The sequence below is a fragment of the Mus caroli genome, unplaced genomic scaffold (assembly GCF_978045245.1).
Source record: "Mus caroli unplaced genomic scaffold, Mus_caroli_1 scaffold_2, whole genome shotgun sequence".
Classification (NCBI taxonomy): domain Eukaryota; kingdom Metazoa; phylum Chordata; class Mammalia; order Rodentia; family Muridae; genus Mus; species Mus caroli.
This window is the reverse complement of record NW_028227257.1, coordinates 154,723,475-154,793,474: the sequence shown is the minus strand read 5'-3', so window position 1 is coordinate 154,793,474 and position 70,000 is coordinate 154,723,475. Positions and strand designations below refer to the sequence as shown.

Here is a 70,000-nt window from a genome sequence, read left to right as displayed (position 1 = left end):
CCCCAAGTCCGTGTAAGGGACCTCCCACTCAGCTCTTCACCCAACCTGTCACCCAGTGAAGAGGGGGCAAAAGGACACGTGTCTTGTACAGCCAGTGTCAAGTGTCACGTCATCCGATCAGGCCATTCCAGCTGTCATTGCTTCACTGGGGCTTGTCTAAGGTATCTGAATTATACACGAGGCCCAGCCACCCAGGCGACAGATGGCAGTGCACACAGTAACCAGAACCCTGTCAGCAGGCACCTCCCCTTCTCTTGCTCCTCTCCCAGGGGGCCAAGGGTGCACATAGGGAGCCCCTCCCATCCAGGGATTCCACCGCAAGGGACAAAGAGTCTGCATAATTGGGGTCCCAGGAACGGCCCCCTGACTTGCATGTGTCCCTCTGTATGTCCCAGATGGCCGGGTGTCACAGCTCCTTGACTCCTCCCAGTCACTAGCTCTGTGCTTTGCAGAAGCAATTGCTGAGAAGACAGGAAGATGGTGTTCCAAAGGGCAGGGATCTTCCCAGATGGGCAGGGCTAGAGAGGGAAAGGCAAGCACTGAACACAGGGTGGGGTTGGGGCCTTAGGTAGGTCATAGCAGAGGGGACACAGGTCTGATGGGCGCTGTACACTTGGCTGGCCCCAGTTGGCTGGGTCACTGGCAACATCTTCCTTTGTAATGCCAAGACTTGCCCATTTCTCTGCCAGCCCACGTGGTACATGAGATTACACCTAGAGTACTAAAGTCAGCTTTTCACTAGGGAAGGGTGGCCTTCACTGGACAGCCCAAAATGACAGGGGCTGGAGATGAAGCAGCAGAATAGCTTTCAGGGACCAAGCACCCTAGGCCAGGGGTTCCAGGGCTCCCCAGTACTGACCCTCATGAGATTGCCTCTCAGGTGCCTAGGGCTCTACATACCTCCAAGCCACAGGACACACGTCAGGTGTCCACTGTCCCACAAGTTCCAGGTGTTGCTGTGGTTTCGTCAGGCCCTCTTAGCCCAGCACTCGAGCTGCCTCTGTCAGAACAAAAGAGCCCATCAGTCCTGCCCAGGCTGAGGGTGCCAGGCCCCACCCTATATGCTTCTGGTCCTTAGAGCATAGAAGGCCCAGATGTGCATCAATCTAAAGAGTGATTTATTTCATAATTAAGCATATTACATCTAGAACTTTCCAGGGCTGTCCTGCCAACGTGTGCCAGAGAGGTGGGTAATTAAATACATTATGCAGCGTAACCTCACTGGTTGGGAATGAGTCAGTTTAATTATGAGAGAGTTGCACATCACAATTAACATTCTCATTTTAAGTCAGAGATGAGGGTGGCGCTGGCGCTTCCTGCTCCCCACCCTGGCACCAGAGAAACAGAACCACATAAGAAAAAGTCACCCCAGACCACCTTCAGGACAACAAGGAGGCCCTGAGGTGCTTCGCCTGTCCAAGGGGACTTGGCATATTACATCCAAGCACACCCAGTGGTGGGGACAGCCAGAGGCTGTGGGACAGACCGTCCCCAGGAAGCACAAAGCTCATCCCAGGGTGCCACGCCTCTTGGCCTCCAGGTGCTTTTTGCTGTGGTAAGTTCTGCAGTGAAGGTGACTGTTCCGCAGTGGAGATGCCTGTCCCTCTGTGGAGCTGACTGTCCCCTGTGAAGATGACTGTCCCTCTGTAGTGCTGACTGTGGAAGTTAATAACTTCTGTTTTCTGAGAAGACAAGCCCACACAATGGATGAAAATGACTTTAGTTTGGCAACCCTCCCGCTCTTCCTACCACTCCAGGCTACTCTCAAAGTCCATGAGGATTCCTTTCATCTTCTGCAGGCTCTTTCCAGGAAGCCCAATCTCATGGCACCAGCACTCAGGGTACCCTCGGAGCCTCTGCCCCAGCTGGGAGCCAGAGCCAGGCAAAGCAGGGTTCCAGAGTCTAGGGCATGTGGGGTTTAGGGCTTGCACAAAAGGATGAGGGAAAGTCAGGCCTTCATCAGCCCTGGCTGATCCACCTCTGCCAGGGGACCCCAGACTTCTGACACCCTCAGCCAGCCTAATTTATGGGGACCACAAATGGCAGATCTGGGGAGCCCTGACTCTCTTGCTGAATGGCAGTTCAGAGAAGGGGGACATGGATGACAGATGTGAAACTAGACACTCACTCCTAAGACCACAGAGAACCAGCTGAGACCTGAAGCAGGTGCCTCCAGGTCCCATCCTCCCTCTGCAGCAGCAGCAGCCTCACCTGTGTCTTCCAGAGGTTCTCAAGGTCAGAACACGTCCCAGCGGGAGGGGGAGGTCAGGAGCCAGAGCTGCAGCTGTCCTAAGAATGCCCAAGCGGCTGAAGGGCGCAGGCCCTTAGGGAGTGCTCCGGGCAGCCCAATAACTACCCAATTCCGTTTTAATTTTATTTCCTGGATGAAAACACCAGGATCAATCCCACTGACCGTTTAGCAAGGTGTCACCATTTGCATGCTTAAAAGATGCTGCAGTGGGGGATGGGAGGCCAGGCTCAAGTGATTGAAGCTGAGGCTCTTTTCCTCTGAGGGAGTTTAATTTCCAGGTGCAAAGGCAGTGCAGATTGCTGTGCTGGCATCCCCAAGATGGTCACGGGCAGGGGTGGGGGTGGGGAGTCCCTGGGCCAGGAGAGTCTTGGGAGAGGCGGTGCCATATGCTGTCACTTCCTCGTAGTGTCTACCCTTTGCTTTGCTGGAGTTCTCACTGATTTTTGTGTGCAGAAAGGGAAAGTGATTCCCATGAAGGTGGAGAGTAGGTCATCCCCATGTGTCCCGAATGTCTGGGATGAAAGGCTCTCTCAAACATGCCTGGAACCCCAAGGCACTCCCTCCCTTGGGTGTTGGGGAATAAAACTGGTGGTCTCTTGTGCATCCTGCCCCTGCCCTGCATCGCTGTCTTCCATATATATGATAAAGTTTTGGGTAAGGGGCTTTAAAGGCTGTGTATGGTGCCTCCCCAAACATGTCTTAGAATGGGGATTATTGTCACAGGAGTGCAGTCATCAGGGCTCCGAGGGAAGGAGTAAGTGAACCCATGCTCAGACTGTAGGTAACCCTGAACCTAGACATCCGCCCTTCATTGTTAGGGTGAACTGCCAGCGCTCTGCTCATTCTCTTCCAGTCCATTCTTCCTCTAGCACCAAGGCTCCACTTAGGAATGAGAGTTAGCCTTAGGGTTCAGGCCCTCGTAGGGGTCAGGGCTCACTGTGATCAGGAAGGGATGGAGGAGTGGAGGCAGGGGTGGGCCAGGGCGCTGAGGAAGTTAGGAAGACTGGAATTGGAAAGAGGCCATGGGTGCTGTTCAATCCATTGACCACACTGCGGTGAGCCGAGGAAAGACTCAACCCAGGTCCTCTGCAAGAGTAGCCAGTGATCTTAACCACCGAGTGCTTCTGGATGGTCTTTGGCACCCACTCAGAGATGGGCCACTCAGCAGGTGGCCAAGTCACTGCCCAAATATACTACCAAATATACTGAGAAGAGGACAGCCCAGTCCCCACATGCCTGCCACTTGGCAGCCTTAGGACCCTGAACACTTCACTTAATCCTCCTGGGTCAAAGTCTGCTTATGTGTGAAATGGGGTGGGATGGGGAGTGTGGTGCAAAAAGCTTAGTCACGGGATGTCTCCACAAAACAAAGATCCTACCTGCCATGTTCCCTCCTGCTCTTTGTGTAGGACCAGGAAGTCTCAGCTGCCCTTTGGGCCCTGGCAGGCAATACCTTGTTTGGGGGCAGCTGGAGGTCCCGAGGGAGGATGGGGCCTCTATGGGGCTCACAGAGAGGGAGGGATGGTCAGTCTGGTTGTGCTTGGGTTGAGAAAACTTGGTATTCGTCATTGGTCCTTGAGCAGGAAGATGTCATGCCTGATGGCTGGGAACACATGCATGGCACCTCCGGGAGGTTTTGTTACAGTTCTCTGGGCACTGGCACCATTCTGCATGGCTCTGGGAATTCCTAGAAAGGTCTTCAAGGCAGACAACAGGCCTGTCACTGCACAGGGCAGGTAATGGTGTGTGGACGAGCTTGTGAGCACAAGGCCAGCAAGGAGACAGAACCCACATTGGAGGTAGTGTAGTGGCATGGACCCTGGGGAGCCTCAGCCTCCACGGCATGGAAGGGCAGGCTGTGGCCTTCTGCATCTTAGAGGTGAGGGCAAGGACTGTTCTGGTAGTGAAGTTAGATATGGAAATTGGGAAGAGGCCAACAAGCCTGCAGCTACTCAGACTGTTTCATCAAACACAGAACTGTGACCCAGAAATGCTCCTGCCAGTAAGCATCCCATGATGATGTCACAAGAAAGGTCTACCTGGAGAGGGAGGCAAACACACAGCCCATTACTGCTGACTTGTTACTATGGTGAGATCCTTGCCAGAAACAAATTAGAGTAGGAAGGAGGGTCTGCTCCTCCATGCCCCCACATGGGGACAGGCGAGCTAAGTCAGCTGACCTGTGGTGGTGGCAGGAACCTGAAGGGCAGTTGGCTCATATCTTGTCTTAGAGTTTCTGTCACTGTAATAAAACACTCTGACCAATTGCAATTTGAAGAGAAAAAGGCTTATTATATCTTATGCTTAAAAAAAAAAAAGTCCATCACTGAGGGATGTCAGGGCAAGACCTCAAGCAAGGCAGGAACCTGGAGGCAGAAACTGAAGAAGCAGCCATTGGGGAACACTTGCCTATTGAGCTTTCTCCCTCCCCTCCCCCTCCCCCCTCCTCCCCTCCCTCTCTCTTGAGACAGGTTGTCTCTTTTTAGTCCAGGCTGTCCCGGAACTCAATCTGTAGGCTAGGGTGGTCTCAAACTCAGAGATCTGCCTTACTCTACCTCCTGAGTGCTGGGATTAAAGGTGTGTGCTATCACCACCCAGTTCAACTTCCTTTCTTAAACACCCTTAAGACCACCAGCCCAAGGATGGCACTGGCCACATAAACTACGCCCTGTCCAACAATCATCAACCAAGAAATGCCCCCACAGGCTTGCCCACAAGCCAATTTGGTGGGGGGGGCATTTTCTCAACTGCCATTCCCTCTTCTCAAAGACTCTAGCCTGTGTCAAGTTGAACTACTCAGTACACAAGTCAATGGATCGGGAAGAGGCTAAGGTCAGAAATTGGCTGTGCCTCCAGCCTCATAGATTCAACCCTATGCCCTGCATGTCCCATGCTCCATCCTCCAAAGGTTCTACAATCTCTCAAAACATTACCACTGCTTGGGGACCAAGTGTTAAACATAGGAGGCTATGGGGATATCCCACAATCCATCTATAACCGGTCCCCGGCAGCATTAAGTCCAATCAAAAGTTGGATAGAGCCCAGGTGCCCACTGACAGGTGAATGGATCTAGAAAGTACCATCGGGGCCAGGTTTGGCAGCCCACGCCTGTGACATGAACTGGAAGGCGGAGACAGGAAGATCAGCAGCTCAAGGTCTTTCTGTCTCAAACGGGGAAAAAAAGTTGTATCCATGCCGTGGTCTATGACACAGCCACAAAACTATGATCCACGGCATGTGAGGGTGGACCTCGGAACATGTGCAATGCAAGAGCCAGGCAAGCACACAGGTGCATGGCATGTGCTTCTGTTTATATGAAAGACCCATAGGCACTCTGGTGTGGCCTGGGTGTGGCCACAGGTAGGACAAAGCTGTGGTGACAGCTAAAGGGCAGAGGGTTTCAAAGGCAATGGAAATTTTTTTTTTTTAATTTGTTTTTGAAATTGGGTTTCCCTATGTAGCCCAGGATAGCTTGGAACCTGTGATCCTCCTGCTTCAACCTCCTTAGTCCTGGGATAGAGACAGAGGCCAGGGTAAGGTCAGGCCAATATTCTACTCCTGAGCTGTGTGCTCCCCCCCTCCCGTGTGTGTGTGTGTGTGTGTGTGTGTGTGTGTGTGCGCGCGCGCGTGCACGCGCGAGAGCACACTTCTGTGTCTATCTCTCTTTGCCTCTCTGTTTCTTTGTCTCTCTTTCTTCTCCCCCTCCCTGGCGTGTGTATGTATGTGTCCAGATTTCCCTGTGTACAGGGGAACACGCATGTGTGGAAAGTGCCCTGAAGTTCACACTGGGTGTCTTCTTTAATCACCTTCTACTTTGTTTATTGAGACAGGGCCTCTTGTCGAACCTCCAGCTCACCAATTCTAGCTAGTCTATAGTCTGTATAGCCAGATTTCTCCAGGGGACCCACACCTCTGCCTCTCAAGATATGCTAGCATTATAAGCAACCACCATACCTTCTCAGCTTTTTCTTAAGCCACAGGGATTTGAACTCGGGTCCTCGTGCTTGCCCAGCAAGCACTTTATCCACTGAGCCACCTCCCCAGGCCTAAAGCTGTTTTTAAAAAGCAACAACCCAGGCCCACAGAGGATAGGCCCTCTGTCCTCTTCTGAGACCAGAGCCCCAGGGACAGATGGTGCAGCCCTCAGGATGTCCCTGTTCCTCCAAGCCTCAAGGCCCCTGGTGGGGGTGTTACCACAGCCAGTGACAACAGAAAAGGCAGATTAAAAGCACTGAAGGGACATTGTGGATCAAGGTCAATAAATCTCAGGGTGGCCACTCTGTTGAGCAATCTGTCCGGCTGCCTCTCACCAGCCCCCCTGCTCCCCATTACCTCAGGGGGAGCCACAAATCACCCTGACAGACCAATCAACAGGCCGGAGCTTTTACACACACAGCCTTGTGAGGGATGATCCACCCTCAGCAATGCAGCAGAATAAATCTCTTCTGGAACTTTCCCCTGCGTCCAGCATCCGAGCCCCAGGAGCCAGTGACCCAGCCCAGCCCAGCCCACTGGGCTGAGAGCCCTTCCCATTGCCCCCCTCCCCAGGGGCTGGGCTGAGAGCTCCCACCTTTGTCTCTGCTGGACACCTTTGCTCTGGATCTCTGATGGACTCTGATGGACTCTGATCATGACTGAGGGATGTGGAATCCCATCTGATAAAAAAAAAAAAAGTCCGTCCTGTCCCTTGCCTGCAGTGCATCCCCTCCCCCACCAGGCACCCCAGCCCCCACAGCCATGGCCTGATAATGTTGGGCCCTTCTGGCAGGGCTTGGTCGCCTCATCTCAGTAGGAGGAAAGAAAGCTTTATAAAATAATTCATAGGAAACTTAAAACACTCAGACACCCAGAAATTGCAAATGTGGAAATATGATGGATTGTGGGTTGAGAGAAGGCGACTTCTCCAGGCAAAATTGATCCCTTAGAAAATGTTTTTGTCTGCTATGAAAAATGGGTAATACCTCGCTGGGGCTTTGGAGCTATAATCCCGAAAATAATTTGCTTTTGATTTCCTCTTAGCCTCCACAGCTCCTTTTGCTCCTTTCCCTCCCCATGTGCATGCCAGGGGCACTCACAACGTGTGGAGGGGAGGGGCCCCGGGGTGGTCTCACTGGGGCATCTTTCCTCACGCCCCCTGCCCAGCTTCTAACAGAGCTGATCTGGGTGAATCTGGCTCTCTGCCTTCCAAAGCCCCTCCAGCCGACTTTAGTATTTCCCAATTCACCTGTTCCTGGACAGTCCAGGACATCTGCCTGGGTGGTTGAGGACAGAGGTATCTATGTGAAATGCCTTGATCCCTGGTTGAGCTTTAGAGAAGCCTTTTCACTCTTGGCTTCCACAGGAGACTGTGGTTCCCAATGATGACATCCATACAGTGGAAACAGATGGGGTCCTGCAAGGGGTAAACTGAGGTCAGAGGGGAGGGTGTTTAGAAACAGAAGTGTGAATATAGCCTGGGACTCAAACCAGCAGAGACAGGCAAAGCCATAAGCCTCTGGGGCCATAGTCACTCAGCTATGGGCTCCAAGTACCAGATGGGATCTTGAAAGGACCTCAGTCTCCCTTCCTACGCCCACTGAGCCTTGCCATTGATGTACAATGGCTTCTCTCGAACCAGCAAACTACTTTTTCATGAAGATCAACATCCAGATCTCATCAGGGACACCTCTCCTCTGGTCCTGCTATCTCATCAGGGACACCTCTCCTCCGGTCCTGCTATCTGCCCCTCTCTGGGCAGCTGCACTCTGAACAAAAGCCAGTCTGACTTCAACAACACACACGGTCCCCAAGTAATCCTCAGGCAACGGGGTCAGAGCTGTGAACCCAGAGCCTTAAGGTCCCCGTGGTGGCTTTGTCTCTGTAGCAGACTTTCTGTGGCTGTGAAGGTGAGATCCTGGGGGCAGGCTGAGAGAGCCCAAGCTCCTTGGAGGGGGAAATGGAGGGAATTAAACTCCTGCTCAGATCTGTCTCCTGAGAGTCACTGTCTCTGTTCACAGGCATTGGAATTAAGGGGACAGTTTGCTTCATTTGTCATAGACAGGATGGTTCCAAGGGAAGAAAAGGCCTGAGGAGCTGGCCTGGCTTTACGGCCTGACTACTGCTGGTTCCTGTCCACAAGGTCCTCACACCCCAGCAGATATGATATAAGAAGTCCTGCTATTGGTCAGTCCCAGGTGGAGGCTGATCTCACTAGCAAGGGTGTGTGTGTGTGTGTGTGTGTGTGTGAGAGAGAGAGAGAGAGAGAGAGAGAGAGAGAGAGAGAGAGAGAGAGAAACAGAAGCCATAGGGCTCAGCCTGTTTCTCCTTTTGTTTTTATTATCAGGAAACAGAACCATACCCTGCGCTGCCTGTTCTGAGGTGCTCTTCAGGTCATCTGTGTGAGTGACCACACCTCACCAGCAGCTGGGTGAGCTGAATAACAAAGCACACCCTGGAAAAGCCTCCAGAAACAAAATGACTGTGCCTTCCAAATTTCACAAGTGTGTTTAGACTGGGATGCCGGCAAAGCTTGGCATGGATTGATTGCCTGACTTAAAGTTACTGGGACTCTTTCTCAGAACAGCTTCATGGTTGGAGACTGCATCCCAGCCATGGACCTGGGCAGAGGGTCCCGACCTTCCTCCTACTCTACCCCAAGGGTTGAAGACTTGCTGGCCTTCCACTGGGAAGAAAACAAAACAAAACAAAACAATCACACACACACACACACACACACACACAGACACACACACACACACAAGCTGTGAATGACTCAGGTTGACTTCTAGTGAAATTTGCCTTGACGTCCTCATCTAAGCCACTTTCACGCATGGGTGGTAAAGATGCAGCCACTTCTCAGACCTCTATATATCCCTTAGGCCTTCTTGATGGTGGACAAGGATAGCTTGAGCAAAGACTACATAGCACATGTCCACTGCACATGCCTCTTTCCCAAACGACTGATGAATTCAATAACCATGCCAGGCCATAGCTCACCTTGTCACGGAGCTCAGTGACTGTCCTGCAGCAGTGTGGGAAACTTAGAGAAATGCTCTCAAAAAGACTGATTCAGGGCCTCCAGGAGACCATTGCCTGGAGTTACTCAACAGAAGGCAGTGGAGGCAGCTGAGAAGTGCAGCCACCACTGTGAAAGGGAGGGGTGTTAAAGAGCTCAAATCTCCAGATGTGGAGGGAAGCAGCTGTTGAAGGCCTTCTGTGTCCTTCTCTGGCAGGCGAGTGCAGACCAGGGCAACAGTGAGCAGGATACCTCAAACTCAAGTCTTTGTCCTGGACGAGCTGCACTTACTCATTGCTGCTGCCTCGCCCCAAGGCAGAGAGGCCTTGCCCCACCACCCCTGGGGAGGCCTTTGGGTTTGGTGCTGCAGGGTTTGGCTGACCAGCAAGTCAGAACCACAAGGTCCGAGGCTTGGGACAATCTGCCTACTTATTTCTATATGGACAGGTCAACAGCCTCACCCTGGAAGACCACTTCATATAAATTACAGAAAAGGCTTGAACACGGTATCTCAAGCTTACAATCTCATGCCTAGAGAGGCATGGGCAGAGAGATGGTGAGTTTAAAGGGTAGCCTGGGCTACATAGAAAGTTCAAAGCCACACAGAGCAGAATGATGAAGCTGGGGCTGCAAGAAGCGTGTCTGAGTCAGGAGTGACTGGTTACTTTTGGGTCCAGGGTTTTTTTGGGGGCGGGGAACACGCCAGGAAAAGTGGTGTGCAGCCCAGCCAAGTGGAACCGAACAAGGAGCATGGGGCACTGTGGAGACTGGCCAGGAGCTTCAGGGTGGGGTGGGGGCCAGAGTGGGCAGGAGTCATGCAGCTTCCCACCAGCTGGACCCTGGGCCTGGACAGACAAGGAGAAGGCAGCCTTGCATGCCCAGAGGACAGCTGCCTGCACCTCTAGGGTTGCAGAGGGAAGGGGAGGCTCAGATCCCAGGTTGGCCTCTCCCAGCCTCTGCCACCAGTGTCGCTGGGAAGGCCCCGTTCTGATTATATTAGACAGGCTGCTATTGATCTGGTCCTTGTTTACCCCTGGAGCCTCATTTCAATAAACAGCAGTTTGGAAGAATTAACAAGGGACCCAGCTCACTCCCCGCCCCTTCTTCCTCCACCTCAGTTTTCCTTTGGAAGATTTATGAGGATTCTAGTGAGGTTCTAATTTGCTCCTTGGGCAGCAGGATCTGAAGCAGAGGTTTGTTTGTTCCTGTGTCCTTACACGGGGACATGGCTCTTTCCACCCACCGGGTCTTTGGTGCTCAGCAAAGAATCTCAGTCTAGGAGGGAGCAAGCAAGCTGCCATGCTGCTCTGGGGTTGGGTCAACCCCTAGAGAAGTTATCAGGAGGGAGAATCATCCTACTGGCCATGCATCAGCTCTGAGCAGATCATCACATGCCCTGGGTCTCAGCCCGTTATCTGCAAAGGTGGATGGAGGATGACAGATGTGCAGAGACTGTGTGTGTGCTGTGTACGTCATGGGTTATATGTATGGTCTGTGGAATGATCACACCATACCTGACCATGTGTGTGTGTGCGTGTGTGTGTGTGTGTCTGTGTGTGTGTGTGTCTGTGTGTGTGTATGTCTGTGTATGTGTGTCTGTGTGTGTGTATGTCTGTCTGTGTGTGTGTATGTATGTGTCTGTGTGCCTGTATGTGTGTATGTCTGTGTATGTGTGCCTGTGTGTGTGTATGTCTGTGTATGTGTGTCTGTGTGTGTGTGTGTGTCTGTGTGTGTGTATGTGTGTGTCTGTGTGTCTCTGTGTGTGTATGTGTGTGTGTATGTGTGTGTCTGTGTGTCTCTGTGTGTGTGTGTGTGTATGATGTGCACATGGGTCACATACTTCATGCTTAGTTTTCCACCTTTTTTTGTTTTTGTTTTGTGAGCTGCCATATGGGTGCTGGGATTTGAACCTGGGTCCTTTGGAAAAGCAGCAAGTGCTCTTAACGGCTGAGCCATCTCTCTATTCTGTTTGCCCTATTTTGAACCCAATACAACAGAAATGTCCCTGAGTTATTCAGTTGTCTTTTAAAAACAGTCTTTAGATGTCTGCCCAGGAAGGACACCACCCACAGTGGTGTGTGGGCTCTACATCAACCATTTATAAAGAATATGCCCCTGCAGGCTTGCTCAAAGGCCAATGGAGGTATTTTCTCAACTGAAGTTTCTTCTTCCTAGATGACACTAGCTTATGTCAAGTTGACAAACCAGCATAGGCGACCTCAGAACCCTCAGACCATGCAGGCCACATACTGTGGCCACGGCCTTTGAGGTAGATGTCTAGGCTGTTACATGCATCAGGGTTGTCAACACCATTATGTTTTGTTTTGTTTCTTTGTGTAGCCATGCTGTCCTGAAACTTGCTCTGGTCTTGAACTCAGAGATCTGCCTGCCCCTGCTCCCTCCACCCCTGCCCCCAGTGCTGGGACTAAGGGCCTGTACCACCACCCAGCTAGGCAGCCGTTTTCTATTTCTCCCTTTCTTCTTTGCCTCTGCTCCTTGCTCCCTTTTCTGGAAGAAATCAAGTCTTTCATTGAGTGGATGAATGCACATATGTGTGCAGGTGCACAAGAACATGTGTGATGTGTCTGTGGAAACCTTAGACACTGTTGTCAGGTAAACCTGTAAGACAGGGTCTCACTGAACCAGGAGCTCACCAATTACACCAGACTGGCAGACCAGCAGGCCCACAGATCTACCTGTCTCTACCTCCCTGGATGATGGCCACATCTGACCTTTTTACAGCACTTTTGGGAATGAACTCATGTCATCATACTTACAAAGCAAGCACTCTATCCACTGAGTCATCTCTCCGGCCCTAGTCAAGCATCTGTGTGAGTTCATTTCTCCTCTGCTGGTTTATGCGGCAACTGTCTGCTGCGTTTTCAGTGGATGCATTGGGGGTCAGCGTCTGAGACATAACACAGCCTGTCTTAGAGAGATACAGGCTACATCCATTCCTATTTCTGTAACATGTCTCCACCCAGTGTGTGTTATAAGCCTCAAAACACATCATGATAATTAAAGTTTTGTTTTGTTTTTTAAGTTTTTGTTTTAAATAAGCTCTCACCAGGTAGCCGTGGCTGGCCTGAAACTCACAATGTAGACCAAGATGTCCAGGAACTCATAAAGATCTGCCTGCCTTTGCCCAGAGTGCTGGGATTAGGGGGGTGCAGTGCTGAGGACAGCCCAGTCCCCATCCTGGGAGCAAGGCACTGGACACTGAGCCTTCCACTGCCCTGACTCTGAGCTGAGCTGGCGTGTGCTCTACCTCTGCTTTGGAGAGAGACTTGATTCTAACGTGATTCAGAGATGCATTGTTTTTATATCTTCTGCTCTAGGTTTCTGGAGACTCTCGGACTTGGTTTAAAATTTTTATAAGACTAGATCCTTGGCTCTTGTGTCTCCTTTTGTTTCTTTGCCTCCAGGTTCTTCTGAAAGTGATACAACAAAGTCCCATTTCACGCCGGGCGTGGTGGCGCACGCCTTTAATCCCAGCACTCAGGAGGCAGGGGCAGGAGGATTTCTGAGTTCGAGGCCAGCCTGGTCTACAAAGTGAGTTCCAGGACAGCCAGGGCTACACAGAGAAACCCTGTCTCGAAAAACAAAAACCAAAACAAAACAAAGTCCCATTTCAACAACTTGCGTAGCCTTTTGTTTCTTCTTATATACATAAATACATACATACATATATACATACATACATATATACATACATATATGTGTATGTACATATACATATATACCCATATTATGTATATACATACGCATATGTATATATTTATGTATATATAAAGTGTGTGTATAAATATATATTTATATGATTTATTATATATTATATACTGAATATTTATATATACATAGTATATATACACACATATGTATATGAAGTAGTAAGAAATATACAGGGAACACAAGAGCCACATATATGCATACATATATAGTGCATATATGTGTGTGTGTGTGTGTATGTGACTGTGTATACACATACACACACATATATATATGTATATACTATATATCATACTAGGGTATCTTTTGAAGATTTATTTATTTATGTGTATGGTGCTTTCCTTGCATGTATGTATGAATACTGCATGCATGCCTTGTACCTGCTGAGTCCAGGAAGGGTGTCAGGTCCTCTGGGACTGGATCGACAATGCTAAGCTCTCATGTGCATGCTGGGAACTGAACTTGGGTCCATCCCTCCAGTTGTGTTGCATGGTCACTGTCACTCTCCAGCTTCACTGAGGGCAGCTTCTGCTGGAGCCTCGGGAGTGGGGGGAGGAGGGAGGGGGGAGCACCGCTGTGGGCTGAAGGAGACGCAGGTGTTTTATTTCCTTCAGTAGGTAGTGGCAGCAATGCATTGGAATATGGAGGAGTTATGGAAACCCAGACATTTCCGGGCAAAGTAGATTTCCTAGAGTGTGTACAGAGTCCTGGAGAAGTCTTTGAGGAGAATTTCAAGTGGAGCCTCCCTACTCTGCTGACATACCTACCCCTAGCTAGGATTTCACCAACATTGTCCCTGCAGCAGGCCTATTGGGTGGAGAGGGGAAATAAGTAAGGGAACATGAGCCCAGGGGTCAAGCCAGTGGTGTTGGGGAATAGGGAGTATGCCCTAGAGGTGAAACTGAATAGGGCAGGGACAGCCTTTGCTGCAGCTTGCCACAGCTGCAGCCTTGACAGCATCGGCATGGTGCCTGATGAGGGAGACTCCAAAGTGTCCCATGCAGGGGCTAAGACCTTGCATAGCAGAAAAAGGCCAATGGATTTAGTTTAGCATCATGGCCAGAGTATTGAGAGGCTCACAGGCCTGTGTGTACCCTGCCCTCCCTGCTGGGCAGCCTGGGTCCTGGGGCAGCACAGTAACCTCTGCGGGTGATGGATCGCAGTGTCTGCCCTGGTGCAGCAGACGTGGGGCTGCACTTGGCCTCAATCGCTCCCTAGGGACCACCCCCAATCGATGGCATTCTGTGCTCAGCCCCAGCAGCCTGTGATAAATGGTCTAGAATTGATTTCTACTTAATTGACAATTTGGTGAACCTGTTTGCAGAATCCCAGGTTGCACAGGAAGGGGAATGTCCCTGGCCAGGGTGACAGCCAGGGGGCAGCAGAGGCTATCCAGTGATGATGGCAAGGGACTCACATTGTGTCAAGCTTGAGACCCCTCTGGAAGCCTGGCAGTGTCACCACCCAGATCTGGGACACCCCTAGGGAAGTGGATTCTGGATACGACTGCAGTTAAGAAGGTGAGGCGGGCAAACTCCCAGCTCTGTCACCAGGACACTGTTTGACCCTTGGTTTCCTTCTGAGCAGGTCTCATTACAAAGCCCGCCTGTCCTTTGCTCAGCTGAGGCAGCCCCTGGTGCTAACTCCATCTGCCACCCAGCAGTGGGCCTCACACTCCGTTTTCCCCATGGTGGCTGAAGGATGTGGCTAACCAGACTAGGTTACTCTCTTTTAGGAAAAAGCTTCCTTCTCCCTCACCTCCTCTCAGTATTACCAGTCTGAGTCACCATCCCCTTCTTCCCCACCATAGTCTCTTGCCAGCCTTAGCACTTGTACTTCCTGGCTGAAACACACTCTCTGAGCAGACCTGCACATGGTGTAGCCCTATCCTTCTGGTTTCTAGGGAGGGTAAGGCAGGAGGATTGCTTGAGCTCAAGAGTTTGAAGGTCGCTTGGTCGGCACATCAAGTGACTTTTAAAAGGTTTATTTACTTTTATGTGCACTGATGGCTTGCCTACATGTGTGCCTTTCTGTCTGTGTGAGGGTCCCAGATCCTATGGAACTGGATTTCTAGACAGTGTGAGCTACCATGTAGGTGATGAGAACCAACCTCTGAGCCAGTTCTCCAGCTCCAAGTGCCTGACTCATAAGAAATCAAGTGTGGCAGTGCAAGCCTACAATCCCAACATTTGGTAGGTAGAGACAGGAGCTCAAGGCCAGCCTGGACTACGTGAGACCCTTTCCAAAAGGAAAGATGAGAGAAAGAGGGAAGCCTTCATCAAGGACCACATCTGGTTTATGTACGTACTTATCTTCAGGTCTTGTGGCCCTTCTCTGCTGGGCGGCCAGGTTGCAAGTTTAGGAATCCACTTGTGAGCTTGCATCTCTCCGGTCTTCACATGTGTAGGGAGAGCGGGAAGCCCCAAGAAGCCTCTAGACTTGGGGTGGGGCTCGTGTGAGAGTTCCCAGGGTTGTACAGAAACTGCCTCCAACGTAGCATCGCCACCTGTTCCTGAGCACATTAGTAGGGCTGAGGCTCAGGAACTGTAACCAAAGCCCAGGTAATTCCTGCTGCGGGGTGCTTCCCAGACAAAAGCCCAGATTAAGTCAGCAGGAAGGCAGAGTGAGGCCAGTGGCTGCCGGTTCACCCGTAGAGCAGACAAAGCCTCTGCCCTTCTCAGATGCTGCTCTTTCGGGTCTGGTTTCTGTGCTGTGCAACCCAATGCCATCAGGAGCCCTTTGGCAGCCTCCTCTCCCCTGACAGTCCTGGTTCCGCATGGCCCACTTCTTTGGAGCTCCACCTAACCCTCACAAAGGAGGTAGCACCAAGAGGGTGAGCTGCTGGTCCAGTTGATTAGAGGAAGATTCCCTGCCTCTGCCCACATGCAGGGACCTATGGAATCCACTTCCTGCTGCACCAAGAACTTGTTTCCCCAGCTTTGGACCTAGCAGGGTCTCGGAGGAGGTGTGAGGTTGCTGCTTCCAGGGGTTCGGGTCTGTGGCTGAACCCCAGTCCATTTGTGGGTATGGGAGGTAGGGCAGGAGGCCAAACAAGTCTGTGACATTAACCCCATGTGGCCTTGAGCAAGCTTCCTTGCTTCTGGGGCTCAGTTGACTCACTGTGCAGGTCACGGTCCCCAGAGCACAGATGTTGGTAGGAACCTGCCAAGCTGCAAAAGACCCCAATTTGTCAGCAATGGGGCCAGAGCTATGGGGCCTCTTGTGAGTGTGGGTGGGGCCTCACTCCAGCACCGCTGGAGAAGGATATTGAGGGTTTATCCCAGTCTTTCTTGGTTGAGCAGGCGGGCTCTGACCTTGCACAATGTGCAGAGCAAAGTGGGGAATCAGAAGGCCTGGCATGCAAGAGCCCTCCCAAGGCCCACATGGGCTGAGTTTGTCCTTGACGCCTCTGGCTGGACAGGTCTCAGCTCACATACCGAAGAGATGCAGTTAGTACCTGGTACCCTATTAATGACCCCAAGACGTTGTTGGCAGTAGCCATTTCATGATCTGCACCCCACTTTTCTGTAGCCCAGACTGGCCTTGAACTCGTTATGTGGCCAAAGATGATCTTGAACTCCAATCTTTCTTCTTCTTTCTCCTGAGTGCTTGGGCGTCATCAGCATGTGCCACCACATCCAGATTTTACAGTGCTGGGAATCGGACCAAGGGCTTCGTGCTGACTAGACATGCTCTACCAGCTGAGCTCCAGCCCCAGTACCAGTCTGCTGTTTTTGGATGTGCCAATGGTGGAGCCTGGGGTTCCAAATTGGATAAGAAAGAACCCCCACCTGAAGAGGGGCTCAGAGCCACAAAGGCATCTGGAGCATGCTCTGTGAGACCAACACTCCTGCTTGGGAAAGCAAATGCATGTAGCAGCTCACAGCCCACGGCTTCCTTCTCCTTGGTTTGCCTGCCTGGAAGTGGGAAGAGATCTAAGTGCTAAATCCTTAGGCCAAGAAGTGGGCAGGGTCTTCCTAGGTCGGCTTTACTGGTTCTGTAGGCCCTGCCATTGTTTTAAATGATGATGGGGCATGTCCCTGCTTGTTCCACAGCAGAACTGAGTCTCTATAGCAGTTTGCTAAATTATTCCCCAGGAAGTGTCTAAACACCACCTTAGCCCCATCTAGGAAAGGGTCTGTCTCTGCAGATGAGATTTAGGTGGGTCCTTGCTATGTGACTGGTGATCAGGGTGAGTTTCATCTAGTGACAGCTGTCCTTAAAGGGACAGGCAGAGGAAGAGTAGTCATGGGGTGACAGGGGTGACAGTTAGGGTAATGTGGCCACAAGCCAAGGAATAGTAGAGCCATAGAGAAAGGCAGAGCCTCTGAGAGAACATGGTCTCACCATACCCAGACATCTGACTTATGGCTTCCAAGGCTAATATTTCCTTCCCTTTGTATCAAGCCACACGGAGGGTAGCTGTGGTGTTAATCTCAGAGTACTTCTACATAGACCTGATATGTGACCCTGAAACCCAGTGACTGCTTCCTGGTCCTCTCCCGATGCCTAGCTCTGCCGTCTGACCCATGCCAACTCCATTCTGTCTCTTAACCCCCTTTCCTGTCCTGACTTACAAGGCCTGGGTAACACACAGACTTGTATCATACTTGTGTGATTCTAGCGGGGTGAGCCACTGAGGTCAGAGCAGGAATGGAGAGGGAGGGTCTCAGGAAGAGAGGTTTGTGGAGGGGCTTGGGCAGGAGTATATAAGGAAGAAGGACTGACTCCTAGGAAGCTGGGCGTGTGCAGCAGGGATGGTGTGCTGGAGATGACAGCTGCTCCCAGCTGTGAGCCCAGCTGGCTGTGTGGATATGCCCTGGTTCTACCTCAGATGGGGAGACAGCAGGTAAAGCCTGTGCTTATAAAAACTGGGGAGAGGTCTTCTCAGGTCTCCTCCTCTGAGGTGTCCTGGTGGGCCAGAAACGCAACTCCGAGTTTGAACACAAACCCTCTGACCCAGGCCTGGCTTCCTCCTGCTTTGCCCGCTCCCTGAGCTGAGCCTAGTCTGGGATACAAGGTGTGTCTTTGTTTTGTCCACTTGATGATCAATGACAATATCTTGTATGGCAATTAAGTGTCCATCGGCCTCTTCCTCCTTCCCACACCAAACCCTTCCCAATGCAGGGTGACCTGGCCCGCCCCTCACTCTCCACCCAAAAGAAAATAAATAGTCAGGTCTTCTGGGGGGGGGAGATGCTGCAGGAGGGGCTGCCCAATGCAATCAGCCAAAGAGGCCCAGAGCTTTGCAAGTGATTTGATTAATCAACGTAATGGTTTTGCAACCTGAGTCCAGGAAGCTGGGGTTAAGGCTTTTGTGTCCGGTGCCAGTGCCTAAGCCCTTGCCCATCAAGAATGTGGGCTCTCAGACCCCAGTCAATCCCACCACCTGAAACTGGAGCACCAGGGCCCAGCAGTGTTGACTTTGGCTCCTGGACAGGGTCCCAGGTTCTTCAGACGCTGCAAGGCTACTCTGTACTGAGTAATTTGGGCACTTTCCCTGGAGGTCAGGTGTTAACTAGGTCCATAAACCTTTTTGTTCCAAATTGCAGACCTTTTAGTTGCTGACACTGATTTGAAGTTTAAACACAACCAGGAGCTGTATTTAAAGTCTTAAATGATTTTGTGAATTTTCTATCACCCCAAACCCTCATGGTACCTCTCAGGAAAGGCTGGGAGCTCAGCTCTGATGGGTGTGGGCTTCTCTTGGTCTGGGATGAAGCTGATGGAGCAGTCTTTCAGTACCAACCTGTCCTGGGCACTGACACCCATCAGTGAGCTGGGGGCAAGCTGGCAGCGAAACCTGGAGGCTGGAGTCCACCTCTCCCTTATTCTCTGTCAGCTCCATCCTCCTAGGTCCTAGCCTTAGAGCTGACTGTACTTGAAGCTTAGTGACAGCTCCCTGGGTGGCCACCTTTTCCTTTCACAGATGGAGAACAGAGATGGCTAGAGTATTGCAGGAAGCTTTGGAGAGTGGAGCTGCCTGACCCATACCATCCGCGCTGGGCAAACGGCAGCTTACCTCATCTCTGGGATGGAGTTTGGAATTTTTAGATCAAGAGATAAAATGTCCCCTGGTGGTGAAGGTTTAAAGGGAATCACAGACCTGCCTAGGGGTCCATTGGTATAGAGGACCCAGTTCTGTATAGGAACTGAATAATTCTGCACCCACCCTTACCCCCCAGCCTACTTCCTCAGAGTAAGCTGTTCACGTCCAGGAGAGCACTAGCAGGGTGGACAGCACAGACTGGACCCTGTGCCTGCTTCCCAGCCACTTGCTTTGGACAAATACAGTGACCTGTGTTGAGCCTGGAGCGCCAACCTTTTCATCGAGAAAGATTTAATTTATTGGGAGCGCAAAGCCACAAATCACAGACTTGGAGATTTATCGCCTCCAGGGGCAGAATGGACCATGGAGAGGATGCAGTCTCCCCAGCTCGACCCACTCCTTTAATAAAGTTGAAAATGTAAAATACGCCTGCTCCACCCCATGCAGTGCTGTGGGCAGTGAGCAGGGTTTATGGAAGGAAGTACAGGATAGAGCCCTCATCTCATTACAGGAGAGCCACAGCCAGTGGCTCAAAGGCCACTGCCCAAGCGTGTGTGATTAAAGTGCTCGGGCAGCTTAGAAAGCCAGTACTGCATGGGGGTGGGGAGGCACTGTTCCCACACCTCAGGGTGGGGGAGCCTGGGACTGCAGCAAAGCTAAGACAGCCGCTGATCACCTATAAATGGTGCCAGGAAAGAAGTGACATTCCCAGGCCAGGAACCTGCAGCAGGTGGCATTTGGAGGGCCGGGAATAAAACCGCACTGTGGGTTTCTATGTTGTTGGAAGGTGTGGGTTATAAGGTGTATTTTGTCCCTTAGAGTCCTGGGATCCATTTATTGTTCAGGACACTCTTCCCACACTTTTGTTCTGTCCTTGCCCTGCAGTCCTGGGTGCCTGCAGGTCACATAGTGGAGCCATTCCTAATCACCAGGGCAGGACTGGGCCAAGGAAGCTATTGGTGCTGATGGAGAAAGAGAAAGCCGGGAGAGGGGAGCTGAGGTCTCTGTGTGCGGCTGAGGGGTCCACTTCCAAAGGGTGCATGCAGGCTTCCCCTGCCGGGCATTCCAATTGGCATGGGTCCTGGGGAGTGTCCAGTACCTGCAGGACCAGGGCCAAGCTAGGCAGGCACTGAGTGGCCTTTTCTCTAGTTGGAGCTGAGCCAAGGGTGGGGCTACTGCCTCCAACCCAGGCTTGATCTTCCACAGGGTTTGTAGTTTTGCTATGAGGTGTGACCATTTCCACTTCCCCTTTAGTTCTCGGTGCTTTGGACGGAAGACCGGATGTAAACAGGCTGGGCCTAGAAGTTTGGAAAAGTTGGTAAGTAATGAAGACAGAGAGAATAGACTGTCCTGGTGAGCCTCCTGGTCCAAGCCTGGCCGGTGTGTGTAGGTAGACCTGGCTGGGTGGAAATGTTGAATATGAAGGCGTGTGCGTGCTGAAGCCTAGAGATTGCTTGCTTACAGGGCAGACAGCTGCTAAGTCTCTCCTATACTATGGAGTCAGAGCTTGAGGACCCCCCTCCCAGTTTTCCTGAGGCGTCCCAGACCTGGAGGGACACTTCTGCCCATTTCTACCACTGTCTGTGACTCCCCTCATCCTTAGGTCTTGCCAGGCCCCTGACAACTGTTCTTTGGAGAATTGCTGTTCTAGAGCTTCATGCAGGCTCTCTAACAGGTGACTTCAAAGGAGCAGGTTAGAGTCTGAGTTAGCCCCTCAGGAAATGTCAGAGTCAGATGCTGGGCCTATAGTCCTCAATGCTCAGAGCACCAGGCACAGAAGGATGGGCAGTCAAACCTCTTCAACTACATGCAGGAAAATGGACCCTCAATGGTAAGGACTGTATTCAAAGACACAAAGAAGTTGAGGGTCCAAAGAGGGCCTTTACTAACCTCTAACAGAGAGACAACTCTTGAAGGGACCTTTCCCACTCCCCCTCTGCAGGCTGTCAGTCAGGCTGCTGCCTCTCTCTGGGTGGATGCTGCTCCCTTCGGTGGCACCATCCCTGACAGTACACTCTTTCAGTGGCCTTTAAAACAGTGCCTGGTTCCAGAGTCCAGAACCCTTTCCTAGAAGTTTGTCTGATAGATAGCATTGAGGTATCCCTCTGACCAGGCGGCACGAGGCCCCTAAGGAGCAGCATGGTGGATGGTCAGAGCTGGAGGAGTTCCGGCAGAAAAGGGGAGCATGCCTGTGTGCACATGACTGTGTATATAATGTCTCTTTGGGTGCTCCTGCGTGTGTGAGCATGCACTTGGGTGCACACCAGCATGTGCACATGTCTATATCTAGAGCACGATTGTGCCGTGGATGCATGTATCTCTGGGCATTCGTGTGACTGGACGTTCTGTAGCCATGTGCACACACAGGATGGACAACAACATCTTGAGTGGGTATGTGTGTGTGTGTGTGTGAGGAGCTCTGCAAGTCGGCTCACCCTCCAGGCTCTGCTGTACCAAGCATACTGGGGTTGGAGTTCTGAGATCCTAGGAAGGAGAAACCTGCTGTCCACAGCCCAGCCTAGCACTTTGAGCCTGCTGTGACCTCATGTCAAGCTACACAGGCCTTAGCAGAGATGGCCTCCTGGCCTCATTCCCCAGCTAGCACTCACTCCAGCTCTGAGTCCACCCACATGTCCGGCCCCTACCCCCCACCCAAGCACTCTACTTAATGTCTTTCTCATCAGGAGTTTTAAATTATAAGCCTAAATGAGGTCTATAAATTTTACTTCATAAAATCCCAGGCACATCATTCTCCAACAGAAACAGCTCTCTAAGAAATATTTTCCTTGCGACCCCCTCCCCCTGTGCAATATAACATTTATTCTAATATTAAAATGGCAGGTGTTCTATAAATCGTGAGTCTTCTGCTCTCTTCATTGATTTTCTCACAGCCTCCAGCCCGTTCGTAGAAGCCAAGTGTGAGTATCAGTCTATTCGATTGAGATTCATACCCTATTTGGGGGTCAAAGAGCGAGACCTTGTGAGCTTGAACTTCTATCAGCCCAACGCTGATCAATATTTGGAGATATATTGGGGGTTATCCTCTCAAACAGATTAAGTGGCTATAAGTACAAGACAAGGGACCATTGGTGCCTCCTAAGGGGTGACAGTCTGGGAGCCATCGGCCAAGAGGCAGGCGAAAGCCAACGGAGGAGCTGGGATCAGCCTGACATTTCTTTTTGCTCTCTTTGCCCAGCTGGGATGTGGGAGCCCAAAGATATGCCCACTGAGGCCCAGGGAGGCAAAAGTTCCTGGGAGATATGAGCCAGGGGCAGTGCCTGTAAGCCAAAAAGAGATCTGTTTCCCTTATGTGCTTCGGGACCCTTAAACCTGCTCCCAAGTCTTCATGGCTGCTTCCTTCCAAGGCCTCTGCCTCCTTTTGCCTCTAAGACTCCCCGCCTTGAGTGTCTCTCTTTATCCTATGTTTCCCGAGTGGCTGTCCCCCAGAGGCCTCCTTCTTTTTGAACGGCAGGTCCTACGGGACAGGACCCAGGCTTTCCTTCTCCCTAGACTCCTGCCCTGCTCCTGGGCTGGGCTACTTCATTCCTTCCACATTTTCTTCCTATGCAGGGCTGGAAGTCTGCAGATGCTAACCCCCCATAGGTCCTGACAGCCTCTGGGGGAGAGCCTGCGCTTAGCAAGGGGCCGTAGCCGAAGCCACTCACAGGAAGCTGCCATCCCTATCCTAGGACGTGGAGATAATGCTCAGAGACCCACTTCTCCCAGCACAAGTCCGAGTTGCCACAGTGCGGCACCTTTGTTCCCGCTGTGCCCTTGTGATGACTTCCACTCCTACCTCCACACACAGCACTGCCAGGGCTGCTCAAGGCCCTGACAGCTGCCGGCCTCTGACACATAATGCATGTGCTCTGTGACGTTATTAGGGAGATAAATAATTTGAACTCTGGCTTTTTACCTTTTCCCCCCGTGGGCGGGTCGCCCGGAAAACCTACCTCTCCCACCGAAGGAATAATTTCATTAGGAGCACCGCGCAGCTGGCAGAGGCAACCCATGAAGCTTTGAGTAGAAATTCTTTATGGAGATGAGAGATAGGAATATGAAAATTTAAGCCAGAGCGGATGTAATTTAACTCTGCATTATTCCTCTGGGACACAAATCCTTCGTAATATTGTCGGATTTGGGAGGCCAGAGCAGGGTCATTGGGCCTTGGGGTGGCCAAGGGGTTTATATCCCACCCCTATCAGGTTATAAACAGGCAATGGATGGTTGGGGGGTCTGCTGGGTCATGGGGTGCAGCAACAGACCTGGCCAGGCTATGAGGCTGCACAGCTGCAAGGGACAGGGGAAGGTACCAGGTCTTAGGAAGAGAGGACTTGTAAGTTTGCTGTCCACCTACACTGGCTCCTTAAGAACTTGTTCTCAGTACCAAATAGGGACCTGCTTGTCACCACACCACTGTCCTAGGAGCCCAATCAGCTCCAGAAGGGAGCCAGTTTTGGGCAGTTCTATTATTCTAGAAATGTTACGGCTGCAGTAAGAAAGGACCACCAGCTTGGCAACTGGAACAGCTCAGGTCTATCTCAGCCCAGCCTCAGGTGCTGAAAGCCTCAATGGGAGAATCAGCCCAGGCTCTCCTACACTCTGTGAAAGCTGCATGGTGAACCGGCCCACCTCTGCTTCTGATCTCTGCGGCTGTGCCACCCTGAGTGACAAGATAGCCTGATACCACCTGCTTGGGTTTGTCAACTTTTGAGTCTAGTAACTATATTGCGTCTTTAAATGGAAGAACCCAAACAGTTCTTTAATTGCAGCAATTTTACCCACAGGCTTGGAGGTACTGCTTGTAATCTTAGCGCTTGGGAGGCTGACGGTGGGGATCAGAAGTTCAAACCCTTCCCAGTTTGAGAATAGCCTGAGCTACATCGTGAGACCCTGCTTAAAACAGTTGCAGTGGAGAATTAATTTTAACCATCGGATACATTTTAAAATGTTTTTCTCTCTTATATGAAAAACTCATACTTGGGCTCCTATGACTTAGGGGACCCCGAAGGACACCGGTTAGGAACTTTTGTAATGTAATTAAGTTTCCTTAAACCCTTACTATTGTTTATTTTCTTGTTTGAGACAGGGTTTCATGTTACCACAGCCTGGTTTCAAACTGCTGGGTGCTGGTGGTGCATCTTGCACCCGTCACTCCACTAAACGTGTTACTTGAATTCTGGGCTTTCCTGTTGTTAATGGACAAGCTGTTTACACCCAGACAAAAACCATAAGAAAAAAAAATGCAAGGAACAAAGATGTGGCTCAGTGATTAAGAGCACTGACTGCTTTTCCAGAGGTCCAGAGTTCAATTCCCAGCAACCACATGGTGGCTCACAACCATCTATAATGAGATCTAATACCCTGTTCTGGAATGTAGGTGTAGTGCAGATAGAGCACTCATATACATAAAAATAAATAAAAAATAATTTAAAATAAATAAATGAATAGATCTTTAAAAAAAACAAAAACAAAAACAAACAAACAAACAAAAAACCAGGGCTGGAGAGATGGCTCAGTAGTTAAGAGTGCTGACTGCTCTTCCAAAGGTCCTGAGTTCGATTCCCAGAAACCACATGGTGGCTCACAACCATCTGTAATGAGATTTGATGTGTCTGAGGACAGCTACAGTGTACCTACATATAATAAATAAATCTTTTTTTAAAACCCCACAAAGGTTCTTTAGCCTCTCTGTACATGTGGGGTTAAAATCATCACAGAGTACTGGCTCAGAGTCGCACCGGCTCAGCCCTATTTCTGCCCTCTGACCCTCTGGGGGACTCTGCTGCCTTACTCAAGGTCATATCTGCGTCTAAGGAATGCATTGTCCTCCTCAATTGTGGGGGACCAACAGGGTAGAGCCCTCTGTATGCCCACATTACAGGAAAACTCATGAAGTCTCTGGAATTCAGGCCTGCTACCTTGACTCCTTGGCATAGGAAATCTGGAGTGTTGCTCTCTCCAAAGATTCAGGAGCTGCAGACCCACCCATGCGAGGAGGCAGGCGGAGCTCTTATTGCTCACCCACATCCCCTTCCTCACTCATACCACTGCTTTCCAAGACGTCCTGACGTCCTGATGCCTCAGAGCTCCCCTCAGGGGACCTCAGACCTGAGATCCCAGAGCACCCTCAACTCTGCCACCTATCGCTAGCTATTCAGGCAGTCCCAAAGCCAGCTCTGTCCAAAGCTCTGGAGGGCCATCAGGGACCAGGGAAATGATCACACTAAACATTTCCTAAGGAAATAGTTTTCTTCTTGTACATGTGATTGTGTTTGTTTGTTTGTTTGTTTGTTTTTGACACGAGGTCTCTTATGCAATCAATCATGGCTATCCTGGAACTTCCTAGGTAGATCAGGCTGGCCTCAGACTCACAGAGATTGGTCTCTTAAGTACTAGAATTAAAGGTGTGCACCATCATTCCCAGCTAAGAAGTTTTCAAGTAGAAATTTAAAAATAAACCCTTTGCCAGGCAGAATACAAACACACACACACACACACCACACACATGCATGCACGCATGCATATGTGCCTGCATATACAGAGAGTACACGCACATGGGTGGCATGAGGCCTTGTATTTTCCAGATTCTCCTGAGGGAATGCCAGCTCTAGGGTCCCACAGACACTAAGCTCACCTGCTTCTATCTGCCTCTGGGATTTGAAACCGTAGGGGAGGGAGCTGAGTGAGAGTCCTGGGCACAGTGGCCACCAGGCTTTGTGACTTGAGCCCTTAGCAGGTGACAGGCATGAGGGGGCAGCACTACCTACCCTATCCCACTTTTAAATGCCTGGTGATATCGAGACTTCATGACCCTGCTGGCCACAGCATCATCTGGGACAGAGGTAGACGGTCCCAGACACCATAACCCCTTGACAGCCTGGCCATTCTGGAAGCTCTACTAATGTCCCCTGAAGGACATTACTTCTGTTCTGACCCAAACTAGAGGTAGCCAAGGCCTGGGGTAAGTGAGAAATGGGTCCACCTCCCGTAAAACTCCCTGCCAATTATACACCTCAGACAAGCCTGCTGGCCTTAGCTCCACCCCTCCCCCACAGTCCTCCATTTTAACTAATGGGACACTTAGTTTAATGAGGAGAGTTTGCATAAGAGAAACCTGCTAATTAAATTTTAAACCTTGTCATTCATGGGATTAGCTAGAGGTCTGAACAAAGCATTGAGGGTGGGAGGGGTGGCTAGCCCTCTCCAGAGAAGTTAGGTATGGGGCCCAGTTTTTTTCCAACCTGACTCATGGGAGGGGGCAGAGACTTGGGTGCCATCTTTCCTGGAGGACTAGCTCAAACGGGAATCTTCTGGAAAATACAGGGCTCCCATGTTCCAAAACCTCCAAGGCAGTTTGGGACATGCCTGGCTACAGGTGCTATCCTGGAGGCAAAATGGTCAGAAGCCCGCTGATCACATCCTCAGGCCTGGAGGCCCAGATGATGCAACAGTAGCTGGCTCCTTTCCAAGGAGATTGGCCCCATGGTTTTCAGTGCCTTCTGCGAGTATCCCATAGTAAAGGTCTAGGAAGTCCCCCCTCCCATTCAGAGTGAGTGGCTGCCAAACCCATTTCTCCAAAGGGAGGATGCTACCCTTCCAGGGGCATTGTTCCCTAAGCAAAGAGAGACAAGGGGGGGCAGGTGAACACCACAGAGGTCAGACAAGGCTAGTGACCAGGATGCACCAGCCAGGGGACATTGCCAGGGCATAGGAGAGAGCTACTTTATAAATGATCACTAGGCCCTTGGAGGGCAATAGGTCCCTTAAGACTCCTCACCAAGAAGGGTGCTCCAAGGTCAAGGCTAACCTGGAGGGACTCCAGTCTTCATGTGTGGGTAGAGTATATATCCCTAATACTAATAATGGCTTAGAGACTAAGCCCTGGCTGGTGCCAGTCAGGCTAGACTGAGCCCACTGTCTACTGTCATAAGGCCCAGGTCCACCTTAGGGAGAAGCTAGGGTAGACTCGACAGATCACAATCCCTCAGTTTGCCCATCTGCCATCAGAGCCTTTCTTTTTCAAGGAGGTAAAAGCCACAGGACAGAACGGGATGCTGGAGAGTGAGTGCTGACCTCCCCACACCGGGCTCCATGAAACCCCATCTTCTAGAACAGTGCTTGGGTCCCTCAGCCTTCCTTGCTTATCCCAGATTCTATTTGCATTAGATCCTTTGGACATTTCTTGGTTCGTGTAATCGGGAGTCATGTGCCTTTTCCTCTTCCTGTGTGGACCCCAAGGTGCACCCCCACCCGCACCCACACCGTGCGGCTGAAAACCCCACCGTGCGGCTGAAAACAGCGTCCACTCGTAATGAGGACCAGAGTTTCCAGAGTTATACGTTTATTGACTGTGGGTGTTTGGGCTGCTTCCGTTTGTCCACAGTCAACAGTGTTGCATCTGTGACCTGGTATTTGTTGGGCTCTTGTTTTCAATTCTGCAGGGTGTGAACCTAGGCCTGGATTAGATGACAATTGTTTGTTTTTAAGAAACGTCTGTACCATTTCCCCAGTCTGGCAGCTCCACTTTTATTTCCAGGCATTCATGCACTGGGCTCCCATCTCCCCACACTTGGACAGATTTTACTGTTTGTTTGCTTCAGTGCTGCACTTACTGGAAAAAGTGCCGTGCCAGTGCCACCGAGGTACAACTCCCACGTGTACGGACCGGACTGCTGACCTGCTGTGGCCTGATTTGCATTTTCCTGATGACTTGAGGCTAAGGCCAAGGCAAAAGAAGTTCAAAGAGGGGCCAGTCCAGCGACTGCCAGGTCTCACGCTGACCAGAAGTGAGCTGAGATTAGAGCTGAGTTCCCACCCAGAATTCTCCATGGACTTCCCCTGATCACACATCTCCACCCCACCTCCCACCCCCGACCCCCAGCCTCTAGGGAAAAACCTATCCCACCACCGTGAAACTGTGCAGCTAGCAAAAAGCTGCCTGAAGAGAGAGGTGCCTGCACAGGCTGCAGTCCTGCCCCGTGCCCAGTTCTAGTGATCATCAGTAATGGACCTGTGGGACTTGCAGGGAACCCTGGCAGCCAACCTGCATCCAGTCCCCCATGCCCACCCCTCTTACCCCATCTCTGAAGATGCCAAGCTCATATAACCTTGCAGAAATGCCTGCCCCCTACCCCCTCGACAGTGCGGGGAGAACCCACGCTGGCTGGGTGTCATCTGTAGAATCTGTCAAGGTAATTCCACTTCCACTGCCCCTGCAGGCTACAGAACCCAGACCTCTCTCAAGCATGATCTTGGACTCTATCCATAAGTCCAGGTGTGGCAGCTGCTTCCTGGTGTCACACCTGCTTTGGAGATGCCAAGAGGGGGATTGCTGGTCAGAGAGGAATAGTTTTATGGTAAAAAATGAGCCATGGTTGCATCTGCTTCAGGAGGGTGGGAGCCATCACCTGAGGTCACCCAGGCAGATGGATGAAAACTCTGCTTATGAAGTCACCGCTCCCCTATTAATTAGGGGGGAGGGGACCTCCCCGGCTGCAGCGGACCTCACCAGTGGCCAAAAGCTTGTCAACATTTTCCAAGGAGAATGAAAATGTAAATAGCTTTCAGATCATTCAATGTCACTAAGGTATGGAAGAAGGTGGCCGCACTAGTCTCATTTATCTCGCTGTGGATTTAAAGAGCTTTTTTTCTATTAAATTTCCTAAAATTAATGTTTTATGTTGCTCAGAGTAATTTGAACAATTATGGGCTTAAAGAATTGATCATTACAGCCCCTGGGATTCAGCATTCCACACTGGAACCTTTGAAACCCTTCTGATTTATCGCAGCGGTTACTCCACAGGACCTGCCCTGGAACTGGACTCTTGAGCAGCCTGGGGACTGATCCAGTGGCAGATGGTAGGGTGGGGGAGAGGGGAGAGGGGAGGAGTGTGTCCCCAGGTGTCCTAGATTGAAGGGGTCCTAAGTATGAATTTTGCATATAAGACAGAAAAGCTTTGTGTGTGTGTGTGAGTTTGTTGGTTGAAATTAACTGCCCCCACCCCTTTTAGGCAGTGCATAATATTTTTAAATGGAGCTGGGTTTGAACTCCTGATTGATCTTTATGCCTAAGCCTCCCAAGTGCTAGGATTACAAGCAGTGCCACTAAACCTGCAGGTAAAATTGCTCCCCCTTTAAAAAGTCACTGGGATTCTTCCCTTTAAAGATACAATACAGTTGCTAGACTCAAAAGTTAACAAAGCCCAAGTGGGTGATCCCAGCCTTCCCAGCCCCCACCTGATTCCTCTGCGATTCCCACCCAAAGCCCATGGGACTCTCCTGCTGGCTGGCTGATGAGCAGATGGGCACACGGCTGACCCACGCTATCCTTGGGCAGGGGCGTCTCTGCGATCAATCAAGAGATATGTTCAAAACACACAGGCAGGGATTCAGAACCTCACCCTCTTCTCTTGGTTACCTAAGTCTAGTCCCCGGCTGTAGCACCCCGCCCCCACCCACAGGGTACTTTAAACCCTTTGGAGTCTGAGGCTTCTGGAGAGCAGGTCCTGGGGAGCCGCGGCACAGATCCTGAATTTCAGATGCATACCTCACTCATGCACCACCCACAGGAAATCCCTGCAGATCTATGCCACCTGCAATCCTCTCTCCACCAGGGCTTGATGACCGCTGGTAGCCTGGGTCCTGTCTATACCTCTGGAACATCCACGGACACCAGCCGGTGAGCAGGGGCTTAGTTGGGAGGCCCCGCGTTTGGTTTCATGATTCCTGCAGCTTGAGCTTGAGCAGACTGGGGAGGGGACAGGCGTTTCTGATCCGCGCCCGCCGCTGTGCAATCACTAGCCTCCAGGCCTTTGAGGGCTGGGGAGGGTAATTAGATAGCAGTCCTATTAGGGTTGTTCAGAAAGGGAAACTGAGGCAAGCGAGATCACTCAAATGAGCACACACGGGATCTGTATGTGGGAGGTACCTCAGTCGTTCGCCCTCAGCGCCACCTCATTTCCTGCTACTTCAGCGGCGCTAAAGTTATCCACAAGGCCAGCTGGAGAGAGCCAGAGGGGCTCAGCAGACCGGAGGAGGGCCCGAGGGGACGCTTAGCACTTCATTAACCTGTCAACGCCTAAAAGGTCCCAAGTGGCCTGGGGTGAGGGGCTGTAGGCTGGCCTGGTGGGCGGGGCTTGAGCTGCTGTCTCTTCAGTGCCTGTCTTCCTAAAAGAAAATTCAAATTCATCTCTTCCACCTCAGTTCTCAGCCCCTTGTACAGGACCATCCCTCTGCCATGCCTAGTATATCCCAAGAGTGTGTGCGCCCCCTTACTCCGTACTACAGGGCCTTAAAAGCCCTCAAGTCAGTCAGTGGTGGTGCTCACCTTTAATCCAAGCACTCGGTGAGTTTGAGACCAGCCTGATGTACAGAGTGAGTTCCAGGACAGCTAGGACTACACAGAGAAGTCCTAGCTGGGGGCAGGGGATGAGGGGGGCTCTTTCTCACCTGTTGCACTGGGTGGTATGGTGACCCATTCTCCCAAGTCCCAGGAAGTTCAGGGTAGAGCTGTAGGTCTGGGGAGTGGAGCTGGGCAAGGAAGGGCTCTTTTCTTGTACCACAGCAGGTGTCCCACCGGGATAAACCCTTCCTACTCTGGACCTCAGCTCTCTGTGGGCAACAGCCTGTGGATCAGTGTGGGAAGGGTCTGGAGACAGCTCTATGAAATGAAGACTTCAGGAGAATTTCCAGGCCTGACTCACTATAGTCTGTGAATGCCCCCTGAATGCCAGGCTAGTCCTTTAACCTCCCTCTCTGCCCTTTTGGGGCCAATTTCCTGCCTCTGTCTCCCTTGCACCTTTTCTTGGGCCTGGCTGTCTCCTTAGTGAGAAGGGTGGGTGCTGGAGATATTCACAGGGTGCCTGAAAACACCCAGTAACAACATTCAAGAGACCCAAGGTTCCATGGAGATCAAGAATGGGAGAGCGGATCCCCAGTTTCAAGCAGCTCCGCTTGGCTACACCAATAGTTTTCTATACTAGTGAAAGCCTCACCCTCACTCATACCAGCAACAATCTGTCCTCTCCCTCCCCCTCCTCCAGAACCCTGTCCAGACTCCCATTTTACCGGAGGGAAACCCTCAGGAGAGGTCAGACCTGCAGACCTGCAGACCTGCAGAAGGGTGGAGTGTGTTTCCACCACTGTTGCTTCCCTTGGTCTCTGCTGAACACAGTCTCACAGGACGGCGGCCCTGCCTTGACTTTTAGGTATCTCTCTCAAGGTCATTTCTGTTTAGGGTTCACAGAAGTCAAGTCACTGGCTCTAGGTTAGACAGCAAGTTAGCAGGGCAGTTAAGACTGGCTGGAATCCAAACTACAGAGAGCTTGAGTCATTCCAGGGCCTTCTCAGAGCACTCATACTGTGTTTGGTGGCTCCCTGGACATCCTAGATCTTGGCCTGGGAGATGGTAGAGACCCTAGTACACCCTCCCCTCCCTGTGAATGGATAGTCAATCCCATGCCTATTTCCAGGGCTCAATGGAAAATACCAGAGAGAGCAGATGCCACATTGAGACCGAGGGGGGGGGGGTCGTTTTAGCGGCTCCAGCACCACTACACTCTGAGAGGACACCACTACCGCAGCAACAATCTCAGCCAGGCTCACTAAAAACACAAGCCTTCTAGCACTGAAACTGACAAATTTATTGAAGTCTTGGAAAGAGCGGATCACCAGGGAATAAATAAAAGTTACAGGATGTTTACAGAACCAACAGGTAGCCAAGATCCTGGAATTTCAGGAATGATCTTAACTTTCACATGGTCAAGCTTTGTGTCTGAGACAGATCGGGTTGGGAGGACCCCCAGCCCAGCCTCCTCCAGTGGGGGAGATCTCCTGGTCTGGGCTGGCAGAACCACCCCCGACCCTGCTCGGGACCACAGTCTGTTTGGCAAAGGTGTCTGTTCACGGTGCACAATTCTGCTCTGCACCCGAGGGAGGCTGTGCCTCCGAAGGGGAATTGTTCTCGCATTTAGAGGCTACACCTTGGAGAAGGGGCTCCAGAAAGCTCTACTCCCCCAACACACTGCATTCCAGAACAGAATGATCTGGAGACTCGGGGAGGGAGAGCTGGCAGCAGTGGGGAGGAGAGGTGTGCTCCCAGGTTTTGTCAGTGGCCAGGGAGGACACAAGCACAGTCTCCTACCAAGCCCCATCAGAAGCGATGAAGCAAGGTGTTACTGTTGTTTTCTGCCAGGACATTAGGTAGGCCTAGCCTCCTGCCCTGTCGGAAATAGCAGCAAGGGTTAACTGGCCAGTAAAGAAAGAGAAATGCTTACAAGAAATGGTCACTGGCTTGTGGACAGCCACCAGGCAGGCCACCCTTGTGTCCAAGGAAGGACTTTGGAGTCCCTCATCCCCAGGGAGCTGCCAGAGAGCCTGGAAGTGGGACAGTCCCTATTCTCTCACTTGGGAACCCTGTCCTTCCCTCAGAGGTCCTTGGAATGGACAGCATGGGGTGGGGCTAGCCATCCACCCAGAGGCAGCACCAAGACCCCTGAGTTAGAGCCAGGGGAAGCGGAGGCCTCAGTCAGAACTGAGCATGGTCTACTTCATCCAGCCAGGAAGCAGGGCTAGCAGGAAAGTCTGGGTATCCAGAACTGCTCTCTGTGGACAGGTCGGAGCTGGGCCCATTTCCAGCCAGCACCCTCATGGGTGGGGGCCCACCTGGTGGCCCTGAAGGGACAAGGCCCAAGTTGGTGTCTGGGTATACCAGGCTGGAGAGGAGAGGCTGGGGGCCAGGAAGGCTCTGGGGGGCTGCAGGAGATGGGGGGATGCCATAGGGGCTGCCTGGGCGTAGCTCTCGGTACTGCTCTGGACCCGTCAAGCCTCCGTGCTCCAGGGTAAAGCTGCCCAGGCCTCCTACAGGCCGGCCCAACGCAGGGGCAGGCTCTCCCAGGCTGCTGTACAGGCCATTAGCAGGCCCCATGTCAGCCATGGACGGCTCATCTGCAATAAAAACAAAAAACAAAACAAAACAAAAAAACAGAGAGCATGGCTGAGAAGCTCACCCCTCTATCAGAACCCTGACTGAATAGAGGAGACAGTCTTAGAAACAGGAACAAGTGGGTCAGGGACAGTCTCTTCAGCACTCCCAGAACTTAGCCCTGCTTTCTGCCTGCCCCCCTCACTCCACTACCCAGAGCCCCTTCAGCTGCTACCCAAGGAGGCTTGCTACCCCAGCTAGAGCCCAGGATGGGGCAACCCTGGAGGAGGGGGACATGAGAGGGAGCCATTTTTTAGATGAGAAAATTTAAGGGCCCAGGGGCTGTGCTAGTAACCGAGGTCAATACAGCCCCAAACAGAAGTGGGTATTAAGGGATGTGAGCAGCGTTCCTGGTGTAGAAAAAGAGGAGGATGGAAGTATCTTCTCTGCCTTCAGGACGCTTTGTATTGTACAATTCCAGAGTTGCAGCGGGTCGGCCGCCTCAGGAACAGGGAGCCTGAGTGGATCGTCCCCAGAGAGGCAGCCGGAGGAGTCAGGCCCGAGGCCAGCCCGAGTTAACGCGACCAACTTACCAGTGAAGGAGACTTCGGCGTCGCTGTCCTGTCCCTCCTGGATGCTGTCCTTGTCGGACTTGGAACTGCCGCGGGAGCGCTTCATATTGCGGAAATACTGTCCCCAGCGCTGCCGGCCAGCGTCTTTCTTCAGTCTCTTTTCCTTGGCCCGGCGGTTCTGGAACCACACCTGGGGGGTAGGGATGGTGAGTGACCGCCCGGCTTCCCGCGGAGCGCGTGGCCCTTCTGGGGCCGGGGGAGGCGGCCGAGCGCTGACCTGCACCACGCGCATGTCCAGGCCGGTCTCGGAGGAGAGCTGCTCGCGCACGTGGCGCGCCGGCTTGGGCGAAGTGTTGTAGGCGCTCTTCAGCGTCTCCAGCTGCTTGGCGGTGATGGTGGTGCGCGGCCGCTTGGCTGTGGCCTCGGCTTCTGCGCGGGACAAACGATGAGGCCGGCCAGCCCGCTTCGGCTGCGCTAGCCTGCGCCCCGCGCTTCACCCCAAGAGCCCCGCGACGATCTCCGGATGCCCGTGGGGCCCTGGCTCCCAAGCAAAGGCCGCCGGTGGCCCCGCTCGCTTCCCAGAACGCGGAGCGCCGGCAGACGGGCTCTGTATTAGGAACCCGCAGCTTTGCGCATCGCTGCCATACACGGTCCTCGACCCCCAAATTTTAAGAGTTTGTGTGAATCAGGTCTTCATGGTCAAGGATGTTGGGCTGCTAATTCTCTCAAAGCGGGCAACCTCCTGTTTCCGCCGATGTGACTGCTACTGCAGGCTCCCCAGAGCAGTCTGCCTGGGGCTTCAGGTCGCCCCACCTCCCAGCACCAAACCAATTCCCGTCCCCAGCCGCCAGGACTGAGCGTTTCCCTCATCGCCCTTGAGGGCCATCTCCGCCCACTGACCTCGCTGCTTGGCTGTTTCGTAGTCCGCCTTGCACACCAGCCGGCTGTCTTCCATGAGGTAGAACTCGTCGCCCGTGGCCAGCTGCCGCTTGCAGACCACGCAGGCGAAGCAATGCAGGTGGTACACGAAGTCCTGGGCGCGGCGCACCACCTGCGTGGGCGGGATGCCCAGCTGGCATGCGGCGCACTTGGTCCCGAAGCGCCTGCAGGATGCACAGGGTGCGACTCAGCCGAGGGGCTCCTTCGCCTGGAGCGGGTCTCAAAGCAGCCAGCTCCCAGCGCCCGAGGTGCGGTCAGGAAGACTCCATCAGCCCCGCCTGCCCTGCAGCCTCGGCAGAGCCACAGTACCTTGGGTAGCAGAACCTGCTTCTTGCTGTTGGGAAAGATGGGTCTAGAGGGCCATGACTTTACCTGGGTCAGTTCCCTCAGCTCCGAGAACCCGAGCTTCCCACTTCCCAGATATTTAAGGAACAAAAACATTTTAAGAGGGAGAGTAAGTCTCATACAATTCTACAAATTTGGGTTAATTTTGTTTTAACCTAACAACTGCTTTTATGGATTATAAAACAAACTACTGTAAAAAGTAATAATGTTGGGGCTGCAGATTCGTCTGGGCTGGGTGGTTAAGAACACTGACTGCTCTTCCAGGGGGTTTGAGCTCCATTCCTAGCACCCACAAGGCAGCTTACAGTCATTTGTAATTCCAGTTGCAGGGAATCCGATGCCCTTTCAATCTTCTGAGGACACCGGGAATGTATGTGGTGCACAGTATGAATATGTAACCACTCACATATATGCACATAAAATTAAAAAATATTTTTAAAGATGTCACGGAAAACCCAAACCTGAGCTTGGCCAGACTTCAGGGTGCCCTATTTGGGTAGGGACCTAGGTATGGCGCTCACCCCCAGCCTGTTTTCTGCCAACCCTGCCCCCTTCTACTCTTCCCCGAGCTATGAAAGCAATTCAGCAGCCCAGCCAGCTTACTTAAAGAAGTCGTCTTTGCAGTAGACGCTCTCCCCGCGGCTGAAGCAGCGCTCAGCCAGAGGGACGTGGCAGTCACTGCACTTGAGACACTTGCTGTGCCAATGTCGGTCCAGAGCCTTAAGGATGAAACGGTCCAAGATGTGCTGGTCACAGCCTGCACACATAGGGATCTCTGTGGATACAAGAATAAGCCAGGTCATGGGACCACAAACGATGAGCGATGGCCTTCTCGTCAGCTGGGTCAGCCTGCAGGCCTTAGGGCTGTGCAAGGATCGGCTTTTCTGCCACTGTCTCCTGTCAGCATTTGGGGCCACCGGGCTCCCCAGTGAGAGTAGTGCTCAGGTACTGTATCCTGTAGCATCCCTCAGTCTTACTGCAGCCAAGGGAAAGTGAAATAGGTATAGAGAGGTGTCCACAGCAGGAAAGTGACTGGGCTATCCTGTAAGCTCTACAAAGTGCCAATGCCAGACAGGTCATGTCCATCTCAAACGAAAACCCTACTCTTGGGGTGATCTGGAAAGCCGGAGGAAAAAAGAAAAAAGAAAAAAGAAAGAAAGAAAGAAAGAAAGAAAGAAAGAAAGAAAGAAAGAAAGAAAGAAAACATGCCCTTATCAGCAAGGGCAAAAGACCACACATGGAACTTCATCGCCTTTGCAGAGTTCCAGCAAAGTGAAAAAGACCACACATGGAACTTCATCGCCTTTGCAGAGTTCCAGCAAAGTGAGGCTGTCCAGCGCTGGCCCCTGCCTGAGGTATGAATAAGTGGATACTGTCCTCACTTGAATAGCAGCAGGTATTTATGAGTTCATTGGCTATGTTTTTTTGAACACACACATAAGCTTTCATAAGTATGTATGTTTGTATGTATGTATATATGTATGTATGTATATGTGAGAGATCTGCTGTTAAGGTGTGAGCTGCAGTGCACAGTAGGCGACTTCAACTCTCTACACCACCAATTCTTCTAACATCTGAGCTCTCATCCCCCAAATACTGCAGGCCTCAGGGAAACTGGGTGGGAAAAATCTAAAGGTGTAATCTCCTCGTCTTAGGGGCTGGTGGCATAAGGCTGGTTCCTGGGATAAGGAGATCCCCGTCATTTAGGAAAGGTTACTAGAAAAAGGAGACGCATGTGCAGCACCCAGGGCCCACTCGCTTCACACCCACACAAGTGTCTGCATCTCTAGCTGCAAACAACAAGCTCCAGGCTGGCCTCCGCTGGTGGGAGGAATTAGAAAGGGACTGCCCCACCTCCCTCCAGCACTGGGCACAAGCCTGCGATGGATGCTGTCCCACCCTGAGCAAAACCACATCTCCAAGTGTGGACGTGGAGATCGACTGTAGTTGTAGCAGAGCACCACCAGAGCCGTCTTAAGGCCACAAGGATAACCAGAAGAGAGTGAGGTGGCTAGACAGGCCAAACACTGCACATTCAGCACTCAGGCACGGACAGCGCCTCGGCCAGGAAGTCCACAGGGGTGGGGGGCGGGGGGGGGGGGGAAGGCCCGCTTCCTACAAAAGCCGTCGCCACCGTCAAGCCTCCCAGTGAAGCCACCCTCGATCTCCTCTTGCTTACGTGGCATGGTGAACTCCAGTCTCAGTACAGTTTCCTACACAGAGTTGGAGGGCCCAGTGGAGCCTCGGGAGCCACCAGCGCTCTAGCAAGCCTCACAGAGCTCTCTCTGGAGCCTAGCTTACCAAGCCTTCCTCCCTCCCTTTCTCATCCCCCCTCCCGTCTCTTCCTCCCAGCTCCTGCGGGTAACCCATCCCATAAACCATTGGAAAATAAATAAATAAATAAATAAGCAAGTAGGCCATATCCGATACCCCCAGTCTGCATAGAATCCTTTTCCCACTTGTTTCGATAGATCTTCTGCAAGCCTAACTTTCTCTTTTCCTATCGTGTTATACTCTCAGCCTGAAAACGCGGAGAGCGCTCTTATTCCCCAGAACCAAAGCCCTGCAAAAAGACTGGTACGATCAAGAAACTGGGGGCCCTGACAAGTCCCGCTTGTCCCCGGTAATCGCGTCTTGACCACCAGCCTAGCGGTAAACTGCCGGTGTAGACACTAAGACTCTACTCAGGGGAGATGTGTGGTTCAGCATGACCCGGCCCTGATCTCGCTGAAAACGGGGAAAGGAACTGAGTGAAGGCAGTTCCTAAGGAGAAACTCCTGCTCCCTGATTCCTGAGTCCTGAAACATCTTCACATGCTCCCTCCAGCTCAGGGGCCTCAGCCAGCTCAGAGCTGCAAAGGGACTCCTAAACCGTTCCTGAATCACCAAGGACAACACAGCACCAGGAGGGCCACACACTTTGGAGGTTTGAGATGCCTTTGCTTAGCCATGTCAGAGCCCCTCAGACACACCCTTGTCCAGATACCTTGGCTTCTGCTGGCCTCCGCACAAGGGCCAGAAAAAGCCGAGGACATCTGGACCTGTCCAGTGCAGCCTCTCCGTCGGGCACCCACCTCGGCGCAGGTCAGCCCTTCGCGCCAACAACGCCAGCAGCAGATCTCCGCCCGCGGATTCCCGGGACGGGTCCAGCTCCCCGCGAGCTTCCATGGGGCCAGGTGCCTGGTGCTGCCGCCCTCCGACCCTGAACTTCCCCTGGGTCTGGCGAGGCCACAGTTGCAGAGACTCCGAGCTAGCGTCGGAGAGACTCGTGTCGCTGCTGGGCGCTGTGCCCACGGGAGGCCTCTGGGCGCCAAGCTTCGGGCCCGCGGAGGGCGGAGCGGCGGGGGGCGGGGCCGCGGGGCCGCGGGGCGGGGCTGGGCCGGGGGTCGCAGAGACGCTCCCGGGGCCACTGGAGGCCACTGGAGACTGTGCGCCTTTCAGCCGGTGGAACCGAGGTGCCTAGAAGCCGTCTGGCTTGCACTTCCCGAGGACGGAGACAGCGCAGTAACCACTCAAGGCTTCCTACAGATGCTCACCCCTGCCCCAAGCAAGTTCGCTAAGCCTCCCGGAAGGCTGAGGTCCCGAGGGAAGTGGCAGGGAGGGAACTCCGTTCTCTTTGCTCACGTTTAGACTCTGAACCGGAGCTGGACAGCATTGAGACCACACCTGGTCAGCAAAAGGGCAACCTGATAGCCATCGCGAGGGAACGTGGGGGCAAAGAAGCCACAGTAGAGCTACGAGGAGCTCGATTTGAAGGTCCCCCAACTCTGACACGCTGGACCCCACCACTGGAAGTGCCTCCTGGAGCCAGTGCATCGAGAAGGAACGATTCTTAGGACCTCAGATCCGGTGTCCTCTGCGGGAACACACCAAGACTCTAGGCCAGAAAAGGGTTGAGCTGCGGAAGCCCTGAGATCTAGCCTTACTTTCCCACCCCAATTCCTTAGAACAATCCCTGCACCTGGATTTCCACATCTCATCCCCATTCGAACAGGTGAGCCCATCAGAACCCATCATCCTATCCTTGCGTGAGCCCTCACTGAGGGCTCCAACTACCCAGCCAGGAGACAGCGCCAGACCTATGCAGTTACTGGTAGGAACTAGAATCCAGCAGGGTATAGTGCTAGTGCCCTGGTAACGATCAGGGACACCCTAGAACTGTTTGCAGAATCAGCAGGTTGCTGCCACCCTCCTGGTTCCTCTTCTTGTCCTGTTCTGCATCCATCCCTAGGACTGTGACCGATCAGACCCCAGAATGGGAAGGATGAATGAAAGAACGCAGGATTCTCCACTTGGTCCCAGCGCAGCTGCTGCCTCGGAAAGAGCCCTGTGCCTGCAGCCGTCCCTTCATGTTGCTCTGTACTTGTTATTCCGAGGTCAGGGAACACTAGCTTGGAGTGAAATGGGTGCTGGGTGAGCTGAGATGTGGGCCATTGAGTGTCAGCTGCTGCAGAGGCAGTGGGGCGGGGGCCATGTATGGCTAGACTAGGGAAGGGGCGGCTCCACACTGTTGGGCATCTGGCTTGCCGCCAACAATGCCTCCATTATTTCCCAACGTCCATGGCAGTGAAATGGCCCTTGGGGAATCAGAGTTCAAGCGGGAGACTTGGCCTGGGGATTCTTGCTGCAAGCCAAAGCAGTTCTGGAAGCTGTGGGACATTCAATCTCTAGGGCCAGCCCCAGGCCTTTCTGGTCACTGCTGACCCTGTAGCTTTCCTGTTCTCCTGCCTGCGGTCACCTTGTACTTTTTTCTCCGCAGCCACTCCCTCCTAGTCACCCCTCTGCATTCTGTCTCTTCTCTTCTTCCTGCCTGGCATGGAGACCTGTAGGTTGCAATGGCTCTTACCTGGAGTCCTGTTGAAGGTACAGAGGGCAGAAGCTCCAGGGGCACCGGGCCTCTCTCGGTGGCAATCGAGTTCTGTTTCTAGCAGCATGGCAGTCACTAATCCAGTGGTTCCTGCCGGGTGTTCCTGGAGTGCTGGACCTCTTTCAGGCCTTGGCCCACTCGCTGGGCTGGCGCTGTCCGCGGTGCTGAAGGAGGCACCAGCGTGCTGGGGACCTTCACAAGCCTGCCCCGCCCCTCCTCTGTCCCCGCCCTTGGCCCCTTCCAGGCCTGGGCAGGCGGAGTCAGGCTGGCGTCACTCTAGGGCTGGGTCTGACTAGTTTATAATTCGAGGTAGCCTTTTCTCAGAACCTTCCTTTACCTATTACAGAGTAGCATAGTGGCTCCAACTTGCTCTGTCGCGGGCTCTGGGCCTTGGCTAGAGGTGCCACGTTCATAGTACTTGGGTTTGGGAGCCTCTGAGCTGTTAGCCTGGGACTGCGCTCCTCACCCACTCGGTGGAATAGATTCTGGGCCCAAAGGCCTTTTGCTTGCAGGCACAGGTCAGAAGCCTCCAACTACGAACTCAACCACCTGCATCCAGTACTCTGAAGGCAGATTTTAGTCCCTTTTCTCCAACCCCTACTTCCAGAAAAGGGTCATGTATGCAAACCCACCAGCTACTGAAGAGCTGAAGGGGTCCTGAGCAGAAGTTCCCAGGTGCCTGCAGGGCAATCTGCCCCAGGCTGGGCACAGATGGGAGGGAAATTTGGCGAGAGGCTCAACAGCTTTCTAGGTTGACTGGCTGGTCCTCCCAGGCTCTGTGGGTTCAGAGACAGTCTGAGGATGCAGCTCTCAGCATAGTCCATTCTCACTTCACTTTCTGCCTGACCTCTAGGCTGTCTTCCCGAACGCCTCTAGTTTATTTATACAAAAAATTCTTAGAACCTCAGCGTTGTGTCTGCAAACTAGATGGGAGAAAAGGGTTTGGAGAATTCCCTGAATCCAGCTTTACATAAAGCTGCTCACATTTCAAAAAAAAACTGAAAACAACTTTACTAAATGTCAAATTTCTTTATTCTTACAATGTGCACATTAGAGTTTACTTAAATACAAAATGTACCCCTTCTTTAAGAAATTTCATTGACATTTTCATGCCAATTGCTTTTTACTCAAAATCTTTTCATTAAAAAATAAATAAACATTTAAATTACTGAACTATTCTAGATATTAATCTTAATACCTCTCATAAAACTTCAGACTTTAAAACAGACCTACACTTGGCCCAAAGGTGGGTCCCTGGAGGAATGCAAGCCTTTTCACTGCAGAATAAACAGTTCAAACAGGGATGTCCGTGGTAAGCTTGTCCCCCAGAAGGGATGACCTGGGTCTGTACAAGAGCAGCTGAAAGTAGGATCTGCCCAGAGTGGGCTTCTGCAAACAGCAGCCACGTCAGGCACTGTGGGGTGCTGTGGCAGCCTCAGGGCCACCCTTTGGGCTCAGACATTTCACTGGAGCTGTCCTTAAATAGGCCCAATTCTCAAGCTGACAGACCAGGAGTGTTCATCCTTGGAAACACCTAATGATGATCTGGGTTTGTTTGTTTTTAAGCACAGGACTCCAGGTTTCAAAGAAGAAACTTCCTCCACAGGGAAGTGAGGCAGGAGGTTCACATGGCTGAGTCTGGCCATCTGCCCCAGCCAAGGTCTGGCTCTCAGAACTGACCCTGCCATGTGATGAAAGGAGGGTTAATAACAGCCCAAGGAGACAGCTGTCCATTTTCTTAAGTGGCAGCAGGGACATCGATAATACAGGGTCTTAAATGGTACCCATGTGACCAACTGTCATTGGGAAGGATGCAAATATAAAAAATAGAATATGCAAAGTGGAATGTACACACATGCACACACATGCGCACATGCGCTCTCACCACACACACACACATACACACACACACACACACAAACACACACGGAGACACACACACACACACAGACACACACACACACATACACACACACACAAACACACACACACACATACACACACAGACTAGCTTGCTTTATCCAAATAAAAAGAAGCTCCTGAGCTATGAAGGGTCTCAGTAAGAATGTTTCCAGAAATGTAGACTTAGTCCATTTCTTAAAAGTCTTTAGGCACAAGTTTACCATTGAGATTTTACAAATGTATTTAAGTTGATGTTGTTGTTTTTAAGTTACCCTCAAGGCCAGGAGACTAAGTACGCAGGGGTAGCATCCCATGCCACCACCAGTGTCTTCTGTAGTGTACATGAAAGACATGACAGGGTCTCTAGAGGCTTCCTGGAGACTGCACTGCCCCACAGGGACCAAGACTGCACTACAGCTTGACATGGGTATTTAAGACGCAGGGAAGCCACAACATAACTTAGTGGTCTCTAGGCCCTGTACCCCACAAGGTGATCAGACTTCCTTGTTCAAGTTCAGAGCACCCTGAACCCCCATGAAAGCACTTTTGGCTTATGCAGGAACACAGCCCACATCTGTGGCAGGGTGTGTGCTGTCTGTAGAGGCCTCTGTGCTGTGGCTGCTCATCTCTGGATGCTGCACCCAGAGAGAGGGGGTGGGTGGGAAGGTAACAAATGTAGATGTGAGGCTTCATGGAAGGCTGTGTGGCTGTGGGTTGGACCTGCCCCCTTCTAGCGTACAGGGCCAAATACACACTAGTCTAACATGGAGGCTGGGAAGGTGAGGACAAGGTACCAGCAAGGCAAATATGTTCCATACGAAAAAACAAAAGAAAACATGCTCCTCCAGACACCATGCTGGGCACATTTGCAAAATCCCTGATCCCAACATTAAAGCTGCAGGTGTGTGGGTGGTCCAAAAGCTTCGTCTGTGTCACCATGACTGCCCCAGGTTCTCTACACAGCTGGGTGGTAGAGCCGAACTTTCCATCGCTTGGACCTCACTCTGAAGAAGAAGTACATGATCATCAGGAACAAGGAGGAGGCCACGTAGAGCACCACGCAGAGGCTCATGTCCAGACTGGAGAAGCCAACCCCAAGGAAGGGCACAACTGCCTTGGCCTCCTTAAGTGCCTGGGGCCCCTGAGGGCTCTGGAGTCTTAGGTCCAGCCTGTGGTGCAGGCTCTTGGAAAGGTCAGTTCTGGGACCCAGGATATGGGGTGGATGGAGACTCCCAGTGTCATGGTGTCTCCAGGACTTCCCTGAGGGGTTAAGACCTTTGCCTTCTTCTTGCTCTCTGCCCTGGGCCTCCCACTCGCCAGGACTGCCCTGGTCCACAGAGTATGTGTCCACCAGGTTGTCCCTGCTATAGTGCTGTCTCAGGAACACAAGCACCTGGCCCTCATTCCAGCTGTCCAGGCCTTTAATTTCCTCATGGCAGGCTGGGCAGAGGTCTGGAGTGGGCCATGGGACCTTTGGAAACTTGGGATCCTCACTCAAATGGCCTAGAAGGGAGGCAAAGAGAGAACCACAGAGAAACCTTTCAGCCACAGGATGCTAGTATGTCTCATCCTACCTAGCACACTAACTGTCCCAGCTTTCCTCCCTCCACCACTCCTGGGCATCCAAATGCCCTCTTCTTTCTGGCAAGCCATGCATACAAAGGAGGTACACTGTATTCTGGGCTCTACTTGCCTCTCAAGGAACTAGACTCTATGACTCACCTAGACCTTCCCTCCTGCATGGGTCCATCAAGTTCTCACTTCTGTGTCCTATTTTGTTTGAGACAGGGCTTCTCTGTGTAGCTCTGGTTGTCCTGGAACTTGTTCTATAGACCAGGCTAGACTTGAAATTAGAGAGATCTGCCTGTGGCTTATACCACCATGGCTGGCTTGTGTCTGTCTTAAAGTGCCCTTGAGATCCATAACCTCACAAAGCCCTTGAGCACTCTGGCTGGTGGAAGCACCCCCCTTCCTCTGCCCCAAACACTACCTACTCATGTATTTTTCCACACTCTAGAACCTTTCCCTGACCCCCAGGCCCTGAAGATTCCTAAAGACCTTGGACTTGACTCCAGTAGGGGAATTCATGTTTAGACAAACCAGGACATCTTGCAGTACATACATATGAACCTGTCTCCTAAGTGGAAACAGGTCCCCCTTGAGTCTTGCCACCTCCCAGGTCATCCCCACATCTGTATTGGCAAGCACACACCAGAAGCCACCAGGCACTGCTCCTGTGTGTTTCCCAGCTGAAACATGCTTCCATTCAGAAACATGATTCTCCCAAGGTGTTTGCCTGGGGCTTCCCTGTCCCCTACTGTTCCCTTGATCCCTCCCCAGAGATGGAAGTGCGCACTGCTCTGCTGTGATTACCCTGTGCCCCTCTGCTCCAGAGTGTGGTGTGTACAGAGTTAATAAAAGCAGGACTATTTGTGTGTGTGTTATAGGTGCTACACACAGGGTGAGAAGACAAGGCGAAGGCCAGCCAGCCCTGGCTGGAGGGAGTCAGCCAGTACATGAGGATGAACACTCTGAGACACATACCAGGAGTCTTCTAACTAACACAAAGCACGGTCTGACAAAGAGGTAGAGACCCAACCCCTAGGCTGGTTGGTGGGACTGCTGAGCAGGTGAGGAATCTTAGGAGCAACATTACACCAGGCTATACAGCCCCTCCCGCTGTGGCCTAATGATGTGGGCACTTGTGGTGGGGACAACAGGGCCCCTGGACTGGGCAAAGCGCAGCTGGTGTCTTGTTCTGGCTGCCTCAGAGCCAGGCGCCTGGTGGGAGGGAGCTAGGGAAGGCATTAGAGAGAAATCCCTATCTAAGGGCCACTACACCAGCGCCTTGAGGCAAAGTAAATCCTCCACACGAAAGGCACCGTCTGCTCTTGGTGCCAAGAAAAACCAATTTTCTTTAGTGCTTTAGTTGTAATATGCTTTATAATACAGCAGATTAAACAAAAACCAAGAGTTTAGTGACATTTTCCATTCATCTCTATTAAATTCATTTCTCAGTAGAATTACTCTTAAGCCTAATTTTAATCTGCCATTGATTTTAGAATAGTGGGAATTACTTAACCCTGACAGACTACATGGACCCTCTATTTTGTTTTCTTAAAACAAAATCACATGTGAGGTTTGCTTAGCAATCTGAGGTGTGTGTGTGTGTGTGTGTGTGCGCGCGCGCGCGTATGTCTGTGTGCATGTGCTATGTGTGCACTCTGGAAAGGGTCAAGGCAAGAGCATCTTCCTCAGTTACTCTCTGATGCTCTCATGGTTTCAAACAGGCTTTGTCCTTTAACCTGGAGTTTGCAGAATGGATTGTGCTGGATTGGCCAGCAAGCTCCAGGGATCCTCTCCACCTCCCCAGCACCAGAGTGTAGCTCTGTGTTATTGTACTCAGATTATGGTTTGTTTTGTTTTAAGATTTATTTATTATTATATCTAAGTGCACTGTAGCTGTCTTCAGACACACCAGAAGAGGGCATCAGATCCCATTACAAATGGTTGTGAGCCACCATGTGATTGCTGAGATTTGAACTCAAGACCTTCGGAAGAGCAGTCGGTGCTCTTAACCACTGAGCCATCTCTCCAGCCCGCCCAGGTTATGTTTTTAATAGATAAACTCAGATCCTCAGATCTTTGTCTGCATGGCAAGAACTTTACAAATTGAACTAAATCTCCAGTCCCTGAGAACAGATTTTAAAGATAATAAAAGTGTTTAGCAAAATTGCTATAGGTTCGCCCCACCCCCTCCAGAGTTCATAATTACTTGTGGTAAAGCTGTAGGGGTGGCACTGGAGGGAGATACGGGTGAAGAAAGAGACCCATCTGTGTCTACAAGGGCCAGGGGCTCCAAAGCCAACAGGACACAGTGCTCTGAGACACCCTGGGCAAGCAGGAGCAAGAGGGAACTTACTGTCCTCAAACACACTGTCTAAGGCACCCTTGGGTCGGACCCTCCAGGTCCAGGCTCAAGGTTATGTGCGCAAGTGTGGGAAGAGCAAGGAACATGCAGGCCTCTTACCTGCCAGGCGGCTGTTTACCATGTTGTGCTTTCTCCAAAGCCAGAGAACAGCTTGGTCTGGAGTTTTCACAGAATCCATGGACTCCTTAGCCATCTCCTCAAAATGTTCACCACATTCTCTGCACCCAAAGAATGTGTGAATGTATCTCCTGATGGTCTGCAGCACTGCCTGGGGGTCGCCTTCAAAGCCTGCACAAGGAAAGGCAGAACATCAGTGCTGCCAGCCTCTGGGTCGCCAAACCAACAGAAAGAGCATCTGAGAGTGTGGAGTGGCCCCACGAGAAGCCCCAGGACGGGTTCCCCAGGTACCACAGTATGACTGCGGTGGTGAATGCTGCCCCCAGTGCATGGGGACAGTGGCTGTCACACTGGGCATTCTGAAAGTTGAGTGTCAGGTCCAAGAGGAACAAGCCCAGTAACCCAGCCTCGATCCCCATAAGCTTTAAAAGGACTGTGTTAACATTCCTCACCATGTTTGTTCCTGGTTGTCTCTGGCCTTGACCTCATGACCCACAAAACAACCTAACCCCAAAGAGTGTGTTTTCCCTTGGATCTGCCAGTCTGCCAGCTGTGTGTACTGCCTACTTTGTAACTCCTAAAAGTGACACTTGTGGAGGTGAGGCTCTCAACTCTGAGCCCGGGGCCATCCTGCTTCAGAATCCACTAGATCCATGAGCAAATATGGCTGTGTACAATCTCCCCTGAACAGATGGGCAGCAACAGTTACCAACTGGCCGGCTGCCAAGGTTCTGTCTCGGAGGCCGACAGGGAGGCAGGCTGGCAAGGGCTGCACTCTTTCAGAAGGACTGAGCATCTCCAAATGGTGAGTTTTATTCTTTTGTTTGTTTTGATTTTTGGAAGCAGGCTCGTACTATGTCATCCTGGCTAGCCTAGAACTTGCAATAGAGCTCAGGCTGGCCTTGAACTCAAGGCTGTCCCGCTTCAGCCTTCTGAGTATTGGAATTACAAGATTATAAAACTACTGGTGAGTTTGTCTTTTTATTTGTTTTGTTTTACAAGACAGGGTTTCCCTGTACAGCCCAGGCTGTCCTAGAACTTACTCGGTAGATCAGGCTAGTCTCAAAGTCAGAGATTCACTTGCCTGTCTCCTTGGTGCTCAGATTAAAAGCATGCACCACAACCTAGCTGATTTTAAAATACAAAAGTCCAGCATCTAGGGCCATGGTTCCTAGCAAAACAGAAGGCTTACAGGACAGAAGCAGCAGACCTGACAGGTAAACAGCATTTTCAGAAAGCAATCTATCCCATAGGCAGAAGCAAGCAGCCAGAGACAAACAAGCCAAGCAACAGGAATGGGCTGCAGCCCAACAGAGGTAAGCATGCGAATAAGGGATGAGCCCCATAGACAAAGTGACTGAGCAGAGAGTGCATCTCCCAAGAGGGAAGGAGTCTTTCCACCCACGGCAACCTTCTCATACACCCTGACCCAGGGACCTGTCCACAGACGATCCTGGACGTGAGGAGTTACATTGGGGCCTTTGTATCCACGAGTCAAAACCAGCATCACTGTTCCTGCTGACTTTGACTGCACCCACCAGTAGTAGGGCAATGCCTGCTGTGAGACACTGTTGCTAGTCTTGTAACCAGCCTGCCTGGCCTCCTCTCCCTACCAGATCTTCAAACATCTGCCTCACATCACAGTAATCCCTCCTCTTGCCCACCAAACCTCTGCTTGCTCCAGCCTTAATCTTTAAAGTGGACACGAACCATAAACCACTACCTGGGGGAGGGTTAGACAATGCAGGCAGCACTTTAGTAGACGGGTTTAAATCAGCTTCGAGAAAAGAAAACCTCAAAGATTTAATCCTGCTCCTCGCTTGACCCAATTCCATTGGCAGGGGACTACTCTCCTTAGGGCTGTGTCAGGCTGTGTTCAAGAGGACAGACTGCTGCAGCTGCCAGCCTGATGTCTGTCATGCAGACATCAAGTGTGTCCTAGGACCTCAAACTTTCTTTAAGCACTCTTTGTTGAGCACACATCAGCAGTGTGCTGAGGAGCTAGCGTGGCAGGAGCACGGTGGATGAGCACTCGTTTCCTTTTTCTGCATAGACAAGAGACCTCTGGAGTCAGCCTGTTTTAGGAGTAGTCCTGATGCATTAAGTCACATAGTGCTATGGGTCTGATCCTAGTGTCTGGATTGTTTCTGAGGCGCCTCCCCGCTGTGTGCTCCTCTTTCTTCTGATTCTAATAGAGGTGTGAGATTGAGACTGACCAACCTCCCCATATCCTGGGTATACCCTTTTGTAAAGTTATAGAAGCTGGGTGCTTCTATAATGAAGTGAGTCTATCTTTCTAGCTTTGAATGACAGCCTGTCAAAGCCCTTAGGGTCCTTCCTGATCTTTGTTGCCACCTAGTAGGAAGCTGAAGCTAGTCTGTAGGAGCTAGTTAATCCAAGCCTTCCCCTGGATGGCCATACCACCACACACTTACACAAGCAACAGGAGGAATCAAAGAATCCTGCAGCCCAGCCAGACCCAAGTGTGCACCCATCTAACATAAGCAAGCAAAGTGGTAGGTGTGTGACAACACCACAGAGTCAGGGGAACTTTATGATGCTACTGGAAGGCACTCGGGATCTCATGGACTCCACTATGGCTTGGTATCAACGTGGCTGGACACATGTAGGTCAGACAGACTGAGGCATAAGAGCTGAAGGGCAGACACTTGCTCTACAGCTGCAGGGGCCTGATGGACCGTAAAGTACCCACACGGCCACATCCAGAGTAGATAAAAATTTCAATACAGGCTAAAGCCTTGAAGAGGAGAGTAGATATACTTCTCATTTTGCAATTGTGGAACTACTGGCAGTTATCAGTCCCTATCCTCAGGTTTTATAGTTTTTACTCCTTGTGAAAGGTAACCCTGGGATTGTGCCCAGTCCCTGACTCTGAAAACTCATGGGTTTTTGTTCCCAAGGGAGCAGAGTGAGACCAAGATGACAGAAGTTATGAGCGCCGCTCTTCCACTGGCTCCCGCTTATTAAGTGAGCTGCTAAGATTTGAGCAGGCCTCAGAGAAATGGATGAGGACCCTCTAGCCAGGACACAGAAGGGACCTGAAGGCCTTGGGGCAGCGGCCAGTGGGCAATCAGGAAGCTTGGAAGTGGATCTATCTCAAGTTGAATTTGATTTCATTATACAGAAGCCAAGGACCCAGGTTAAACCACACTCTAAGATTCCTGACCCAAAGAAACTCTAGCTGCTCAACTTGAGGCTAAATTGTTCTAGAACAAATGATAAATGATATATCTCAGTAAACAGGGTTCACTTGCCTTATTTTATTGAGTAAACCAAGGTGAGTTTACACTACAAAGTACACTACAAAACCATAGAGGCTGCTCTGCCCTCTGATTTTTTTCTAAAGTAAGGCTGCTGTGGCAAAGGATTCAGAAGTCTCCCTCCAGCCTTCCATGCACAGAGAGGCTATGCTTGTGGTGTTTGTATTCTGAGATGCTCACCTCTATACTTAGTATGTCCCCTGACCCGACATCTAGGTGACTGGCACCTCATACATATCAAGGCTTTGTCTCGTGGGTGTTTATGCTGCACAGGTCGTGCACTCCAACCAGACAGTGAACACAGAAGGCCACTAGTGCCAGCTTGGTTAGGTGATGGGTACCTGTGCCAGCCAGTGCTTCTGGATGGGTGGAGGCCTGAACCGTCAAAGTGTGAAACAGTTTCCAGAGGGAGCATGGGTAGCCCCTCAACTCCAGTCGACTTCCTTGACATCCCACCCACTTTACGTGGCTGGTAAGAAAGACTCCAGAAATCTGAGGAGAAAACATCCACAAAGAATACAAGACAAATGTTAATATTAACACTAGCTGCAGGATGCTTCTGGCCTTGAATGGGGAGATGATCATCCAAGGGTATGTATTTATCAAAGTTTCTCACTGCACACCAATAATTTTAGCACTTGGATTAAGGATAGATAATTGGCTAAAACTGGAGAATCTTGAGTTTGAGGCTAGTCTAGATTACATGAGAACCATTATCTTAAAAAAGAAAGAGAGAGAGAGAAAGAGAGAGAGAGAGAAAGAAAGGAAGAAGGAAAGGAAGGGAGGAAGGGAGTAGAGAAGGAGGGAGAGAGGGAGGGAGGGAGGGAGGGATGAATCAAACAACAATGTAAGAACCGAAAGCCGAAAGCTGTAGGTGCTGTATGGTTTGAAGGCAGCTCTCCCAGCATGTTCTTGCTGGGCTGTCCTTACCCTGAAGCCTTCAGTGTAACCTAGCAGCATCACTGAGGTAAGGATGTGGGCATGAAGTCATCACAGAAATAGGAACAGAAAAAATCATGAGGCTTCTCTACTTGGGGGCCTGGGGCTTTTCTACATGGGGAAATGGGTTTCTCCAAGCAGGGAGATGAGGCTCGTGCTGTGGTACCAAGTACTAGCAGCAAAGCCAGGAAGGCACCATGGGTGGGTAGATGTACTCTTCCTTTCTGCAGATTCTGGGTCCCAGTCAGGCCTGAGCAGCAGGAAGAAACCTGGGAAGTGAAGGAAATAGCAGTGTGTGCACTAGACATAGTGGGGACTCACCTGCATTTTGTTGTTGACTAGGTCTAGGATGGCATTATATGGAATCTTGTCCAGGGGGAGATTGGCCAACCACTCCTGCAGTGTCTCCAACAGCTTCTTGACTGGTGGCCGGCCAGGGAACAGCTAAGAAAGAAGATACCATCCTCTGAGATGCTGAGAAAAATCGCCACTACCTACCAAGGTCTGAAAGCAGCACAGAGAGCTGTGACCCTGTGACAAAGTCCACAAAGCATGGTCAAAGTCCCATACCAACACATGCCCTGCCTCAGGCAGTCCTTTAAGAAAATGAATTCAACCTTAAGATCAGCCTAGAACTGGGGCTTCTTCAAGAACTAGGGGGATACCAGGTGGCTATTTTATGACATCGGACAGGGAGACTGCTGGGTACGGTATATTACCAAGTTATCAAGAGCACAATAGCCCTCCAGAAGACACTACCCACATACTTATCCTCTTTCTACAATTCTTCAGTTCCAACAGCCGCTTTTACTACCTCTAATCAACTGCCCTACAAGGTATATAGATAGGAACAAGAACCTATCACAGGCATTGATGACATGCAGCCTACTGGCTGGTTCATAATACTGGAGAGGAAGTAGCTAAGAGAACCCTGGTCATTTTCTTCCTCTTTGGATGGTATATTGTTTGTCTGCTCTCTCTTTCTATCTGATAGGATATTGCTTGTTCCCAGTCTGTCTTGGTTTTTTCAAGACAGGGGTTCTTTGTGTAGCCCTAGCTATCCTGAAGCTCCCTCTGTAGATCAAGTTGGCCTTGAACTCACAGAGATCTTCCCCTTCTGTCACTTGAGTGCTGGGAAAAAAGGCGTGAGCTACTAACTGGCTTTTAGATATATGTTTATGCACTGATTACAAAAGCATTACGTTTGCTAATTTTACTGTGATTTAAGGAGTTGTTACCATCATATGGTACATCCTCAAGCCTCAGACCTAACTGAGAGAAGGCAGGAGGGCAACAGCAAAGAGACTCGCTCATCGAGGCAAGGCCAGTGCCTGCAGGCCAACAACTGTGTACCTGGAGTGAGTGCGCTGGCTGGGAGTCAATCCAGGCAGCAGTGTCTAGTGAGACATAGGGTTTGCTTAGCTGAACACTTTCTGGTTTTGAGACAGGGTCTCTATGTAGCCCTGGCTGACCTGGAACTCGACATGTACACTAAGCTGCAGAGGGCCGGGACTCTCCTCCCCACACTCTGGGCACTGAGGATGATTACTTGGTAGGAAACTGAGCCAGTACCAGAACATGAGCCTGTACCATAAATCACCATGATGGAGGTGGTCCTAGCCCACCCAGGTCTTCTGAGGATACCAAGCATTCTGCCCTGTCTTATCCCTGGACTGCTGCCTGCCCCTTCCTACCCCGCCAAGCAAAAGTCCTGCTCTTCAGGGGCCAGCCATCAGAACTTGCCAGCTTAGGGCTTTTCTTCCAAGCCCTTAGGAGCCCACCTACAGGGGCCAGAATGTTCATGGAGCACAGCCCTGCCACACCTATCAGCCCTCCTGCATTAGCTTTGTTAGGTATCTCTTCAAAGTTACCCCTTAGCCTTGCTCAGCACTTACACATGGAACTAATTCCCTCACATGGCTTCTGGAAGACTGTGGCTATGCTGACCAGTATTTTTCGACCTGACTCTGACATGGCAGGACCCGGGTTGTGCTGTGTCATGGCCTTCCCCATCCCTCGACACCTAACTCTCCTAGGACCCCAGTCTGAAGCTGCTTAGGAGCAGGTTCCCACCCTTCATATCTGCACAGCCATTCGTCTGTAGCTATACAACCTGTCTATATTCCTCATGCCTCATCTACTGGTTCCCCCAGCCTGCTGAACTGCCCAAGCTGAATCAGGGAGTCAGTGTGCTCTGCTCCTTGTCCTCAGCCTCTTCTGCTCCTTGTCAGGCCATACCGGTCACTACCAGGCGGTCCAGGCTGGCCAATCACCCACATCAGCAGACAGATGATCCTAGCCCATACCAAATGGGACCCAGTACCATAGTCTGAGCAGAACCACCCATACCTTGGCAACGACAGTCACGAAGTCCCTGAATGTCTTTAACTGGGCTCCGGCCAGGGACCTGTGAGCAGCCAGCTCCACTCTCAGCAGGTAGTGAAGTCCCGACTCCAGGTCTGCAGTATACAGCTTGGTCCTGAGAGAAGTGGAGAGTTAGGAAAAAAAATACTTCCTGCCTTCCTATACAAAGGCCCTCTTGTTTCTACCATGCCCCCAGGTGGGAGGTAGACTGAGGAAGCCACCCCAGAGGGTAGCCTCTCGGCCGCACCCAGTCCCACTCATACTTGCCTGTCAAATTCTTTCCAAACCACCACCTCTGAAACGTCTTCTTTGTTGGACTTATCAGGCAAGAAAAGTGACTTTTTCCTTACATCTGGTAAGGATTTTAAATAAGAGGAGAAAAACGATCGTAGAGGCTTTGCACTGTGAAAGGAAGAAGGGGAGGGATGTTTTTTATGGCTATCAAGATCACGCAGCCTCTGCAGGCCATAGCTTGGAACAGACTGGCCATTCCCCCTGTGCACACACTGACAAAGGTGATGACGGGTACTCGTGTCAGCTGAGGAGACAGAACGTCAAGTGCAGAGACACCCTGACTGACAGCTGCAGTAAGCTCACCCACACTTGCTGGAACTTAGGACGTTTGTAAAGCTGTTGGAGCATCTACCACAATCAGCTTCATCTTGGCTATGACTCTACCGTCCCAGAGGGCCTTCATGACATGCTTGCTCTGCCATCGGAACCATATCTGGAGGCCAGGCCTAGGGTTAGCAACTCCTAAACTATCTGATGCTCAGAAGCCATCAGTGTCCTTGCAGAGAATACAGTAGTGTGACTGTACAGTGTCAATGTGGCTTTGTGTTAGAGGTTGCACTTGTGATATGCTTGTGCTAAGTTACACACAAATGTCATCAGAACCCAATAGCAGCCACGGAGGTAACTGTTAGAGCAGCCTCCCAGACGCCCAGGGCCCATCCCAAGAAGCTCTATGACCTCAGGTCTGGACTTCTGCTTTTTCTTTCCCCTTTTGAGAGAGGGTTTCATGTAGTTCCTGTGTAGCCAAAGATGACCTTAAACTTCTGGTTCTCTTGCCTCACCTCCCAAATGCTGAGATTACAGGTATGAACCATCATGCCAGATATGCAGCAACAGATCAAACCCAGGCTTCCGGCACGCTAGCCAAGGCTCTTCTGAGGCCTTACAGCTTTCATGAACTCGCACATCTGTTTTGCTTTCTGAAGCTTTACTCAAGGCCACTTTATTGACCTGTTGCCTGGTGCTCACCCCAACCTCTCCCTCTACAGAGTTTGCTGGTCACTCAACAGACACAAACAAAAGCCCGGATTTACCATAGGAGGGGACACCTGTTACACTTGGGGTTTGCTCAGAAACTCATGGCAAACAACTACCCCAGATCCTGGGGCATGGTCATAGGCAGTTCGGAGAAGATGGCTGGGGAATATGGCTTCCTTCCATCTTAGCCAGCTAGAGCCTGTCACGTGGACTCTGAGCCTTTATCCAGTGAATTGCGAGTCTCCACAGCCCTGACTGAACGCTCACCCACTCATCATACAAGGTAGTACTTACACGTTAACCAGTCCATGAGACCCATTCGGGTAAATCAAGTAACAGGAAGGCACTGAAGAAATGCCAAGTGTCCCCAGAAATGCTTTGTCCGTATCCAGTGCTCGGCTCACCATGATGCTTTCATACGGAATCAAATCTAAGATCACCTGCAGAAGAAGTTGTGTTACCGCCCTGCTTTTCTCAGGAAACATCCTCGAGTGTGCAGACCCCTACTTCACAGGTGACCCTTCATCTCACGGGTGCTGAACTACCTGCACCACACGTGTGGAAAACCTTGTTCAACTTGCAAACAGCTGGATGGTAGGACATGCGCTGCTGTACCAACTACACACGACTGAGGCATAGTACCGCAGTCTGCACCCCTCCCACTGCAATCAAAAGCGGTCTGTGAATCTTAACTTACTGTGTTTTAAGCAGCTTACCAAGTCATATGACCACCCTCATTTAGTAATTTTTCAGAATAATCAAAAGAAACATTTGTTGATCCTCTGTGTGTGTGTGTAGGTATGTATGTATTCATATGTGTGCAAGTACATGTGTGTATGTGGATGCATGTGGAGATCAGAGGATAACTTAAGGTGTTCTCTGAATAACGACTTAGGTACCATCTACTTTGTTTTTGAAACAGGGTCTCAGTTGGCTGGCAAACATCTGAGATGGGCTTGCTTCTGGCTACTCAACACTGGGATTATGGACCTCAAGTCCCCATGTTTGCAGGACAAGTACTTTATAGGCTGAACCATAAAGTAACCAAGCCCTGAAAGTAACATTAGTTTTTAGGATTTATTTTATTTATATGAGTACACTGTCACTGTCTTCACACACATCAGAAGAGGACATCGCATCCTATTACAGATGGTTGTGAGCCACCATGTGGTTGCTGGGAATTGAACTCAGAACCTCTAGAAGAACACTTAGTGCTCTTAATGGCTGAGCCATCACTCTAGCTCCCTAAGTAACATTTGTTACTAAATTTTTGTCTGCAACAGAATCTGTAAGAACGGAGTAAGCACCTCACCACTCATCAGCTACAGCCCTGTTTTCCCAACACTCTGCCCATTGTGTGCCCACATGTTGGGGCTAACAGGTTACTCAACATTATTCTAGCTCTGGAGCCAGGAGGCTTGGGGTAGCTCCTGCAAGCAACTTGTACCTGCGGGGCCTGCTGAGCCGGAAGGAGCCGCAGTGGGTCTTAGCCACAGGGGACTAAAAACCTCTCCTCTGCTCACCACATGGCAAGTGGAGTCTGTTGTTCTCTGATGCTCTTAGATGCCAACAAAGCCAGCTACTTGCTGAGCTGAGGAACGGATTCCATGTAGGTGGATGTACCCCAAGATCATGGTAGCGGTGGCAGTGGTGGGAGGGAGAAGTGGCAGAGGTAGTGGTGCTGATGGTGGCTGTCCTCCTTTTCATTTTGTTTTGTTTGTTGTTGTTATAGTTATTTTTGAGACACTTGGTAGCCTTCAATGGCCTGGAACTCATATGTAGTATAGGCTAGTCTGATCTCACAGAGCTCTGCCTACCTCTGCCACTCAAGTGCTGGGATTTAGGCACGTATGCCACCACACCTGGCTACAATGGTTCTTCTTGATCTAACTCTCAGGGCACACACTTGGTCACAGGTCCTGTCCAGGGGACCAGGCCTCACTGATTCCAAAGGCACTGATGTGCTGGCACTACGGAGAGGGTAATCAGGGAGGAAAGCCTGTCTTCGGCCTGTAAGTGTCTCTATGTGTGTGCTTGCAGGACAAAGGGTCTGGAAGAGCTGGCATGCAGCAGTTCTGGGCCATAGGGAAAGGAGTTGGAATAGGGAAATACAGGGAAAGGTAGGGAAAGATTGAGTTCCAGGCTCTGCTGTTCCTTAGGCCTTTGACTGGGAATCCTGCCAACCACAAAGGAAAGAACAATATGCATCGCCAAGCTTGGAGGGAGGGCAGGGAGGTCCAGAGGGTAGGCACATATGGCTGCCATACTGTTGTCTGGAGCCCACCTCACAGCCTCCAGGGCCTCCCGAGGGCAGCACTGTCTCCTTCCTGAACTGCCCAGATAACCTAGAGAACTTCATTCAAGCAGCAGGAAGGAGGATCCCAAAGATCAGGCTGAACTTCCAAGTGGGCCAGGAGGCCTTCTTGTCTTCAAGGACCCTGGCATTAGCAACTGGGTCTCTGGTCCCTTGGTTTGATTCTTAGCCAAAGCTGAAGGTTTCTAAACCATCCATATGACACAAACATCTCACAAAAGAAGCAAGGTCCTATAGATTCCTGGATGTGGTAACACAGCACACAGGAGATCTGTAATGTGTGAGATAACAAACAATGGCCTTGATGAAGACACAGCTGGGGCTGGACCCTAAGAAGCAAGTCCTGTCACTCCAGTATTTTCTTTCTTTCCCTTTCTTTCTTCTTTTCTTTCCTTTTCCTTTTCCTTCCTTCCTTTCTTTTTTGCTATAGACTGCTTCCTTAGGATCTCTGAAATGACAGCTCAATGCTCAAGGTTGTTGCTATCAATACACTAACCACAGTCCACCCCAGCCACCCCAGCTGTACCCCAAAGTACATGAGACACGGTACCTCTCGTCCAACATAAGAACCATAGCTTTCAAACACAATAGCATGGTATTGGCCACTGTGGCTATCCATGAAGGAAAGGATGTCACTGGACCTGTCAGAAGAAAGAAACACCTTCAGTGCTCTCCATGATCATAAGCTGTCACAGTATGCCAGTGCCCCAGTCACTATACACACAGACATTTTAAAACCATGCCCTATCTGCACCAGGCAACTTGGAAAGAGGAATGGACCAGGGCTGCCCACTTGCCTCGGGCTACTATCAAAATGCTCTGGGCCCCACAGGCCACCTTTCAATGCAGCTACTCACTGAATAGGGTCCAGGGGTGGGCATGCAGGAGGCCAGGTGCCCTCAGTATGATTCTGCAGGAAGTCGATCATTGTCTGCCTGACTGTCCGCAGCTCCCTGTCAGGTCCTACACAAGAAAACCTGGGTCATGGCTGTGGCTCCAGGTGTCTGTGCCTAAGCCGTCATCCCAAGCCCAGAGCCAAGGCCAGTGAAGGCTGCAGCACTATCCACACAACCCTGGGTGCACCGCTGCTCACTGACATGGTACGTCCTGTCATAGCAGATGCATACAGTGGGAAACCACACAGCTGAGAGCAGATAATAGGACACAAGGCAAAGTGACAAATCTCACACACGTGATGGTGAGAGGTGGCCAGGTGCACCTGCTAACTCCACGTATACTGCTAACACAGGCAAATGACTCCTGATGCCAGCAATGCCAGGTGTTGCCTGGGGGACAACCTGTGAAGCATTTCTCACCTGGCCAGGCCCACACATAAAAACACATGTACACATTTGCCGTGAATACACACTCCACCAGATACTTTTTCAATCAGACTGTTACCACATGAAGGGGAGAGAGGACCTGCAGGGAAGAGAGGAGAGACTGGGAGGTGCCAAGTGAGCAGAATGAAAGCTACACGGGCATGAGCTAGCCAGAGGACAGGCTTCATAAAGATTATAAGAACAAATGTACTTCCACATTTCCCAAGAAGGCCAAAGCAGACAATAAAGAATTTCCTGTGGCTGGAGAGCCGGCTCAGTGGATAAAAGCATGGAGTGCTCTTCCAGAGGTCTGAATTTAGTTCCTAGCACCTATGTCAGATTGTCCAAAGCCTCCTATAACTCCAGTTTCAGGGACCCTTGGCCTCTCAGGACAGACAGACAGAGGCGGGTGGGTACACATGCAAAAACACATACAATTTTTTAAAAATTAAAAAAAAAACCAACCTTATTCTCATCCAAACTATTAAGGTTTAACCTTTTCAGAGAAGTAACACAGCACCAGTGCAAACGAGCTGACTGAGGAGGAGGCCCCAGGCTCCATCCTCTGAGGCTACACTCACTCTACCAAGTTGAGTGAACCAGTCTAAAGTGTTAAAATAGAATCTGCATGTCCTTACCTTTAAAATTTTCTCCAGTTGTAAACTCCTTTGTAAATGCTTTAAAATACTAAAGGAAAAACACAAATAAATCAGAGCGAGCGTAGGGGAGTTGTGCATATGTTTAATACTTAAATGAGATGACCGCTATCTCAACCAGAAGCTCTGGTCAGGTCCCTCCCAAAGTTACATTGATAGGACAAAACATGTTCCACATCTCTATGTTCCTGCAGCTGTGTGTTAAGCACAAACTGGGTTCCATTATGTCACCTCTAACCCAATAGGGTCAGAAGCAAGACAACTCGCTAGGACTGGTTCCTTACAAAGGTGATGTCCCTTGAAGTTTTGACAGCACAGGTTCCAGGGATGAGAGGAGCTATTCAGAGCCTCTGAGAAGACAAGAGGTTCTAACCAGAACTGCCCCATCAGAAGCACAGCAATAACAGTTAAGGAAAGGGAGCATTCCCAACCTAGGCCAAAAGGAGGCAAGTGCTGAGTAAGATACTCAGAGGACTCCCGGAATTTCCAGGGGGGAAGCAGAAGCAGTCAAGAGGAAAATGGACCGACATCTTAACAGTCCTACAAGAATAAAAACACAGATGTGCTTGTCACTAGGCAAACAGGGAGCACAGGCCCTTTGTCCTGAACCACGGACAGATGTGTTATGTTGTGGAAGGGGCCCCACTGGGCCCTCTGGCCTTTTTCCTAGACTCAGCCAGGGAAACCTGTCACAAGTTGAAGGAACCCTTACAGCAATGTTAATCCATGTATTAAAAGCCAGAAGATAGCCCAACACAGCAGAGAGGGTTATCACATACAATGAGATATAATTGCACAGCCAAACCCACAGCAGTGCTCAGCAACATGGGCAAATCTTGGCAGAGTCATATGAAATATAAGAAAGAAGGCCCAGACATTTACATACAGCACTGTTTTTTTTTTCTTTTTTGTTTTTTCCTTTGCAACAGGGTTTCTCTGTATAGCCCTGGCTGTCCTGGAACTCACTCTGTAGACCAGGCTGGCCTTGAACTAAAAAATCCACCTGCCTCTGCCCCCAAGTGCTAGGACTAAAGGTGTGGGCCACCACTGCCCAGCCATACAGCACTGTTTAATGGAGAGCATGAAGTTAACAGCCAACATGTGACACTGTCAGGCCAAGGCCAGAAAACAAGACAAGCAACAACGCCCTGTGAGGTCCCTGGGGCTGGCACCACACTGAGCATCACAGTACCAAAGCCCAAATAGAAGGGTGGGGAAAAAACAGGGGTATCACTGTGCTGGGGGTGGGGGGTGGGGCTGACTCTGAGAGTACAGTGTTAACAGAATAGAGGTGCAGAACTGCAGTCACAGGCTCTTCAGAAATTATTAACTCCAAGTTAGGCCTTTAATCCCAGTACTCAGGAGCCAGAGCCAGGTAGATCTCTGAGTTTGAAGCCAGCCTGGTCTACAAAGTGAGTTCCAGGACAGCAAGGGCTACACAGAGAAACCCTGCCTCAAAAAAAAAAAAAAAAAAAAAAAAACAAAAAGGGAGGAAGAAGAGGAGGGGAGGGAGGGGGAGGAAGGAGAGGAAGGAAGGAAGGAAGGAAGGAAGGAAAAAAAGAAAGAAGAGAAGGAGGAGGAAAAAAAGTCAAAGGTGCTACATAGTTTTGGAGATGCCCATGAGTGTGAGACTTTCAAATGCAAGCATGTGGGCACATATTCATGCATGTACTAAACAGAGGACCTTCAGCAGGGTCTCAGGTAGTTCCTCTGCCCCCTAGTGGAAGGAATATGTACAAGTCTGTCAGCTGAGCCAACTGCAGCCCAGGCAGCAGGGTACTGGAAGAGCCACTTCAAGCTGCTAGTACTTTCTGCTACTAACAGTAGAGCCAGCAGCATGCTACCCCACAGGGATACTACCCAGCAGGCTTCTGTGTGAGCAGGGGCTTCATACTGTACCTGGGTCTGATCAGAGCCTCTGTGGCTCAAGCTGAGGAACAAATGGGCAACGTGCTGGGGATGCAAATCCCCACCAAGTCTTCAGACGTCAGGGCAGAAAGGTTAACCTGAGTTACTGGTACATGGATTCTGTCTAATAAGCTCCTTGTGAAAAAGGCAGGACTGGAGCAGGGGTCAAGGTTGCTGGGGCTCACCCTGAAGGTAGGGTAGAAGTGGATGTCATATGTGCGGCACACATCCTGGTTCTTTTCTTCTGCACAGTCCAGAGCAGCGACACGGATGGCAGCAGCCCAGTCTACAAGGCAAAAATGGGACCTTGAGCAGGATTGCCAACACCAAGCACTCCATCCTAGGCAGCATCTGCACTAGGCCCAGCTGCCCCAGTGAAACCACCCCGCACCTCCCTTTATGTTGTTCATGGGCTCTGTGCTGAGCTGGGAAAGCAGAATAACTTAATCAAAGCTAAGTGTCTTCTACCACTGTTCACCGAGAAAATAGATCTTTGCTGAATTTTCAATCACCCAGCAGTTTGCCATGCTATTAAAAGAGACCTGATGGGTGGAAGTGCAGGAACCAGATGCACTGTCTGCAGCCAGTAATGGATACTACGAGAGACACCAAGTAGAGCATGCAGCAATCAGATGGACGGGGTGGGCCCAGCATTGTGCCTATTTTTCAAATTAGGCTAGTGGTCTGAACTGAAGCACTCTACCCCACCAAGGGATGCGCATGCCATTGTTGCAGAGAGGAACAGTCTCAGATCTCCTTTCTTACCTTCAATGCTTTTAATGGGAATGCCAACAAATGCACATGTGCATAACGCCAGAAAAGACAAATTCAACTTCCTACATGTGCACTGTGTCTGTGTCAATAATTGTTAGCTCTTTTGCAAAATGATTTAACCAAATCCTTTCCAGTTCTAGAACTCAGATCACAAACTTCAGATCCAAAAGCATGGTCATAAGTCTCCCTCTCTTTTTTAGTGCAACACACTGCCACAGCCACAGCCACAGCCACAGCCACAGCCACAGCCACAGCCACAGCAAATAACTGGCAAGTGTTCTTACTGCCACTAGGCACCCAGCTGGAACATCTCCTCCCATCCAACACTTTCCCTTGAGTTCTCATGAAAGATTTTTATCAGGTCCTTTTGCTGGGATTACTCTTAAGTGAAGTATAGTAATACTTCATAGTGGTACACGCCTTTAATTCTAGGACTGCAGAAGAGAGGAAGGCAGATCTCTTGAGTTTGAGGCTAGCCTGGTCTATAGAAAGTTCCAGGACAGTCAGGGCAACACAAAAAAACCCTTTGTGTGGGGGAGGTGAAGTGTGCTTCTGCAGGGGCCTGAGAGGACTCAGCACCTCTGTCATTATTATAATTAATACACATTAGGTATTAATGTGTAGCCTCTTCTTGCCTCTCACCCAGGGAAGGAAAGCTGTTCCTGGAAATACAGAGATTAGTGCCTGGCTTTCTCCTGTCTTGCTCTCTGGTCACCAGCGTCAAATGCACCCTTGGGTAACTGCAGGGTAAGAGATGTATACTCTTCTTTCTCCAGGGTGTTAAAATTACACCATTATTTATACTGCCAGGGAACCCCTGCAGTTCTATCCAGGCCCAAGCCCAGGCCCAAGAAGTGGTGGGCTTGCCTGGTGGTCTCTGCACAATCAGCAGCACAGCATAGCTCAGAAGTATACACTGTGGGCAGGGGTAATAAATATTCACAAGTAGACAGGCATGAGAGATGGACAGAAGACCACTTGGGTGAGCCTATATAACCTCTGTCTGAAAGTTGCTTGATTTCTGGCAGGAGCTCATGCAATGGGTTACTGGTGTGCTTGGCAAATGTTATTCTGTTTCCTCCAGAAACCTACCTGAAAGGCACATGAAACCATTCCTACCAGAACGAGTGATACTCCAAAACCTCAGAGACTGCATGCGGGGATTAGCCAGGATAGAGGGAGCAATGTCAGAGGACACTTACAGATACCAGGTGCCAGAGTTCAGTGACTGCCTTCTATGTGAACCACCCCAATGTCCTACATACCACCCTCACTTAAACTATACATCTTTCCCCTCTTTTATTAAGAGTAAAAAACAAGAATAGGTTATTCATAAATAGTAATCAAATATTGCCAGCTACACAAAACCACTCTGTCCCAAGGACACTTTAAAAGCATAGAAGAAAAAAAACCCTCCAGTATTTCTGAGTCACAGCATAGCTTCCTGGAGTCTGCGACAGCACAGAATTGAGGAAGAACAGTTAATCCTCCCATCAAATTAGAGGCAGACGGCACAGAAGGCTCTGCGGCCGAAAGTGCTTCAAAGGCAGACTCACGCTCTGCATCTGGCCCAGCACCTCATCCTGCCACCCTGACGTGACTCAGACCCAACCAATTCACTCTGCTCACTGGGTATTTCCAACCACACTTTCCTTCCATGTCTAGAAAAGCCCCTTGTGCAGAAAAGCATGTAATGGTGAAAACTCCAAGAGCAAAATGCAAGAATCAGTCTCCTAAGTGTGCAACAGTGAAAATTCCAGAGCCAGAGGAAAGTGAAGGACCCAGTCTCCTGCTACCTAAAATACCCAAACCACACCAAGCTGGGGTGGGTGCACCTGGGTTTGCATGGTGGGGTCTGGTCCTGTTTTGCTTCTCTCGTTTTTGTTAAGCATGCATACTCAGAATTGAGTGGAGGGGCTGGGTGGTTCAGTGGTAGAGAAGGTCCCAGGATTGATCCTAGCACTGTGTAGCTGCTTGCTGGTGTTGGGCACTAGCTTGGTATTTCTCAGAGTCTGCATTCTGGAATCTGCAGCAGAAGCCCACTCCAACATAAGACACAGGAAAAGAGGGTTCCCAGGAATCCTGAAGGACACAGTGCTCAGCAAGACAAACCAGAGCCAGCTTTGTAGTTTGTCTGTTTATTTGCTTTGTGTGATTTGTCTGAGATAGGCTCTGGTTATGCATTCTAGGCTGGTGTTGAACTTGCAGTGCTCCTGGCCGCAGCCTCCTGACTGCTAAGGTCACAGACTCTTGCAATAACCCCTTGAATGTAGCCCAGCAGCAGAGACTGAACACACAAGCACCCTGACATGACTTGGCCTCTGAAAGGCTGAAGGCACTGAGAGCCTATTCCATGAGGATGGGGAGCAGTGCTGACAACTTCACCCTGGATCTCCATCAGAGCAAGGTCTTGATGCTGATCCCAGAGTTCACCCCACCCATGGTAGGGCACTGTCCCTACATACATGAGCAACCTCCTAGCAATGCACACGAGGACACCGAACTCTAGTACCCATTTGCTATGAGGGAGGAAGAGGGAATCCCAGACCAACTCTGCTGACACTGATACCAGGGCAGAGACAAGAAGGTGGGAGTGTGGAGAAGCTGATGTTTCTGAATGCTCATTTACCACCTGGCTCAGCCAAGTCAGCAAGGTGCAGACAGTGAGTCACCCTACCAAGGTGGAAGGAAAGTCTTAGCTCAGCTGTGCTCCTGAGAACAAGTTAGTACAACCCAAGCAGCCAGCAGGAGCTCACAAAAGGCCTCAACAGACTCAGTGGCTTCAAATCACAATCTGCACGGGTCCCCACCGTCACACAGCACTTCTTCAGATCTCTCATTCATCCTGGGCCTGGGCCTCCTGCCTGGACCCCACTCTGCTCCCTTGGCTGCGTTGTTTCCTGTCTCCCTCCAGGTCCCTGAGGGGATACCACTTAAAACATCCACACCTCATGTGCAGGAAGCTAAAGTTGAGGACAGTGAACTGAACAGCAGTCATCAGCCAGTGAGAGCTGTAGGCTGTTCCGGGGACGGCAGCATGCCTGGGCTGGGGAAGCATGGCTGAGAGCTCTCAAGGGCCAAGATAGGCCTTAGCATATGAGCATCTACAGAACACTTCCTAATTACAGTCCCCTCCCTTCCTTTTTTTTAGCCAACAATGTCCTGGCAGGCCTCAGGAGCACAGATTCTATCAGACCCCGTATATGTGCAAGGGCTGGGAGTAAGTCCTCCTTTCCACACTGTCATGGTGCCTGTCCACTTCTGCCTGGCCTGCCCTGAGTCCTGTCTCTGTGGCATCTATCCCAGCATCTCTTCTGAAATGTCCTGTCACCCTCAGCTCCAAGTGCCTCATACAAGTACGGTGGAGACACCACTGGCTCTCCTCCTTCAGCCTCACAGCAATCATTTCACAGGTAGAGCCTGCCCTCTGAGCCCATATGAGGCACCTGCTGGCTTGAGAAGGAGAGAGCCCTGGCTTGTCCACAGTGTCTCAGTGGTCTGAGGCCTCCACAAGGTGGTAGAAAGAGAACATTGCTGCAGCTCTGACAGGAGCAGTGGAGGGTGCATGGAGCTTGCCCTTTTCAGATATATTTGTTAACAAGGTCATTTGCCACTGATTGGAATCCTGACCACGAGTTTTCCCTGTAGCATCAAAATATAATTTCCAAGAATTAAAAGCAGATTCTCGGGTCTGGAGAGATGGCTCAGCAGTTAAGATTATTCTAGTGCCGGGCAGTGGTGGTGCACACCTGTAATCCCAGCACTTGGGAGGCAGAGGCAGGCGGATTTCTGAGTTCCATATGGTCTACAGAGTGAGTTCCAGGAAGCAAACAAACAAACAAACACACACACACAAAGCAGACTCTCATGGAGAGAACCCATGTCATCAAGGAACACTGGAGGGACAGAACGTGAGTCCTCCAGGGACAGGAGGTAGCTAGGACAGAGTTCTCTCAGTGCCAGCCCACCCCACCTCTACTGACTGGGTACCGTGAGCAGTTCATACAACCTTAGCTAGTGAGAAATGACCGTCAGCCTCTGTGCAGTGCTAACCAGTGTGAGATCATAAGGCCTAAGGCCCACTGTGGCTGAGGAGGAAAACAGCTGAAAGGGGAAAGCTGGCCAAGCTGAGAACACCGTCATTCCCTGGGCTGAAAAGCCGTGGGCCACAAAAGCCTCCTAGTACGGATTCTTCCTCATTCTGGCTTTAGGCAAACTTTGGCCCAAATCTATCTATACAGTTGGGTGAGGCAGTGCACACCTGTAACCCCAACATCAAAAAGCAGATGCAAAAGGATTTCAGCTTTGAAGACAAGACTGGGCTACACAGCAACTCCTTTCTCCCTCTACTTGCAAAGGCTCCTAAAGGGTAAGCATCTCTCCTGAAATGGCCTGCAGAGCTCCTGAGCTGACCAGAGAAGACACTACTTTCTTCTCCTGCCCTGGCTATGGGAACCAGCGACCCCACTATTCTCTAAGCAGTCCTTACTTTTTATACCCTTGTGTTGAGTTACTTTGGTTCTGCCATCTGTAGTTTTCAGGACTCTGGGCTCTACCATACTCCTCAGCAACTGCTGTCCCCAGTGTCCCTCTGCCTGTTCTCATGGATAATGAGCACCCTGCAAATACTAAGCAGTCATCTTCAATAGCCTGTGCAAGCAGAAGGCACCGGACACCATGGGAAGGAGGAACCAAGGGGAGGCATGAAGGCCTCACCACCGGTGGCAGCAGTGACAGAACACTCACCTGTGTTTCTGCCTGTGGATAACACACTCTGTGCCTCGCCACCTGCCTAACATCTCCTACTCTCAATTCGCAATGTCCTCTAGAGGGACACAGGAAGTGAGCCAAAGGTGGCCTGTCTGTCACCTGGTACCATTATTTGCAATATCAGAGACTAAACACCTCTTTGCCAGACAGTTCTGGGCACATTCTAGATGCTGTGGTGAGTACCTGCCAGGCCTCCTTTCAAGTCCTTCACCAAGAACTTTAGGGGCAACCACAGATGTGTTCTCTCTCCACGGAGGACTGAAGGGGAGAGAAAGAGCCCCGAGGTCACCAAGAGCTTAGGGGCACAGGCTTCAGGGCACACTCCTGTTCTCCTAGGTCTCTATAGAAATCCTCCAGTGCCCAGGAGAATAAGTGCAGGTGTCAACTGCCAACTCAGATTATGCTAAACATGACGTTTGAGATAACAGATTTCAACAGAGCAGGGTTTGTTCTGGGAAATACTTAAGATAAGAAAGGCCCAAGCCAGAGCCACATAAATACTAGAATGGCCTTTGGATCCACTGAACAGTAGATCTTTTGTTAGCCTATCTGTCATAAGGAAAACCGCTATTTCCCTGCAAAGTCAGAGAAGAGAAAAAAACTTCACCATAAGTTTTTGAGGAAGTGGCAGGTGTCCTCAACCTAAGACACAAGATTGAGGACGCCCTCCCTCCAGACACAGGCTGGGGACGCCCCCCCCCCAAACCCCCACGACCTTTTCCAGCTGCTCATTCAATTAGAAAAGACTGAGGAGCAGGAAGACAAGCATAAGCTACCTTCTAGCTAATTGTCAACCATGGCAACACAGCCAGTCCAACCAGAGACTAGGGTGGGGGCTAGGAGAAGCCACTAGGTGCTGTTTCATGGAGGCAGGAAGAAGCTCCTGGGGAGGACCCAATACAAGGCCTGCATGTCCAACTCACAGGTGACTGATTACCCCTAAGCACCCTCTGTCCTGTTAGATCACCCAGGCAGGAAGCCAGCAGGAAGCATAGCCAAGTGGCAGCCAGGCAGGTCTAGTGCTTTCCATATTCTACACAGAAGTCTACAAGGCAAGGCACGGAAGGGGCTGAGGTCACTGTCACAGGAGGACTGGAGTGAGTCAGAAGCTTCCTGAGGAAGCTGTCCTCACAGTCCCAACATGACAGGCATCACATGGGATGTCATCACTTCTGTAGGTGCCTGGCAGTTAGGCAGGATCCCTTACAACAGGTGACCAGACACCTCCAGATGTTAGGATCCACCCAGCAGCCAAGCTGGGACTGATAACACTAGGGTTAGCACCTACCAAGTCCTCAGGTGACTTGCTTCAGGGGCCTCTGACATCCTGACTCAGGCAGTCCTGCCCTCAACATCCTGCACCCCTCTTCAGGCCCTCACCTGCTCCTGCCAGTCAGCTTTCACTTTCACCACACCTTGCCCCATCTTCTAGGCACCAGTCACTCTTTAAAGACAACTGCAGTTCACTAAGCCAACCACAGCATTAGCTGTGGATTTTTACTGTGGCAGTTTTGGAACTGTCCTTTCTTTCAAATTCCGGGGACAATTGCAGCACTCTCTGTTGGTTTGGTTACAGAAGAGCCAGCTTATAACACGTGATGTGGCTTATACAAGTTAGCTACCAGATTGAAAGCCAGAACTGATATAAGCAAAAAAGCTGCTAACAGGTCTTGCCAGGGTCACCTGCAGGTCCACCAACAAGCATTAAGAAATGGAAAATCCTCTCCTCTATTGAGTGGCAAAAAATAAAAAAATAAAAATAAAACCCCCACAAAAAAAACAGTGTATAAACTGTCTTTTCAATGTCTTGTCTCACTTTTGGCTAGTGCTTGCCAAGGAAACTGAGATGGCTCAGAGGTTAAAAGCACAGACTGCAAGCCGGGCGTAGTGGCGCAGAGGCAGGCAGATTTCTGAGTTCGAGGCCAGCCTGGTCTACAAAGTGAGTTCCAGGACAGCCAGGGCTATACAAAGAAACCCTGTCTCGAAACACTAAAAAAAAAAAAAAAAAAAAAAAGAGCACAGACTGCATCAGGGTGTTGTCAGTGCTCGCCTTTAATACCAGCCCTCAGAAGGCAGAAGCAAGTGGATCTTTCTGAGTTCAAGGCCAACCTGGTCTATAGAGTTCTAGGACAGCCAAGACTACACAGAGAATCCCTGGCTCGAAAAACCATAAAAAAAGAGGCAAACAAACAAAACCCCACACACTGCTCTTTCAGTCCCGAGTGCCATTCCCAGCTTCCTCCACCTCTGATTCCAGCTGCAGGGAATCCAAAACCTCTGCCTTCCAAGGGAAACTGCACTCACCTGCACACACCCACGCCCATGTAATTCAAAACAAAATAAGTATTAGGAAGAAAGAAAAAGAAAACTTACAACCCAAGAGAACAACGTCATTAGATTCTACCTAAGGGCCAAAGCAGAGGTCAGTGGATTCAAGGCCAGGCTGGACAACATCATGAAACTGTTTCAAAAAAATAAAAAAATATAAGTCAAAGTGCCCCAACAATGAGGAAAGAGAGGGTAAACATTTTAAAATAGTCATTTGCAATTGCATACTTGGAAAAAGGGCTTCTTTGCAAATCTGTTTAAGAAGAACACAGCAGTGTTCAACACCAGACCTAAAACCAAAGGTGCAGGGAAAAGAGTAACAATTTGTTGTCTTGCCCTGAGAGCTCTGTAATTAGAGGTTAGTTCAACAGTTGTAAGCTAGTGAAGCCAAATGTAAGCCAGTGCTGGGAAGGCCACTTAAATCCCATTTACAGGAGCTGCTCCAAGGGGTCTGAGTTCTGCAAAGGTGAGTAACTAAACACATACGGGAAGATTTCCTGAAAGCTATGGCTAGTGACCCAGAAGTCCAGCAAGAAGACGCTTTGTAAAATTTCTGCTGCTGCAGAGCAGTCCCCAGAGTGGGTGTCTAAGTTTCTCGGCCCAATGCCCACCATATGGCCGGCTACCTAGCAAACGAGGCTGAGGTTTGACAGGAATGGGGACCTTCCTGAGTGGAGAGGGTAGGCTCTGAAATGCAATTGCTGGGTATGGGGAAAGTCAAACTGATCGGGTAGTGGCTAGGATAAGTGGTTGGGGACATGTTGAAGTCGGTGTTCTGAGCTGGAGACCTCAGGAAAGCCATCGGCCCCATCTGTGGGGCTTCGCCCACGTAGGTGTTGCGTCGGAGGAACGTCCACCGGCGCGCGGGGCCCTCACCTCGCACGTCCGCCGCCAGCGCTCGCCAGGTGGGTGCGTAGCCGATGCAGTGGCCGCACCACGACGAGTGGAACTGCACCAGCCACGCGGCTGAGCTGTTGCCCGTGGCCGACCGCACGCTGCCGCTGTCCAGCAACCACACGGCGTCTGAGCCCTCGCGGTAGAGCCGCGCCCCGCCGCCCTCCCGGGGCCCCACTGCCACCACCACCGCCAGCAGGAAGAGCAGCCGCGGCAGCCGCGCGGCTCGAAGAGACGGTGGCTGCCGCGCATAAGCTCCGGGATCCCGCGCCACAGCCCGGGCGGCAGCCATGTTGGGAGTGCCGCCGGCGCGTTGACCTTTCACCCTGGCAACCGGCGTCACGTGCTTGCGCGCGCCGGTCCCGCCCTGGGCACTAGCCCCGCCCCCGAATCCGCTAATCTTCCCAGGCACTACTCTTCGTTCTCGCCCCGCCCTCGTAATTTGACCCCTCCCCAGCACTGATCGTTCCAGGTCCAGCACAGCTCGCTTTTTTGCTCCGCCCCCGAACATTGTTCCCGCCCCAGAATGTAGGCCCCGCCTCATTCCTTAAACCTGCTCCGCCCCTGTGCTCGTGGCCCCGCCCCTGCCTCGGGTCATTGTTGGCCCTATCCCAATAAAAAAAAAAAACCTTAAAAATCTTAAAACCTGCAAGCAATTTTCACCTAGCGAAAGGCCTGGGCCTAAGTAGCCAGATTTAGCAAGGGGAAATAGCCCGTGCCATGTTGAATGTTGAGTAAACACCAGGCCAAGATTTTCAGTCTGAAATGCAGATTTAATAGGACAAAAACAGGTCGAAAAGCCATTTGCCATATGTCTGTATTTATGTAGCATGCATCCTAGATTTTACATGCAACCTATGATTTTACCTGTCAACTTCAAACATCCACGATGATCCCTTGACCTTTTTATAACCCACATACAGTAGAACCACCTGGTAAAGTTGGCTGGCTTCCTGCTAAGATGGTAGAAAGGAGTAGACCTGACTCTTCTTTTTTAGACAGGGTTCTAAGGCTGGCATGGAGTTCACTATGTGGCTGAGTCTGTCCTCCTGCCTCCCTGGACTGGGATTACACATGTACACCACCATGTCTGGCTTCTCCAATCACTCAGTCTACTTTCCTATGCTAATGTTCTGCTTTCTCCAAACACTAGAGAGAACATGTAATCTCTTCTACTTCCTGTGTGTCTACCTGATCTCCCTTTACACTGTACGGTTTTTCCTACCTTCACTCCCTATCAACTGGTTCTTCCTCTTGACCTATTTAATACGTATATTTAATATATTTAATATTTAATAACACCGGTTTACAATAAGCCGGGCATGGTGGCACACGCCTTTAATCCCAGCACTTGGGAGGCAGAGGCAGGCGAATTTCTTAGTTCAAGGCCAGCCTGGTCTACAGAGTGAGTTCCAGGACATCTAGGGCTATACAGAGAAACTCTGTCTCGAAAAAGCCAATATATATATATATATATATATATATATATATATATATATATATACTGTTTACAATAAACAGAAAGTTCATGGATTAAAGGTGTGTGCTAAGGGCTGAGC

General features: G+C 50.9%; 2 protein-coding genes across 5 annotated transcripts; both read right to left on the bottom strand.

Annotated features, from left to right (window-relative positions):
• Window positions 1–32,551: 32,551 nt before the first annotated feature.
• On the bottom strand, window positions 32,552–39,736 carry Lhx3 (LIM homeobox 3). Of its 3 annotated transcripts, none has more exons than XM_021156471.2 (6): window positions 39,649–39,736; window positions 35,407–35,578; window positions 34,420–34,622; window positions 33,797–33,948; window positions 33,541–33,709; window positions 32,552–32,970 (listed from the first exon to the last, which is right to left on the bottom strand). In XM_021156471.2, exons 1-6 carry the CDS (start codon window positions 39,734–39,736, stop codon window positions 32,552–32,554), a joined length of 1,203 nt encoding a protein of 400 aa, XP_021012130.1. The 3 variants fall into 3 exon arrangements, with proteins under 3 accessions (XP_021012130.1, XP_021012129.1, XP_085687106.1); XM_021156470.2 differs by lacking the exon at window positions 39,649–39,736 and adding an exon at window positions 37,877–37,970; XM_085830980.1 differs by lacking the exon at window positions 39,649–39,736 and adding an exon at window positions 37,877–37,970 and having other exon boundaries at window positions 33,541–33,948.
• A 960-nt stretch (window positions 39,737–40,696) lies between these two features.
• On the bottom strand, window positions 40,697–68,769 carry Qsox2 (quiescin sulfhydryl oxidase 2). Of its 2 annotated transcripts, XM_021156469.3 has the most exons (13): window positions 68,424–68,758; window positions 59,861–59,961; window positions 57,750–57,798; window positions 56,647–56,752; window positions 56,340–56,430; window positions 53,770–53,915; window positions 52,471–52,605; window positions 52,189–52,318; window positions 50,161–50,283; window positions 49,242–49,392; window positions 45,602–45,790; window positions 42,889–43,074; window positions 40,697–41,350 (listed from the first exon to the last, which is right to left on the bottom strand). In XM_021156469.3, the coding sequence occupies exons 1-13, from the start codon at window positions 68,731–68,733 to the stop codon at window positions 41,148–41,150; spliced, it is 1,920 nt and encodes a 639-aa protein (XP_021012128.1). In that variant the 5' UTR covers window positions 68,734–68,758; the 3' UTR covers window positions 40,697–41,147. The 2 variants fall into 2 exon arrangements, with proteins under 2 accessions (XP_021012128.1, XP_021012126.1); XM_021156467.3 differs by having other exon boundaries at window positions 40,697–43,074; window positions 68,424–68,769.
• Between the last annotated feature and the right edge of the window lie 1,231 nt (window positions 68,770–70,000).

Coding starts and splice junctions, on each gene's coding strand:
- Lhx3 (XM_085830980.1), bottom strand. CDS start 37,970: ATGGAAGCTCGCGGGGAGCTGGACCCGTCCCGGGAATCCGCGGGCGGA. Junction 34,623..35,406: donor TGCAAAGACGACTTCTTTAA/GTAAGCTGGCTG, acceptor TGCATCCTGCAG/GCGCTTCGGGACCAAGTGCG. Junction 32,971..33,540: donor CGCCGAAGTCTCCTTCACTG/GTAAGTTGGTCG, acceptor TTTTTATTGCAG/ATGAGCCGTCCATGGCTGAC.
- Qsox2 (XM_021156467.3), bottom strand. CDS start 68,733: ATGGCTGCCGCCCGGGCTGTGGCGCGGGATCCCGGAGCTTATGCGCGG. Junction 59,962..68,423: donor GCTGGCGGCGGACGTGCGAG/GTGAGGGCCCCG, acceptor TTTGCCTTGTAG/ACTGGGCTGCTGCCATCCGT. Junction 52,319..52,470: donor GTTTGGAAAGAATTTGACAG/GCAAGTATGAGT, acceptor CACTTCTCTCAG/GACCAAGCTGTATACTGCAG.